The 66526-nt window shown below is 52.1% G+C and overlaps 7 protein-coding genes across 16 annotated transcripts in view; 3 read left to right on the top strand and 4 right to left on the bottom strand.

The window, feature by feature from the left end:
* Nucleotides 1-2876: 2876 nt before the first annotated feature.
* Nucleotides 2877-4776, top strand: LOC120242288 (basic salivary proline-rich protein 2-like). Its single transcript, XM_039247954.1, has 2 exons — nt 2877-3539; nt 4621-4776. Exons 1-2 carry the CDS (start codon nt 2877-2879, stop codon nt 4774-4776), a joined length of 819 nt encoding a protein of 272 aa, XP_039103885.1.
* A 13334-nt stretch (nt 4777-18110) lies between these two features.
* ZNF629 (zinc finger protein 629) lies at nt 18111-26939 on the top strand. The gene is made up of 3 exons (XM_039247871.1): nt 18111-18259; nt 20811-20918; nt 21077-26939. Exons 2-3 carry the CDS (start codon nt 20846-20848, stop codon nt 23608-23610), a joined length of 2607 nt encoding a protein of 868 aa, XP_039103802.1. The 5' UTR covers nt 18111-18259; nt 20811-20845; the 3' UTR covers nt 23611-26939.
* A 3327-nt stretch (nt 26940-30266) lies between these two features.
* On the bottom strand, nt 30267-42447 carry RNF40 (ring finger protein 40). 2 transcript variants are annotated; one of them, XM_039247908.1, is made up of 20 exons: nt 42299-42447; nt 41987-42190; nt 41409-41576; nt 41132-41273; nt 40243-40449; nt 39580-39701; nt 39332-39478; nt 39164-39238; nt 38355-38474; nt 38079-38258; nt 37746-37881; nt 36546-36667; nt 36034-36461; nt 35830-35947; nt 35551-35700; nt 35161-35373; nt 34956-35081; nt 33613-33753; nt 33401-33502; nt 30267-31520 (listed from the first exon to the last, which is right to left on the bottom strand). In XM_039247908.1, exons 2-20 carry the CDS (start codon nt 42116-42118, stop codon nt 31344-31346), a joined length of 3006 nt encoding a protein of 1001 aa, XP_039103839.1. In that variant the 5' UTR covers nt 42119-42190; nt 42299-42447; the 3' UTR covers nt 30267-31343. The 2 variants fall into 2 exon arrangements, with proteins under 2 accessions (XP_039103839.1, XP_039103838.1); XM_039247907.1 differs by lacking the exon at nt 42299-42447 and having other exon boundaries at nt 30267-31141; nt 31340-31520; nt 41987-42173.
* Nucleotides 42448-42745: 298 nt separating this feature from the next.
* CCDC189 (coiled-coil domain containing 189) lies at nt 42746-49057 on the top strand. 2 transcript variants are annotated; one of them, XM_039247913.1, is made up of 10 exons: nt 42746-43081; nt 43409-43440; nt 43965-44030; nt 44196-44365; nt 44927-44997; nt 45172-45288; nt 45371-45440; nt 45526-45612; nt 46194-46346; nt 48993-49057. In XM_039247913.1, the coding sequence occupies exons 1-10, from the start codon at nt 42878-42880 to the stop codon at nt 48998-49000; spliced, it is 978 nt and encodes a 325-aa protein (XP_039103844.1). In that variant the 5' UTR covers nt 42746-42877; the 3' UTR covers nt 49001-49057. The 2 variants fall into 2 exon arrangements, with proteins under 2 accessions (XP_039103844.1, XP_039103842.1); XM_039247911.1 differs by lacking the exon at nt 48993-49057 and having other exon boundaries at nt 46194-46502.
* PHKG2 (phosphorylase kinase catalytic subunit gamma 2) lies at nt 46494-55964 on the bottom strand. 2 transcript variants are annotated; one of them, XM_039247910.1, is made up of 10 exons: nt 55886-55964; nt 55371-55483; nt 51001-51176; nt 50671-50725; nt 49274-49339; nt 49019-49182; nt 47612-47702; nt 47358-47511; nt 47160-47285; nt 46494-47057 (listed from the first exon to the last, which is right to left on the bottom strand). In XM_039247910.1, the coding sequence occupies exons 2-10, from the start codon at nt 55463-55465 to the stop codon at nt 46764-46766; spliced, it is 1221 nt and encodes a 406-aa protein (XP_039103841.1). In that variant the 5' UTR covers nt 55466-55483; nt 55886-55964; the 3' UTR covers nt 46494-46763. The 2 variants fall into 2 exon arrangements, with proteins under 2 accessions (XP_039103841.1, XP_039103840.1); XM_039247909.1 differs by having other exon boundaries at nt 55813-55931.
* A 4367-nt stretch (nt 55965-60331) lies between these two features.
* On the bottom strand, nt 60332-63365 carry TMEM265 (transmembrane protein 265). Of its 2 annotated transcripts, XM_039247914.1 has the most exons (3): nt 63282-63365; nt 62092-62262; nt 60332-60818 (listed from the first exon to the last, which is right to left on the bottom strand). In XM_039247914.1, exons 2-3 carry the CDS (start codon nt 62257-62259, stop codon nt 60657-60659), a joined length of 330 nt encoding a protein of 109 aa, XP_039103845.1. In that variant the 5' UTR covers nt 62260-62262; nt 63282-63365; the 3' UTR covers nt 60332-60656. The 2 variants fall into 2 exon arrangements, 1 of the variants encoding a protein (XP_039103845.1); XR_005531043.1 differs by lacking the exon at nt 63282-63365 and having other exon boundaries at nt 60729-61519; nt 62092-62180.
* Nucleotides 63366-64250: 885 nt separating this feature from the next.
* LOC120242264 (Snf2 related CREBBP activator protein) overlaps nt 64251-66526 on the bottom strand; it is a 35035-nt gene continuing 32759 nt past the window's right edge. For all 6 annotated transcript variants that reach the window (XM_039247901.1, XM_039247905.1, XM_039247906.1 and 3 more), the window contains one exon: nt 64251-66526. This exon is cut by the window's right edge and continues 427 nt beyond it. In XM_039247901.1, the coding sequence (XP_039103832.1) occupies nt 64263-66526 (2264 nt within the window). In that variant the 3' untranslated portion in view covers nt 64251-64262.

Genomic DNA, 66526 nt, shown 5'->3' with positions numbered 1-66526 from the left:
TCACTTCCTTCTTCTGCACAATAGGGTAATACCTTTACAGTTGTAAGGATTCTATGAGATAAAGTATGAAAGCGGCTGCGGTCCCTGGCACGCAGCAGGTATTTGATTAATTATTGCTTTCCTCCTCTGCCCTTTTTTGGGAAACTACTTATCTCACCTGTGATTTTTTTTTTTCCCTCTGCGAACACAGGGGAAATAAACTCCTGCTCCTCAAGAATTTAAAGCTACGTTGCCAGTTTGATTTTTTTTTAATCTGAAGTTTTCACTTTAGGCTTTTAAAGAGTTTTGAAGATATATATTAATTCTAAAAGTATAATGTTTAATTCTCTAGGGAGGCAGTTAAAGAAGGACATGAGAGAAATTAGTGAAGGGCAGCTGTTTTTGGCATCTGCTTCAGGTATACTACTGGCCATATTACCCAGAACCCCAATAAGAGGAATGCGGAGTTCCTGGGTCCTGCCCCAAATCCCTCTTCAGCCTCAGAGTTTTATGTTTTGCTTTTTTAAAAAATTGAATTAAAGCACACATAACATTTACCATCTTCATATATTTTTAAATTGTTGTTATGTTTGTTTATTTTTGAGAGACAGGGCACAGGTGGGGGAGGCACAGGTGGGGGAGGAACAGAGAGAGAGGGAGACACAGAATCTGAAGGAGGCTCTGGGCTCTGAGCTGTTAGCACAGAGCCCAACATGGGGCTCAAACCCACAAACCGTGAGATCATGACCCGAGCTGAAGTTGGACGCCCAAACGACCAAGCCACCCAGGTGCCCCCTACCATCTTAATATTTTTAAGTGTACATTTCAGTGGTGTTCAATATAGCCTCAGATGTTTAGAAGGAGCACAGAGCTAAGCATGAGCCCTAGATTCAGCCCACATGGACTTGAACTCCTGGCTCAGCCTCTTACTATGTAGCCTTAGACAATTTACTAGGGCATTGGAGCCTCAGCCTTGTCATCTGCAAAGAGACACTCAGTATGGACTCCAGAGCGCTGTGAGGCTGGAATGGGGCCCATGGGTATGAAGCACTTGGCATTGTTTGGCTCAGAGAGTGCCTCAGTACATGTTAGCCATTGTTATTCTAGAGCTTGGAATTCAGAATCAGAATCAGGTTGGGTTTCACTCACAAGGTCACACGGATACAGCTGGGTCCTAGACGTAGCTTCGGCTGAATCCTGAGCAGAGCCTCCAGGTTGAGGGGTCTGTGAAATGCTCCTGGCTTTCAGAACTGAGTAAGGGCTCTGCTCTCTGTTCTCTGGGGCTGCCTCTCCGTTCCTCTGCATCTCAGCGTTGGGGGAGTGTGGGTGCTGCTTCCAGACACAGAATTGGATTGAAACTTGGTATCTGTTGCTTCTCTGGGGCACTTCCTTATGGCATATATATCCTCAGATATTACCAAATGCCTGCTACGTGCCATGCCAGTGTGCTAGTTGTTAGGGCACTGCAAAGATGGATAAGATTCGGACCCCTCCCTCAAAGATCTTATAATCTAACTAAGGGATAAAACATGTGTGACTATGCCACTTACCCAGCTGGTAACTATTTCTTGATCACCTACCACATGTACGTTGTATAAGAGGCCCAGAGCGTGGCCTCCATAAATGCTGATGAGATGGATGGATGGAGTTGGTTACTTGGCTGGCTGTCAGGAAATGTTTCACGCAGCAGGAGATCTGGCCAAGGACGTTGCTGAATAGAATTTACTCAATGGAGAGGGTGTGCAAAGATATGGTTCTCAGGTTCATTTGAGAGGTCTTGAGGTTATTAATCTGGCTGTCAGGGTTCTTGCAGGGCCTTGAGTGGAGAGTTCAAATGGCTATGGGGTCCAAGAAAGAACAGGAAATGCATGGAGGCTGGTGTATATTCTCTGTTGTCTTTACACTTGAGTGCCTCTTGGTTTACCATCCATTTGTGCGCTTTTGACAGAGACACAAGAGCCCAAACCTGCTTCTCCTATAGGAAAAACACCAGTGCAAGCATGGAGCTGGTCCTCGGGCTCAGAGACAGGGAGTACTTAAGGGTGGAGGGTGAAGCACAGGGACACAGTTCTATCTTTTAGATAATGGGGAACCCACTTCTCAGTCTGAACCACTTGCTTAGTCTAAGAACATGAGCCAACTGTGTCCAGCTCTGCTGATGCATCAAAAGCTAGAAATCTGATTGCTACTGTTTTTTAGTAAATTTCCCAGTTTTAAGGTAACTATCAACTCGAATTTTAGAAAGAAATCGCCCACCAGTTGAAATACACTTTCGAATTGTAGCTACCAGTCTGAAACTTCTAGTCCGGGAGCCAAGAATGAGAGATCAGGTTAAAAGGATGGGCTGAAGCCAAGTTTTAAGTGGCCTTGAATGCTGTGCTAAAGCGTTTTGATTTGAGCTTATAGACGTCTTTAGTTTTTGGCCAAAAAAAGCTCTTTGAACAGGGGCGTGGCTTGATGCAACACTTTAGGGACTGGTGGGCTGTAGAGTGGCCTATGGAATAAGGAGGAAACAGTCTGGATGAAAGGTGACTGCAGTAAGGCGGGTTAGTGACAATGAAGTTGAAAGATGGTGGCAGTGGGACTGGAAGGACAGAGCGGACAAGAAAAAGATGAAGGCTAAGAGAAGGGGGATGCGGGGAGCCGCGGGAGAAAAGATGGCTCCACCGTGACCCACGTCTGCCTCCTGAAAGCGAAGGGCGGGCCAGGTCGGGTGCGGGCCCGCTGAGATTACAGAAACCAGCCCGATGCCCCGCTTCACCGCGGAACGGGTCAGGGGCGCCACAAGGGCCTAACCGGCACCGCGCAGTCCGGCCCCGTTCCGGACGCGTCGAGCGCCTGGGACAAGCCGGTTTCTAAAACACGCCTCTAAGCGAGTCGCCTTTGAAACGCGGACGATGCCTCCGGCTTCTCCGTGCGGCCGTGGGGATGGAGCGGGAGGGGAACGGGCCGGCAGGCGGGAGGGGCGGGATGTGCGGGTGCTTTCTTACCCCGGGCTCTGCGAGGCTCGAGGTCCCTCGGGGGACCAGGCTGCCGGCCCTTCCGGGAGAACCGCCCGCCCGCTTCGTGCCTCCCCCGACCCGCCACCCGGCGGCCGCGTACAGAGCCGCCTCCTCCCCTCGCGACCCGGTGCGCCCCTGGGCTGCGCGGCCGGCCCTCCCCGGGCCAGCGCTCGCCCTCCTTTCCGGAACTCGGGGGACAGGAGCGCCGCTCGGGCGTCCCCACCGGGGACCCCATCCCGCCCCGCCCCGCCCCGCCGCCCGGGCGGAGCGCCGCGAGCCCGGAGCCGGCCCGTGGGATTCCCGGAGCCCGGCCGCGGCCGGAAGTGCGCTTTCCTCCCGCCCCCACCCCCACCCCGGCGGGGCCGCTCTAGCAGCCCCGGGCGCCGGCGTCTCAGTGGGAATAACCCCTTCGGCCCCAGCCGGCCAGAGCCGCAGCCGGCTTCTCCCTGCGAAGCGCTGAGATGCGTTGTGTTCTCCCCGGACCGCGGCTGGAGGATTCTCGTGGCCATATCAGGAGGACAGCGCCCAGCTCGCTGGGTTCATGCTCCCTCGCCGAAGGTGCTGAGCCACCTCGGACAGGTTATTGAACCTCTCGGAGCCTCGGCTCTCCTATCTGTAAAAAGCCCCGTAACCACCTCAAAGGTTTGCTGTAAGGATTCAGGGAACATGTAAAGGATCTAGGAGAGGGCCCTTCGCATAGTAAGTGCTCAGTAAATGCTAGTTGTCATTGTTACGATTTTTACTGCTACCTTCTGCAAAAGGACAGGTATTGAGAGGGTCGGTTTTGTGGCATGAGAATGAAGAACATGATAGAAATGATACCAAGAGATGCTACTTCTTTGTGCCGGGTTCCTTATATACCTACCTCCATAGCCTTAGGGCAATTCTGTGAAGGCGGTATTATTATTTCCATTTTATGGATGAGGTTAGGAAATGGGTAGATGTCAGCGTCACTTTTGAACTCCAGGCCCTCTGACTCCAGAATGCATGCCTTTCTTCTCCACAATGCAGCTCTGATTTTTGGAAACATTTTTCTGGGAATTCTGAAATTAAAGCATCAAAGCCAATAGTGTTGCCAGACATGGATGTCCCGTTAGTCCAGAGCTGAGGAGGCGGTGCAAAACCACCTAATTCCTACAACAGGCTGCAAATAATGAACACTGCTGCCCCAGTACAGACGCTATCCTTGCTTAAAGAACAGGATCTTGTGACCTTCCACAGAAGCAAGGTGCAGGCATCCAAAGAGAGAAAGGCACTGAATGTCTATATAAATTTTTAAAATTTAATTTATTTTTAAAAATTTTTCAGTCATCTCTACACCCAACCTGGGACTCGAACTCACAATCCCAAGATCAGGAGTTGCATGCTCTTCTGACTGAGCCAGCCAAGCGCCCCTAGTTTTTAAGGATAAAGTAAAACCATGTTTTCGTGAGCAAAAACAATTCCCGAAGAGCCCAACCTGTAGAACACAACCTGCAGAAACCTCCGTGGTCAGTCGGACCGGCCACTTCTTCCTGCTTCCACTCTCCGGGCCCCTCTGGGCAGGTTCTACTGGGCTCCAGCGTTTAATACTAAAGGTCTTTTGAGTTTGTGGAACCCTGGAGAATATGGTCAGACTGTCCTTGCCTTTCATCCCTAGGGACTGAGCAACTCTGATAGTCCTGCAGGAAGGCAGCCTGGAGAGCACAGGCGTGGAAGCTCTGAGGAAAAGGGCTGGTCGGCCATGGGAGATGAGGAACCAGAGAGTTTCTCACCTCCAGACCCCGGGCCCCGCTGCTCCCTCCACCCGGTCTAAGCTTTGAGTGGGCAGGACATTGTCCATCTTGTCTTCTGCACCCTAATGCCGAGAAAGCAGGGGGCTTTCCCAGTCATTCCACAAATTGGTGGCTTAGGCACAACAGGGCACCAGGTGTCTCACATAAGAAACCCAAGGGCAGGATGTAGAGTATGGGGCCACCCTGGTCCAATGACCATACATGCTTCCTCCAGCCTTACAACACAGGGTAGATGATTTCTAATAAGATTTCTTTTGTGTTTTCCTTTTTCACTTTTTATATTAAAAACAATTTTTTTGAGAAAGAGCTTGAGCAAGCATGAGTGGGGGAGGAGCAGAGAGAGACAGAATCCAAGGCAGGCTCCAGGCTCTGAGCTGTCAGCACAGAGCCCAATGTGCAGCTTGAACTCATGAACCATGAGATCATGACCTGAGCTGAAGTCGACGCTTAACCGACTGAGTCACCCAGGTGCCCTAGCTTCTTGTTATATTTTGAAAAATCATTCATATGGTATAAAAAGACAAAAAGGAAAAGGAGACTGCTCTCCTGCCTCTGCTTGTCCCCCGGCCTCTCCCATCATTTCCTGAGCACAGTGACCAGTTTCTTATGTGTCTTTCTAAAGATAGTCTATGCATATGCAAATGTCTCCTTTTAGAAAAACACAAATATGGGCCACCTGGGTGGTTCAGTTGATTAAGCAGCTGACACTTGATCTTGGTCATGATCTTGATCAGGTCATGATCTCATGGTTCATGGACTCGAGCCCAGCATCAGGCTCTGCACTGGCAGCACAGAACCTGCTTGGGATTCTCTCTCTCTCTCTCTCTCTCTCTCTCTCTGCCCCTCCCCCACGCACACTGTCTCTGTCTCTCTCAAAAATAATAAACGTAAAATCACAAGTATGACAACACATTATAGTCACTTGCTCTTCCCCCTGCTTCTTTCATATAACAACCTATTTTGGAGAATATCCCAGTTTGTACATATCTGCTTCATTTTTTCCCCACAGCTGCCGAGTATTTCCTTATATGGATATGCTGTAATTGATTTAATCAGCTTCCCTATTAGCAGACATGTAGGTTATGTTCAGTCTTTTGTGATGGAAACACTTTGCTGAATATCATTGTGCACACATCTGTGTGCAGGTGTGCCACCATGCCGGTAGGATCTAGAAGTAGACTTGTCGGGTCAAAGGGTGTGCACATTCTGAATTTTGATCAGTGTTGCCAACATTTCCTTCCCCCAAAGAGGCAGTGCGAATATATGCTCTTACTAATAATGTTTGAGAGTGCCTCTTTCTTCCACACAGTCTATAAGCAAACTATATTTGCAAGCCTCTTAGGTTAAAAATAGTATTTCATGGTTGGTTTTACTTGCACTGAGATTTCTTTCATAACAAACACTGGTAAGAGGAAATTGAAACCTACTGGTGGTGTAAAAATTTTTTAAAGTTTATTTATTTTGATAGAGCCAGTAGAGGAGGGGCAGAGAAAGAAGGAGAGAGAGACAATCCCAAGCACGCTCCGCACTGTCAGTGTAGAGCCCAATGTGGGGTTCGAACTCACAAACCGTGAGATCATGAGCTGAGCCAAAGTTGGACACTCAATCGACTGAGCCACCCAGGTGCCCCTGGAGGTGTAAAATTTTTAAAAAGCATTGTGCTGCTTTGAATTAACCCTCATCTCCTGATCTGACTTGGAGAGGGAAAATGAGAAAATTTGCCAATGAGCGCTTTAAGCCACCTGACTCATTGGAGAAGAGATACAAAGTCTAGAGACAAATGAAGTCTTAGTTTTCAAAACAAGGGAAACATACTAATAATACAAACCAAAGGCCAGAAAACTTGATGTTTAATGCAATGGGAATCTTAAATCAGACTATTAAGCAGATGATTGGCAAGGCGTGGGAAGAATAACGGTCAGGAGTCCTAAAGGACTGCATTAAATCACAGCTCTTACTAGTAAGGTGGCCATGGGCAAGGTATTTCACGTATCTCTGAACTTCTATTTCATCAGCATAAAATAGAGGCAGCAATAGCCCCTGGTGGAGTTACAGCAAAAGTTAAAATAACTCCCGTCAAGTGCTTGACACAAAAGATATTCATTAAAATGGAAGGAAGAAGGTCAAATCCAAGCCCTCTGGGGTTACGGGTCCTGGACCCCTGAGAAAAAGGAAGATGACCTGGACACAGAACAGCTGGAAGCAGGCACAGCTTGATTGCCCCTGTAAAAAGCAGGCTTGTCCAAACCTAGTGGTCAGACCTCAAGGGTGAAACACCAGACAAACAACAAAACGTCCGTGTATTATCCCCCTTAGAATAATTTGAAACAGAGCCATCTTCTTGCTGGTTGTATATTTCTAGGGGTACCAGGTTTCAACCTTTTTTTTTTTTTAATAGTTTTAAATGTTTATTTATTTTTGAGACAGAGAGCGCAAGCATGGGAGAGGCAGAGAGAGAGAGGGAGATACAGAATCTGAAACAGACTCCAGGCTCTCAGCTGTCAGCACAGAGCCTGACGTGGGGCTGGAACCTACAAACCGCGAGATCATGACCTTAAGCTGCCCAGCCGCCCGGTAACTGCGGCTTTAAAGGCTGGAGGGGCTGAATTTATGAACTTAGTAGAGCCCTGTTCCATCTCCTACGCCCGTGGGGCTTTGTTTGCCCACCTGTCTCTGTGTTGGACTGGATTCAGAATTAGGGGATGGGGTTGAAGACATGGTCCTCCGCATCGTAAGATGTCATTTTGACGAGGACTCACAGAACTTTCTCCAAGCCTCACATGAACTATGTAACCAGCATTCGCTTGGGTCTCTAGAAAGCTCAGCAAACACTTGGAGCAAGTGTATGAACAGAGCTTTATACCATATGTTTTGTTACCCACCCTGGATTCATATTATCATTTTCCCCTTTATATTTCCTTTGGCTATTTTTTGTTTGTTTTTTGTCTTGTTAACGACATTTACTACTGCTACATCAGTGATAATAGCCAATGTTGAGCAGCTGTGAGTCTTTCTTTTTTTTTTAAGTTTTTTAAGGTGTTTTTGTTTTTTTGAGAGAGAGAGAGCGGGCAAGAGGGGCAGAGAGAGAAGAGACAGAATCCTAAGCAGGCTCCTCATTGCCAGTACAGAGCCTGATGGGGAGCTTGAACTCCTAAACTGTGAGATCATGACCTGAACCAAAATCAAGAGTCAGAGGCTTAACTGACTGAGCCACCCAGGTACCTGTCATAGACTCTGTGGCTCTATAAATGCCTGGGGTCCTTTTCGAAACCAAGTAAGGTATAAATAAAGAAACAAATACAACTGCCAGATTCCCTCATCTCCTTTAATGGTAGCCACTTAATGGTGTCTTTTTAAATATTAATTAATTAAACTAGGCTTCACGCCCAGCATGGAGCCCAACACGGGGCTTGAACTCATGACCCTGAGATCAGGACCTGAGCTGCGATCAAATATCGGGCGCTTAGAGGCGCCTGGGTGGCTCAGTTGGTTAAGTGTCTGACTCTTGATACCAGCTTAGGTCATGATCTCCCAGTTGGTGGGATTGATCTCCACGCGGAGACCCACGTTGGGCTCTGTGCTGCAGCGTGGAGTCTCCTTGGGATTCTCTCTCACCCTCTCTCCCTCTCAAAATAAATGAAAATCAACTAAAAAAAGAAAACCAGACACTTACCTGACTGAGCCACCCAGGTGCCCCAAAGGTATCTTTGTTAGTATCCAAGGCCGTATATATTAGAGAAAGGCTGTCCACCTTTGACTTCATGGTTCTCTTTATGGACCTTTATTTGTAAATGAACAAATCTACAAAGCAAAACAAAACCTCTTAGCAATCAGAAGCCATTAGTCAAGTGTTAATAACCTTACAAAACTCACACCTTTTTTTTTTTTAATGTTTTATTTATTTCTAGAGAGAGAGAGAGACAACGTGAGCAGGGGAGGGTCAGAGAGAGAGGGAGTCACAGACTGAAACAGGCTCCAGGCTCTGAGCTGGCAGTCAGCACAGAGCCCGACGCGGGGCTCGAACCCACTAACCGCGAGATCATGACCTAAGCGAAAGTCGGACGCTTAACCGACTAAGCCACCCAGGTGCCCCAACAAAACTTACACCTTTAAGAGCCTCTGAGGAAAGCAGCAATGGCTAGAAGGCCACAGAGAACGGCAACCCCAGAATAGTCTCACCTCCTTTACACAGTGAAAACAAGAATAGGGATTGATGGCGCCCACGGCTCACTCATGCTGGGCCCTGGTCTAAGACCTGTCATGCGTGAATTCGTTTAATCCTCATGCCCACCCTGTTACGTCGGGATCATTTTCTATGATCATAAGGTTACTAGGTTCACAGACCAAAGACATTTTCTAGATTTCATTAATATGGATTTCAGCAAGGCACGTAATCAAATCTCTTCTCACATCCTTGAGATGAGATAGATATAGGCTGAATATCCTGCATTTAGAGTTACAACTAATTACAAGATTAAGCACCACCAAAGCCAGGGAAATGCTCATAGATTTGACCCAATATTTCTATTTCTGGGACCGTCTTTTAAGAAAATTTCAGAGACATATACTCTCAGAGATGCTCACCAAATTTTATTTGTAAGAGCCAAAACTGGAGGCAGTGTAAATATTCAACAACAGGGCAATAACTCACAAAATATGGTGTATGCAACAGGGATCATATAGATAACCATTAAATTTAAAAAAACTTTTAATGTTTATTCATTTTTGAGAGACAGAGCATAAGCAGGGGAAGGGCTGAAAGAGAGGAGGACACAGAATCCAAAGCAGGCTCCAGGCTCTGAGCTGTCAGCACAGAGCCTGATGCGGGGCTCGAACTCAGTCTGCTGAGATCATGACCTGAGCCGAAGTCAGACGTTTAACAGACTGAGCCACCCAGGCGCCCCTAGACAGCCATTAAAATTATGGCTGGGAAGACATTAATGTAGTTCTACACTTAAGGTAGAACTAAGTTTGAAAAAAAAAAGAGCTTAGAAAAAAAACCACAGGAAGGAAATACAATAAGGGGCAAAAATAATTGAACCTAGGAGCAGATGAAAAATGAGTAATTTCCTTTTTTAAATATTTTCATTAGTATGGTTATATAATTTTTTATTTTATTATTTTTTTAACAGTAGGCTCCTTGTCCAATGTGGGGCTCAAACTCATGACACTGAGGTTAAGAGTTGCATGCTCTACTGACTGAGCCAGCCAGGCGCCCTTGGTTAAATTATTTTTCTAGTGCAAAAAAAAAAAAAAAGTATTTAAGACAACGGTGAAAGCTGAAGCTAACTGCTGGGACAAAACCCAGTCAGTGTGTATACACACTTCATTCAATCTTCACAGTCTTTGGAGGGGTCTTTCCCTATTTTACAGAGATTCAGAGAAGGTCTGGCGATTAGAACAAGGGCTCACAGCGGAACGTGGCAGAAACAAGAATCGAAACAAAGTCTGATTGGCTTTCGCGTTCATAGGCTTTCACTACCAGGTTTCTCACAACACGGGACGGCTGCCAGTCTATGGTGCCTGCGGGTGATTCACAGAAGGGTGCCCCCTCGAGACAGACGGACTGCTGAGAGATCCCGCCTCTGGGCCGGCAGCCCCAGCAACATGGCCTTTGGCTTTTGGATGAAGCCCAGGTTGCATTGCGATCACACCTGTCCCCCGTAGCCGGCACCTTTGTGGGCAAACGTAACCTGCTCCAGCGCCCAGGCAGCAGGCAGGGTGGTGCCCACGTGCTGAGACAGCCCCCGGAGAAAGGTGGCCCTTTGATTCCAGGGGAGATCTCTGTGCTAGGCCTTTAACCCCTCTCAGCTCTCGCTGTGCCTCGTCTCTAGCACTCTTTCTCACATACACACAGAAGGAACCCCTTAGGGGCATCAGTCTGACTTTGGCTCAGGTCATGATCTCGCGTTTTGTGAGTTCGAGCCTTGCTCTTGGCTCTGTCCTGACAGCTCAAACCCTGGAGCCTGCTTTGCATTGTGTGTGTGTCTCTGTCTGTCTCTGCCCCTCCCCCTCTCCCTCAAAAATAAATAAGCCTTACAAAATAAAACAAGGAAAAATAAACGAGCCCCTTAGACCCAGAGCCTTCACCTAATTATGCAACAATATATCAACAGCATTTATTAACAATTTAATATTGATTGAATTTTTTTACTGTAAAATCACATACCATTTATCATTTCAACGATTTTGAGGTATACAATTCGGTGACATCTAGTTCCTCTACAATGATGTGTAACCATCACCTCCATCTAGTTCCAGAACATTCTCATCACCGCAAAGGAAATCTTGTACCCATTAAGCTGCCACTCCCCAATTCTCCCTCCCCCCACCCCTGGCAACCATTAATCTGCTTTGTGTCTCCATGGATTCCGGATACTTCATATAAACGGAATCATAAAATATGCAGCCTTGAGTATCTGGTTCCTTTCACTTGGCATAATGTTTCCAAGGTTCATCCGTGTTGTAGTACAGATCAGTAATGTATTCCTTTGTATGGCTTCATATCCCATTGCATGGATAGACACCCCATTTTGTTTATCTGTTGGACATTTGGTTTGTTTCCACTTTTTGGCTATTATGAATAGTGTTTCTATGAGCATTTGTATGTAAGTTTTTATGTGGACATATGTATTCATTTCTCTTGCTTACAGACGTGGAATTACTGGTAGTTTTACGTTTAACTTTTTGAGGAGCCACCAAATTGTTTTCCACAGTGGCTGTGCTATTTTCCATCTGCACCAGCATATATGAGGGTGTAACTGCTCTGCCTCCTCACCAACCCTGGTTACTCTCAGGTTTTTAGAAAATATTATTGTTATAATTGTCCTTGTGGGTGCGAAGTAGGATCTCATTGTGGTTTTGATTTGCATTTCCCTCAGAGCCAGTGATGTTGAGCATCTGTTCGTGTGCTTGTTGGCCATCTGTAGATCTTCTCTGGAGAACGTGCAAGTTCTTTGCCCATTTTTTAATTGGGTTGTTTGTCTTTATTGTTGGATTGTTACAGTTCTTTATATACACTGGATACAAGTCCCTTATCAGATATATGGTTTGCTAATGTTTCCTCTCCCATTCTGTTGTTGCCTTCACTTTCTTAATAGTTTCCTTTGATGTACAACATGTTTAAATTTTGATGAAGTCCAATTTACCTATTTTTTTTCTTTCATTGCTTGTATTTTGGTGTCCTATCTAAGAAACCATTGCCAAATTCTAAGTCATGAAGATTTACCCCTACGTTTTCTCCTAAAAGCTTTCCAGTGTTAGGTCTTTGAACCATTTGGAGTTACTTTTGCATTGCATTGCATTTATTTTTCCACTGATAATTTATAAGCAACAATTTTCTATTTATCACACTGACATTGAATTTCCTTCTCAGATATGCTTCTTTCAGTGAAGGAAAATGCACTGAACAGTGGGAAAATATTGAATAAATAGCAGTACAGAGTGTAACCGGATGTAGCCAAGATGGTGGGTAAAACATAGGAATCCCTACAGTCAGGTTGTGACAAAAGGTGAGTGAGGGAGGTTCTCTAGGAGACACTGTAGTTTGGGAAGAAAGGGGTGGGATGTAGCTGGATTTTGAAGGAGGGAAGACCCAGACCCAGAGTCAGAAAATACAAGACCTGAGATCCCAAGTCCTCACAGTTGCTCTCTGACTGGAACATGTTACCTGACCTGTCTGAAGTCCTGTTCCCTCATGAGTAAAAAAAGGGTGAGAATAACTGCCTTGTGTCAAGAGAGACAAATGCCTTAACGTGACTGAGAGTGTACGTCATAAAACACTCAATCAATGGCGGTGAATATAAGGGCCTAGACTTACGTTGGCTGGCATTTGAACAGGACCCTGATGACAGATGAGACTTGCCTGCATGGAGAGAGAAGGGGAAGCTTTCTAGAGAAGGTTGGGGTGGAGCCTGTGATCCAGTGTGACAATGGAATCACATTGGGCGGCACTGAGCTGGTTTCAGTGCAGAGTCCGATGCAGGGCTCAATCTCAGGAGATCACGACCTGCGCCAAAGTCAAGAGTCAGATGCTCAACTGACTGTGCCACCCAGGCACTCCCCCACCCCAAAGAAAAAGGCTGGTTTCAGATGGGAGCCAACCCTCTGGGGGTTTGGGGCTTCATTTCTCCAGCCATGAGTCTAGGTTCCCTGGGGTGTGACAATGTGGAATTAGGCTTCAAGTGTTTGAAAGCTTACTGATTTAAGTGTCGTAACCTTGTGTGACAATATAATCCTCTCCTCCATCTGTCTTCAATCTCCTTTCCCAAGCTTAGGCTGCAGTAGAGCATCTGTTCCAGGGGTGGTGGGGACCTCTCTCAAAGGTTAGTCCATGTGTCACATAGGGATAGAAAGTCGTTTGAATTTGATTTAACATGACTCGGATCAGGACAAACCTGAAAAGGAAATCAATGTGTTGTTTTAACCCCACAATTTCCATTCCAACCTTCTACTCTAAATATTTACCATTTAAAAAGTGATTTTTGGGGGCGCCTGGGTGGCTCAGTCGGTTAAGCATCCGACTTCGGCTCAGGTTCATGGGTTCGAGCCCCACATCAGGCTCTGTGCTGACAGCTCAGAGCCTGGAGCCTGTTTCAGATTCTGTGTCTCCCTCTTTCTTTTTTTTTTTTTTTAAATTTGTTAATGTTTTATTTATTTCTAGGAGAGAGAGAGACAGCACGAGCATGGGAGGGTCAGAGAGAGAGGGAGTCACAGGCTGAAATAGGCTCCAGGCTCTGAGCTAGCTGTCAGCACAGAGCCCGACGCGGGGCTCAAACCCACAAACCGCAAGATCATGACCTAAGCAAAAGTCGGACGCTTAACCGACTAAGCCACCCAGGCGCCCCCTGTGTCTCCCTCTTTCTTTGCCCCTTTCCCACTCACGCTCTGCCTCTCTCTCTCTCTCAAAAATAAACATTGAAAAAAAAGTAAAAATATAAAAGTTCTTAATTTTCAAAAATTAGAAAAAAACAAAAGAAAAACAAAACCATGCCTCAGAGGCATTCTGAGGGTGAACACAGTGGTGCTTTCTGGAAGAACCACAGGGGAACGGGTGAGAATCCAGGGGGACAGGAGGCTGGAGAACCTGTCAGAAGTCACTGTGGTAATTCAGGGATGAGAACCAAGGGTTGACAGTGGCCTGGAGCGGGGGACAGAAGACGTGGACAGAGTCAGCAGGGGTGCCATATGCCTGAGGACCTACTGAGGAACAGGGTCCACAGGACAGTCCCTCAGGCCTTGGGGAGCAGGCTGACTAGGTCGCACAGATAAATGGAGCTGGTGAATCTGGATGACTGCGGCGTGGACAGGTCTGTTAGGCAAATGGAGAGAAAGAACAAGGCCCCAGTGACAGGAACAGGGCTAGCAGCTGACATGGAATGATTTCTGGAACTGACCACGTAGAGCGGGAGATGTCTGAGGAAGAGAACAGAAAGGAAGGTTGTGGCTCTGAGCCTTTGGGACATGGTGGTTAGGAGGCACCAGGAGGGTAGAACTTACTGTGAGAAGCCTTAGGGAGCCACTGGAGGTTCTTGAGCAGAGGAGTGACTGATGCTGGCATCTCAGAGGTGGAAGGGATCTCCTGGTCCTGGGACCCCACTCTTGTTCCACATTTATTTTTTTTTATTTTTATTTATTTCTAGGATAGAGAGAGACAGCGTGAGCAGGGGAGGGTCAGAGAGAGAGGGAGACGAGGACTCTGAAACAGGCTCCAGGCTCTGAGCTGGCAGTCAGCACAGAGCCCGACACGGGGCTCGAACCCACAACCGCGAGATCATGACCTAAGCGAAAGTCGGACGCTTAACTGACTAAGCCACCCAGGGGCCCCTCTTGTTCCACATTTAAAGACCACACTCCTAAAAGAGCAGCCCCCAATACACCCTGTGGGCATGCACACCTCCAGGGAAGGAGTATTTCCTGCAGGCACCTGCTGGAAGCTTCCCTGCCTGTGGTTAGAGAGCTGTCCTAGTGAACAGCCTTCTCAGCTCCACACACTCAGCCTGAGAGTGGCCCCCTCCGTACAGCAGATGGTTGGAGCCTCTGCTCAAGGCCCCAGGTCCTCCCGAGTTACGTATTCCCGGCGTCTCTCAGGACAGTTTCCAGGCTCCCGGTTCTCCTTCCCACTGGGATGCGGGCTGTGCGCTCTGATGAGAAAGAAGGAGGCAGCCCTGGCTAGTGTTGGTCACCTCTGAATTCCTGTATCATCTCATTTAACCCTCTCGTCCCTTTGGGAACCAAGGCTCATCTCCTTTCTAAAGAAGCCAAATCGCCAAGAGGCCAAGTGAGTTGCCCAAGACCAGACTGAGCAGTGAGGACAGGGTAGGGTGTGGACCAGGGTCCATCTCTAGGACCTCACTTGCTCTCGCAGCAACTTGGGTCTTGGGGTACAAGGGCATGCAGTTTGGGGCCCTGCGGAAGGCTGCTGAGCCGTGACCGAGAACAGCATGGCGGTGGGCTGTCCGTGAAAGGCAAAGGGGGTATCCTCCTCATCTTTCCCGGGAGTTCCCCTGCCAGGAGGGTCTCCTTTCTGGCCACTGTGCCAGCTGCCTGTAGGTAAAAGGACAGCACACTGTCACCTACAGTCAGAGCCCCCTTTGCTTCTGTAGAAGCAGGACAGGCAAGGAAGATGGAGGAAGGAAGATGGCTTGGACTGAACAGGAGTGCTCCACCCTGCACATTCTTCTGTCCAGCTCCTGGAGCGAGATGAGGGAGAGGACAGAGCGGGGGCTGATTGGTCGCAGACACACCTGAGCCATTCACGGAGTTCTGGTTAGGGGTCACGTGACTCTACAGTCAGCATGCTTAGGCGTGACATAGCTCTGACACTAGTAAGCTGTGTGCAAGGGACTTATTCTATCCTTGGGATGATAATATTGGTTTCATGAGTCATTGTGAGGTTTCATGGGGCCCTTGGAATAGTGTCTGGCACACAGTAAATACTCAATGAATGTACCTACTCAGAGGACATCATCCTTGTATTTATGACTCTGAACCTGGGGAACACAGACCAAGGGATACAGAATCAGTACCTACGGTCAAATGGGTGTTGGAGCATCCACAGTGGATGATCTCTGATAAACTGAGACCACCTCTCAGCTTCATGGGGTCACAGTAGGAGCAACAGGGACTGACACACTGGAAAGCCAATGGCCTTATAAGGAAGGAAGCTACTGCCCAGCCAGTTGCTGTCCTGTGAAAATTTGGATCTTGCTGCCACATCTTTGGATTTTCCAAAGAAGTGGGAAATTTGGATTTGTATGTGAAATGTATTGATTTTTAAAGTTTTTTTTAAAGTTTATTTATTTTGAGAGAGAGTGAGAGCAAGCAGGGAGGAGCAGAAAGGGGGAGGGAGAGGGAGAGAGGGAGAGAGGGAGAGAGGGAGAGAGGGAGAGAGGGAGAGAGGGAGAGAGAGAGAGAGAGAGAGAGAGAGAGAGAGAGAGAGAGAGAGACCGGAGCCGACTCCACACCATCAGTGCAGACAGAGACCGAAGCAAGGCTCGAACCCATGAATCGCAAGATCATGACCTGAGCCGAAGTCAAGAGTCGGCTGCTCAACCGACTGAGCCACCTAGGTGCCCCTATACGTACTGAATTTTTAAAAGTGGCAATTAATTTAGTCAAAATAACGCACACACAACAAAAAGGGTGTAGGCCAACTTACACTCTTCTGTGAGCCTCCAGGGCGCAGCTTTCCCAGAAACATACTGCCCCCCAGGCCAGGTCAGGCTTCTGCAGCCCTTGGAGGGGAGGAGACTGTAGTGATGCCTGGACCTGCCCCGCAAGCCACCCAGATCCCAAGCCTGCCTCTTCTGCACCTGTGTCAGAGCAAAGGCTGGAGAGCAAGGGTGTCTGAACTGTGAATGTGATTGTGCACCAGAGCCCAGCTCCGCCCGACCTTGCCACATCTGGCCCAGAAACAGCTAGAAGAGGCAGGGGGATGACTTCATCCCACGCGTTATGTGAACTGAGCACCTACTACTGTCACTGTTTCACTCTTCCAGGAGCCAGAGAGACAGCAGTGAGTCCCAGAGGCCAGCCCCTCCCCTGGCGGCACGGACATTAAGGTGCGCGCGCACAGGAGGGAGGCACAAGTATGGACAGAAGGCAGACACGCAAATGTCCTGTCAGGGGCCATGCGTGCTGTGCTGTGAGAAACAGCAGGGAAAAGGAGACCAGGAGGGGCAAAGGCCCTGAGGTGAGAGCGAGGTGTCTGTCAAATGTGATGGGAGCCAGAGATAAGATGCTGAACGGGAGGTGTGTGAAGGAGACGGCGCTGAGAAGTGAGCAGGGGCAGGGCCCAGTGGGGCCCTTCTGGTAACCAGACTCTCTGACCCCCAGATGGAGGCCCAGAAGAGCTGCTGGCCTCTTTAGCTGATTTTTGACATACAGTTTGTTCTGTTCCTGTGCTCGCTCCCTAACATCCCTGGGCGGATAACATCTTCTTGTGAATCTTTTGTGTCTACAACGTACGCACGATCAAACTTGTTGAGTTCTTGAGGGTGGAAAGCCCGATTCTTGTTCAGGTCTGAGGTCTCGCCACCTCTATGTTCCCCGCAGTAAAAATGTGTGAAAGTGAAATAATGACCTGGCCTTAAGCATGTTACTGCACTTTTCACATCTTAGTTGCCTTTCCTGTAAAATGGGGATGATCACGGGTGGAGAGGAGGGAGGAGATGAAAGCAATAAAAACTGGGAGCCCAGGTAACCTGGGCCTTGGGAGGCCACTGGTGTTCTCCGGTTTTGAAAGGTCTCTCCTGCTATGAGTTATGAAGGGCCCTCCTGGGTCAGGGAACCCCCACTGACTTCCCTCGGGCCGCCAGGGCAGCTCTGACGGGAGCTAATGGGGAAAGAAGCATGCTAGACACCCCTCCTGGAAGCGTTTGTCCCCTCAGCCTAAACTCTTGTTGCCCTGAATTATGATTTCATTTAAGCCATTTTTAGTCTGTAGGCTGTTCCCTCCCACACCTGCCCAGCCAGTCCCTACTCCCACCCCACAGCCCAGGCATCTGAGCCCCAGCCCTGGGTCCGAGTCCCAACAAAGGCAGGCCCCAGGGGACCAGCAGCCACCAATTCCAAGACCCGGCTTTTTGGGAGTGGCCGGCAGAGTCCCTTTGAGATGGAGAGTGGCCAGCAATCCAGAGACCCCCCCCCCACTGGTATCTGGGTTCCCTCGAGGTTCTCCCGCTAGAGACAGAGAGAGGGGCGTCGCCTCAGCCACCTCCCGGCTCCCCGTCCTCTTTTTTTCCCAGGCTGCGGGAGGCGAAGGGTTAAATCCCATAGAGCTGATGCTCTGACTCCAGGCTAGAGGGGCCCGGGAAGCTGGGGTCACTTCCTGCTCCGTCCCAGTCACCCTGAACTGGTCCCCGGGTCCTCAGCCTGGGATCACCCCTTGAGAAGGACCCCAGAGTCCTCGGCGCCCAGCCCGCCCCCCGAGGCAGGGCATTCAAGGGGTTAAGTCCCCTGGGGCTGGATTCTGCCTTCCGGCCTTCCCCAGACCCCAGAGCCGTGAGTTGGGGACGCCTGGGTTCTTGGGGGGTGGCCCGGAGGGCCCGGGACGGCCGCCGGGAACAATGGGGCGCGGGAGGCGGGGGCGCGCGGGCCAGCGCCCCCTCCCCACCCCGGGCGCCTGTGGGGTGGGGGCCGGGCCGGGGCCGCGAGGGCCCGAGGATTCTGGGAAGAGCGCGAGGGTCTGGCTGTGGGGGAGGGGAGGGAGGGCGTGAGCATTCTGGGAAGAGGGAATTGGGCCGCCGGCGGGGCCGGGGCTCCGCGGAGCGCCGGAATCCTGGGGGCCCCGCGGGCAGGGGAGGCCGGGATGCCGGGCTCCGGCCCGGGAGCCGGAACAGGGTCTTGGGGACCGGCCCGAGCAGAAGCCCAGGGTCTGGGCTGGTGCGGGCGTGGGGGGGTGGCGGGGGGTGGGGGGCGCCGAGGCCACGGCGGCTGCGTTCCCGCAGCTGCCTCCATGTCAGGGTCACCCTGGGCCTCAGTCCGCACCTCTCCGCGAGGCAGCCTCCTGCTGCTTTCCTTCCCTCCGCAGCTGGGCAGCTGGGCTGGAGCGAGGTCCAAGGCCTGGGTCCCGGGGCCAGAGCCTGGGCCCCGGTGGACTCTCAGCACTTCTTGCCTCCCTCGGTGTTCCCACTTTCCTACTCCATGCGGCCTTGGCATTAACCCTTTCCCTTCTGCTCTGGACAGCCGAGCTTGAATTTCTCGGGACATTCAAGGTACAAGAGCTCTTACCTGTCCTGGGCGAGCACAGGAGGCCTCTTCAGAATAGGCAGCCCCCGCGCAGCCCCCAGCTCGGCGGAGGCCCCCTGCTTCCACCACTCCAAAGACACTTCCAGATGGGGGGAGGGCGCATTCTCACAGCCCAGCTTGCTGCAGAGATGAAGAAATTAATTTACTTCCCAAAATCTAACTCCCATCTCTCCTACTGCTATTTGGCAGTGTCCGGCTAGCTCCTGCTTCACTTTGGTTGTCTCCCAGCTGCCTCTTCTTGCACCACTGTCCCCATACACACAGTGCCCATCCCACAGGGCCGCTCAGAGCCCCCACCCTCCCCAGGGACTCTGTTCAGGCTCTAAACATCGTGGGAACCCAGAATTTAGCTCCCATGGCCTTATTCCCTCATCCTGGATCCTATCACCCTTATTGGAGCGGTGGCTATGTTTTACCTGGAGGCCACGCTGGACTCCCCTTCCTTTGCTGCCATCCCCTTGCAGAGTGACCTTTAAAGACATTAGGCCATACAGGTTTTCCAGGAACAAGGGGCATCGCATTCATTCACCTTCATTCATTCAACAAAATTTAGCAAGCGCCTCTTTATGTGTTAGGCACCATCCTACGCGTGGTATACGGCAACAAAACAGGGGAAAAAAATACAAAATAGAAGAAGGGGTGCCAGGATGGGCGTGATAATGGCAGGCTTTGGGGGGGACTACTGTTTTGAGGTCACAGGTGCAGACTGTCAGGCCTAGTCACTGGATCCAGCAAGCCGTGGAAACCTCTCGGTCCTGGGATTTTCTCCATCTCCTGGCCAGCAGGTTCCGTCTGAGCAGGAGTCTTCATCACCGGCTCCTGCCGGCAGCCCCACATTTATGAGTTTCACGTGACTCCCAAGGTCATCTCCCTCTCGGAGGCCCCGGGCAAGCCAGACACAGAAGCTTGCATTTCTGATCTTAGCGCTGCCACTTCCCAGCCTGTGACCTTGGAGAAATCTCCCTGCGTGTTGATTTCCTGATCTGTAAAATGGACAACCTGATTCCGCCCGCAGGCCTGTGGGGAGGATTGGGAGAGAGAACAAGGACACCACAGGCACCGGGTCAGCTGCGGGGCACCCTCCGCACACCTGTCCCTTTTTCCTTTCCACTCCGCTCTCAAGGTCGTCCCTGTAGAAGCCCCCCGATGGCTTTAAACTTCTCCCCCAACCCCTCACCCCCAGCTGCTTGGCCTCCTCTCTGTGCTCTTAACGGAAAAATGCCGCAGTCCTTTTAGAGAGTCCCTGTCCCCTCAGGGAAATCTGATTGTTGTTTTTGTTGTTGTTGTTGTTGTTGTTTTACCTCCTCAAGTGTTCCAGGCACTGCCAGTTCTCTGGGCTCGTAAGGAAAGTTTATTGGTCCCAATTAGCAGCCCCATTAAGGAGGAAAATTAGAGTCTTAATGAGCTTCCTCTGATTAGCAAAATAACAGGTTTCCCAGCCTCTGGGCATCCAAGTGGTGGAGTGAGAGCCTCCTTCCCCTGTGGGTGTCAGATCCTTCTCTAGCCCCCAGTCTGGGTTCAAAGGGTTATGACTGATGAGCTTTTAATTACACTCTTAAGTTCACCTACTGGCTTAGTTGTGAGGTGAAGATCCGGAGCAGGAGTCCGGCCTGCAGGGGTAGGGGGCCCGCGGTGAGAACAGGTGCTCAGAAAAATGGGGAGGTGGGAAGCTGAAGGTCACAGGAGACCTAATAAGGCCTGGGGCCCGCAGGTGAAGGAGTGGGGGCTTGGGGAGTAAAGCAAAGCAGATCAGCTCCATTGTGTGTTCCTCTCTCCACCCCCACCCCCACCCCGCCCCCACCAGGGTCCCTGGAACACTGGGCAGTCCTGAGCTCTGGAATGGAGCCTGAGGCGGTGCTGTGGGGCCCAGATCTGCAGGGTCCTGAACAGAGCCCCAACGATGCTCACAGAGGTGAGGGGCACACGAAGGGACTGCAGTCCTGACAAGACAGCGGCCCCAGTTCAGGGAGGGGCCCAGACTCTGGGGGAAACCCAGGGGAGGGAAGAGAGACCCGACCCCCCCACGTTCTGAAAGGAGATGGGGGCTGGAGACTCCCTTTCTCTCTGTAGGTGCCGAGAGTGGGAATGAAGAGGAGAGCCCTCAGCAGGAAAGTTCTGGGGAGGAGATCATCCTGGGAGATCCAGCTCAGAGTCCAGAATTCAAGGACCCATCAGAGATGCCCCTGGAGAGACCCTCCCAGGATCCCGCAGTCCCCGGGGACCCCCCAACCCCACCGGGTCACCCCAACCCCTTGGACCACCAGGCTCCCCTGGACCCCCCCGCCCCCGAGGTAGTCCCTACCCCATCTGACTGGACCAAGGCCTGCGAGGCCAGCTGGCAGTGGGGGACTCTGACCACGTGGAACAGCCCCCCGGTGGTCCCGGCCAACGAGCCCAGCCTGCGTGAGCTGGTACAGGGCCGCCCTTCCGGGGCCGAGAAGCCCTACATCTGCAACGAGTGCGGCAAGAGCTTCAGCCAGTGGTCCAAGCTGCTGCGCCACCAGCGCATCCACACGGGCGAGCGGCCCAACACCTGCTCGGAGTGCGGCAAGAGCTTCACGCAGAGCTCGCACCTGGTGCAGCACCAGCGCACGCACACGGGCGAGAAGCCCTACAAGTGCCCCGACTGCGGCAAGTGCTTCAGCTGGAGCTCCAACCTGGTGCAGCACCAGCGCACGCACACGGGCGAGAAGCCCTACAAGTGCACGGAGTGCGAGAAGGCCTTCACCCAGAGCACCAACCTCATCAAGCACCAGCGCTCGCACACGGGCGAGAAGCCGTACAAGTGCGGCGAGTGCCGGCGGGCCTTCTACCGCAGCTCGGACCTCATTCAGCACCAGGCCACGCACACGGGCGAGAAGCCCTACAAGTGCCCCGAGTGCGGCAAGCGCTTCGGCCAGAACCACAACCTCCTCAAGCACCAGAAGATCCACGCCGGCGAGAAGCCCTACCGCTGCACCGAGTGCGGCAAGAGCTTCATCCAGAGCTCGGAGCTGACCCAGCACCAGCGCACGCACACCGGCGAGAAGCCCTACGAGTGCCTGGAGTGCGGCAAGAGCTTCGGCCACAGCTCCACCCTCATCAAGCACCAGCGGACTCACCTGCGCGAGGACCCCTTCAAGTGCCCGGTGTGCGGCAAGACCTTCACGCTGAGCGCCACGCTGCTGCGGCACCAGCGCACGCACACGGGCGAGCGGCCCTACAAGTGCCCCGAGTGCGGCAAGAGCTTCAGCGTCAGCTCCAACCTCATCAACCACCAGCGCATCCACCGCGGCGAGCGGCCCTACATCTGCGCCGACTGCGGCAAGAGCTTCATCATGAGCTCCACCCTCATCCGCCACCAGCGCATCCACACGGGCGAGAAGCCCTACAAGTGCTCCGACTGCGGCAAGAGCTTCATCCGCAGCTCCCACCTCATCCAGCACCGACGCACGCACACGGGCGAGAAGCCGTACAAGTGCCCCGAGTGCGGCAAGAGCTTCAGCCAGAGCTCCAACCTCATCACGCACGTGCGCACCCACATGGATGAGAACCTGTTCGTGTGCTCCGACTGCGGGAAGGCGTTCCTGGAGGCGCACGAGCTGGAGCAGCATCGGGTGGTGCACGAAAGGGGCAAGACCCCAGCCCGGAGAGCTCAGGGCGACACCCTGCTGGGGCTGGGCGACCCTGCCTTGCTGACGCCACCCCCCGGAGCCAAACCACACAAGTGTCTTGTCTGCGGAAAGGGGTTCAACGATGAGGGCATTTTCATGCAGCATCAGCGCATCCATATTGGAGAAAACCCCTACAAAAATGCAGATGGCCTCATGGCGCACCCAGCCCCCAAGGCGCCTCAGTTCCGACCCCCTAGGCTCCCTTTCGGAGGGAATTCCTATCCGGGTGCTGCCGAGGGCAGAGCCGAACCCCCAGGACAGCCCTTTAAAACGCCGGAAGGGCAGGAGAGCTTTGGCCAAAGGCTGGGCCTGCTCTCCTCCAAGTCCTACATTTGTTCCCACTGTGGAGAAAGTTTTCTGGATCGGGCTGTGCTCCTCCAACATCAGCTCACCCATGGCAACGAAAAGCCCTTTCTCTTTCCCGATTATAGGATTGGTCTAGGGGAAGGGGCAGGGCCCAGTCCCTTCCTAAGCGGAAAGCCCTTTAAGTGCCCTGAATGCAAAAAAAGCTTTGGCCTCAGCTCTGAGCTGCTGCTGCACCAGAAAGTCCATGCAGGTGGGAAACCCCAGAAGAGTCCGGAGCTGGGGAAGAGCTCTTCCGTCCTCCTGGAGCACCTCAGGAGCCCCCTGGGGGCCAGGCCCTACAGCTGCTCAGATTGTGGGGCCTCCTTTCTCGATCGCTTGGCGCTCGTCCGGCACCAGGAGACCCACACCCAAGACAAGTCCCCCCCACCCGAGGACCCCCTTCCAGAGCCAGCCACCCTTTCCACAAGCCAGGAAGATGAGGGAGAGGCCCCCATTCCCGCAGGGAGCAGCAGCCACGGGGACAGGGAAAACCCCAAAACACTCCCGGAAGAAAAGCCCTATTTGTGCCCTGAGTGTGGAGACGGCTTCACAGAAGTCGCTGCCCTCCTCCTCCATAGGAGCTGCCACCCAGGGGTCACCTTGTGAAATGAGTCTGGAGACCAGGGGCCTCTCTCTCCTGAGAGGAACGCTGGATCCCCCCCCCCCAGAAGTTATGTGGGGAAAGGAGGAAAACCCTATCAGGTTGTAGAGAAGCGGAGGATAAAGAACCCTGGGTAAAAATAGTGCTTTTACATCAGTGATGAGAAACCTTATAATATTGTTGGTGGGAACCACTTATAAGAGGCAGTAGAGAAAAACTGTTGGGTTAGAAACCCTATAAATACGTAGGAAAAAAAAGTCCTTTAAGTCTGTAGCAGAAAAACCCTATAAACCATAGTGGATAAAAGCCCTATTAATTGTAGGAAGAGGTCCCAATATGTCTCTAGACAGCCCTATAAAACTGTATCAAAATCCTTGTGAAACTATAGGGTCGGGGAAGTGCAGGGAATCCAATGGCATTGACTCGAGAGGCGTGACCCTCAGAAGGTGTAGGAGAGCCTCCCATGAACTTGTTCCACAGTGTTCTCTCCCCCTGGAGTACGGGAGGGAGCCTCTCTCCCAGAAGCCTTGGACAATGACATGGAGGAAAATGCTCAGCTGGGGACTAGTGTGGGGAGAGGCGGAAAAAAGTGATGAGGAGCCCCCAGGCCCACAGAGAAGAAACGACCCCAAGAAGCTAGGAAGAGAGAGTCCAGCTCGCCCCACTGGGGGTTCCTTGGGATATGAGGCCAGTCTTAGGCGATTTTGTGTTAAGAGGAAGAGGCCCATGGAATTCCTTATTGGGAAGGATCCAAAAATGGGGATGGAAGAAAAGTGATATCAGGCCTTTTTAAAGGCTGAAATTCGGGGTGCATAGAAACTTTAAGAACACTGGGAAACCACCACAGAAGTTAGGGGGCAGGAGGGGGACGGCTGTTAGTGCTTTGAGGAAAGCAAACCAAGGTGAAGCTGTGGATGGAACCCAGCCAGCTCGGGGCTGCCCAGTCCTCTCTGTTTCTGGGAGCTTGTTAAGCTACAAGTGCAAGCAGATCCCAGCTCAGGCCGCCGGGGCTCCCCCACCCCCACCCCCCAGCCAGGCAGGACGGGGGACTTCTCGTCAGAGAGGCCTCCGGGGATGGAGGGGCCCTCCTGCCCACTCTCAGGTCTCACTGTCAGGAGGTTTCTCCTGAAATCTAACTGCCAGCGGTCTTGCTGCCGTGGCAGCTCACTTCCTCGAATTCTGTCCTTAGTGGAGAGGGGGAATCGCTGCTAGTCGACCTCCAAAGAATAAAGCCCTTCAGAGACTCAAGGCCTATGTGTGGTTAAATCCTCCCTAGACGTCTCTCCAAGTCAACGACAGTCATGTGTGGTTCTCTGTGGCAACGAGGGACAGCAAGTGGACAGAATAGAGCGCTGATTACCCAGCAACCTGCTTTTAAACCTCACTCTTTTCGTCTGAGCTGCTAGCGAGGCTGCTGGTGGGATGAGCCAGCCTCCGTGTAGTGGTGGGGGTCCAAACGCCCCCCAGGCTGGGCCATGGGTCCCTGAAGAGCATACGGAGGCCTGACCACCTTCCTCCCCCTGGTACTTGGAGCTCTGGATCGTGGTCTTGGGCGGGGACAGATTCCCACCCACTTGGCTCCTCTCCTCCTTAGCCAGCAATCTTCAGAGGGAAATGGAAGGATGAGAAACACACTCCCCAGCCAGGCCCATCTCCTGTCCTCACACACCACACGGTTCCACTCTTTGGTTAACGCAGCCAGACCCGCCGATGTGACTGGGTGTGTGTGGCAGGGGAGAGAGACTGCTGCCCTATAAAATGGTTGAGTGAAAACTCTTCAAACATCTGTAACAAGAACCCCACACCCTAACCCTGGAATCCCTTAAAGAGAGGACTCCGTCCAGTGCTGGGTCCAAAGGAAGTGCCCACTGACCCCACGCTGGCACCAGTAATGCACTGTGGTCCTAGAGTCAGAACTGAGATGCCGGGTGAGGGGGCCCTTCAGGAGTCGTATCCCTGGAGAGGGCGACTGGATTCCTCAAAGCTGTGGAAGAGACCTCCGATTCCATTACCCAAAAGCTCAAATGGTGAAAGCTCTTTCTTCACCCTTCATCTCTCCTGCCCCCAAAGGGATGACCTTAAATTCAAAGGATCAAAATCGAGAACACTGCAAGAGGAAAAACCCGGGCCTGCTGGGGAGAATGAAAAGGCAGTTCTTGGATGATTGTGGGGAGACCCTTATTGCCATCTGTGCAAAGCCCCACCCCACCAAGTGCCAGGTCAGAAAGCACTACTGAGAGGGGAGAAGGAGCCTGCCTGCCGAATCTCTACTGACGCAAGCGTCAACCAAGGGGGTGTTCTTATGAGACTGAGAAAGGAGACCATCCTCCAAGTCAAAGATTTTTTGTTAAGAGGGGAGTAGGAAGAAACTTCAGTTGTAGAGACAAACCCCCTGTAAAGCTAGAAGCAGCGCCCCTCAGAAACAGGTCTGAGGAATCTGGCTCCAGGAGAGTCCTGGAGAGCAGCCTTTGGGGCTCGGGCCAGTCTCGGGGGGGAGGGGAGGTGGTCGGTGTGGTCCAAGGCCAGCTGTAGGCCTACTGAGGACTAGGGTGTAGCATACGTAGTAGGATGCCCGCATGTTGTAGGGATGGGTGAGGGCCAGCGGTCTTGGCTGCGGTACTGAATGGATGATGTGGACACAATTAGGTGGGGTCTGGGGTTTCATAGCAGGAAAGGGGCAGAATCGGAAACCTCTGGGGGTGTGACCTGTTCTCTTGCCCACCTCCCCAAACGCCTTTACCCGGGTGCTTCCCTCCCAGAGCGAGCTACATCTCGGGAGGAACTAAGCAGGGGGGCTGGCTTGCGGAGGTGGCAACGTCCAGAATCTCTCTGACCAGAGATTAGGCAAAGGCCCAGGCGTCGGTCGTGGCACTTGCCCACCAGAACTTAGCCCGGAAGGCATGGTGTCCCCAAAACCGTTTTGTCCAGCTCCACGCAGGCCTGACTTCAGAAGTGCCCTGGTGGAGGAGCCCGACAGATAGGGTCACAGAGTCATTGGTGAAAGCAGAGGGGAGAGGGGACATTGATCTGAGCTTAGGGTGCACCCTGAAACTGCTATGGCTGTGGAGGTCACATGGGAACTCAACAGAACTGGGCACGAATCCCGAATGGTGGGGAAACTTGAAACCATCACGACCAAGAGTTGAGATTCCAGGACACCTGCTCCTCAGGTGAGCAGCCCCAGACTCTTGCCCCCATTAGGGAAGCCCCACTCACCTGACTTGTCCCCGTGGAGTGAAGAGAGGCCCCACTTTTGAGTGTTGTGTGTCAATAACAGTGTTGTGTCACCGGTGGTCATGTTGATTAGTTGAAGAGAATAAAGGGAATAAGATTTCCCAGGTGTTTTCTGTCTTCTCTTCCAGGCCCAGAGCGAGCTGAAGGAGCCTGTCCTCTCCCAGAGCCAGGGTTCATGTGTAACCTCAAAAGCTCAGCCCAGCGCAGGCCACCCTTGCACCCTTCACTCAGATGCCCTCAGATCCCTATCCAGTGCTTGTGGGTGGGAGCCTGAGGGTTTGTGGATTTCTAGAACCCATATCCTTAGGAGAAAGGGGGAGAAACGTGCTGAGATGGTGGCAGAGCCGAGCAGGTCTTGGTGCCTGGTTTTGGTACGAGCGTGCCATGCTGCCTCCTGGGTGGCTGCCTGGTGAGGCTGGCGCTGGCGGGCTCCCATCCAGCCGTGCAGGCCCAGGGAGGCCTTTCTGACCACGACAACTGCGCTCCTCCCAAGACTGCTACAAGGGAAAGCTCCTAAGCTCTAGTTCCAAAAACTGGCAGCCACCAACCCTGGTTCACCTGGGGCCTGGTCAGCCTTCCTCGGGGCCAGAGCCTCCTAGACCCTGAGGAGACATGGGTGGAGACCTGGCTTGTCATCTCATCCTCAAGAGGTAGCCCAAGAGCCCTCATTGTTTGAAGAGGCTCAGAAAAGGGCAGCCACTTGCCCAAGACCCACAGGAAGGCAGTGAGGGAAACCAGAACGGCCAGGAGCAGGCTCTGCACCCAACCAAGCCTCTCCTCCCCCAGCACTGGGCCTGCCCGGGCCTGGCCTGGGCTCCACACTGTCTGGCCAGGCGGGGCTGCTCTGATGAATCTTCAGTGCCAGGCTTGCCTCAGTGCTATCTCCTGGCCTAGGCCTGGCCACGGCCCCCTGAGCAGTCACCTGAGGTCAGCACTTGCTCTAACCTGTAGCCTGCCTCTGGCCCAGCCTGCAGAGAGCCTCCTGCTCCAGCCAAGGAACTTTCTCTCCACTTTCTCCATACGTCTCTGACCCTGACTCCCAGGGCAAGCTTACTGTCTTGCCTTCCCCTTCCCCATCTAGAAAGCAAGGAGTGGAGTAGTAGGTAAGGGAGGAGGGACTTGCCTTTCACAGTAAGGTGAGCAGTGGAGGCTCTCCTGCATTGTGTCCCCTGCCCTGGTTCCAGCACAGGAACCAGTGAGGGGGTTTCAGGGAAAGAACAGGCACCGGAACACAGTGATTGGCTCAGAGACTTAGCAGAAGGGGTTGTGGACCCAGATATGGTGACCACCACAACAGAGGGTCAGGAAACCAGCTGGGGGAAGTGACCTGAGGCATGAGGGTAGGGGATAGGCGTGGGGAGGGGTGAGGGATAGAGAGTATATGACAGTTGTGTGGCAGGGAGCGGGTGGTTAGATCATAGAGGGCTAGAGATTAAAGTAAGGTAGAAAACACAGCCCAGAGAAGAGCATCTTGTTTGAGGTAATCGGGGGTAGAGCACCATTGGGAGTTTTTAAAGAAGAGTTTAAGGAGAGTGACATGACTTACTCGCCCCCCTCCCGCCCCAACCAATGGTGGTGATTTTCTAGGTCTGGAGCTCAGGAAAGAGAACTGGGCTGGAGAATTGGGTCTTAGCAGCTTAGCTGAAGCCAAAGTCACGGACCAACACACAGGAAGAGTGGCAGAGAGGAGAGGATGTAGCTTAGGGGTGAAGGAACAGGACCAACAGAAGACAGTATACAATCAGGACAGTGTAGCGCCACAGGTCCAAGGTTAGTTTAAAAGAGTGGTTAATGTCAAATGCTCCATTGGACCCTGTAGCCAGTCACACAGCAGCCCCAGTTCTGGTTAAAACAGGCACCTTCCCCACTGAGGCCAACACCTGCACAGCCGCAAGAGGCCAGCCAAGGCCAGTGTTGGTTCAGGAGGAACTTTGGCCTGCCCATCCCAGGGGCCCAGGGTTTCACAGCCACTGAAGCCCCCTGGGGATACTGGGAGTTGTAAGGGGTCAAACCTCGAGAGTGGAGAGACCTGACCAGCCCCTGAAACAGCTTCCTAGCACTGGGCAGACATCGCACACCAACATTTACGGGGAATGCTCCGTTCCTCCCGCATCAGTGCTTGCTCCTGCCACTGAAGGTGGCATCTTTATCCCACCACACGTTGGGCTTGAGCAAGCGGTTTGACACCTACTTTATTAGATATGAAGACTCACAAAGAGTGTTTACTTCTCGGGGTATGGAGACGGGTCAAGGAGAGACTTTTGAGAAGACGATGTATGGTTACTCGTATTTACCTAAAAAACCCGTGTGGAGGTAGGTGACTCTTGGGAAAGAGGGTAGTGCGCACAGAGGATTGGCTGACCGCGACCGCTTCCGGGCGCAGCCCTTCTCCCAGAGCCGGCCCGCGTCTCTATGATGCAATATGCTGCGTTTTTCCCATCCTGGCGTCCGTTGCCCCTGGGCGGCGAACACTTCCCGGGCGGCCTCATGCCATCCCCCGCCACAGCCCGGGTCTCGGCCAGTGTGCCCACCGCGGCCAGCCCACCGCCGGAAGTCACTGTGGCCCGCGTCTCCGTCTCCAGTCCGACCTGGTCCAGCTGCTGCAGCCCCGCCGAAACCCTGGACGCCAGGTGGGGCCCAAAGGCTGACAAGGCCGCGAACCCCCGCGAAGGCGCCACTGCTGCCAAGCCTGCGGCCGCCACCGTCACCCCGCGCCCAACTCCGGCACCCAGCCCAGTCAGCACCCGCCCCGGCGCGAGCCCCGCCACAGCCGCAGCGATGGCTCCAGCCGCGGACCCCACAGCAAGCTGAACCCACAGACAACAATCGACACACGGTTCCAGAGAACACGGCCCAGCAGCCAGGGAAAGTTGCAATGAAGGAAGTCATCCGCTACGCTGTTCTGATCTGTCCGCCCGAGGGGAGAGGCGGGTGAGGCCGTTAGGGAAGGACAGCCCGCAGACCGGGCCCAGGCTTGCCTTTGGCCGGTACAGCCTAGAACGGGCTCTCTCCACCGAGGCCCTAGTTGCCAGGGGGCTGATTAAGGGACTACATTTCCCAGGAGGCAACACGAGGCTCCCAACATCCCTGCGGCCAATTATTGCGAGGGGCGTGGCGAGCGCGTGCCGACAGGACGGACAGGGACGCTGGGATCATGGGCGTGTCAGCCCTCCCCCGTGGGAGCAGGAGAGGCAGGCTGGTGACGGTGGAGAACGATGCTTTCTCACTGCAGACATGCTCCTCCCGCAAGCAAGCCGTTTAGGATCCGAGACGGCGGTTAGATCCAAATGTAACTAGATGCTGGGGGTGGGAAAGGCGAGGTCTCTGTGCAGGCCCTTGGGGTTCACACGCCAGCCAGGACAGCGCCATAAGTGTAGCAGCTAAAATCTGGGACCACGTTTAGGGCAGGAAGCCTGGCTACTTGGACTGTAGGCTGAGGGCTGGATGTTTATTCATAACAATTAACAGCCTATACAAGACATCTCTAGAGCAGGGCCTGTGGGTCTGAAAGGACCCTTGCACCTGTCAGCAGCTCCACCTTCCAGGCTCCTGCCTGCTGCCTTCACAACCATGGGAGTTTGCTTGGGCAGGCAGCACAGGAAGCATCATGGGGACAGGCTCAGTCACAGGGTGTTAGATGAAGCTCCTCTACCTGGAATGATTGGAAGTTGGCCCAGCTGCTAGTCTGTCCCTTCCCCTCCTGGGGAATAATGCCTCCACGAAGTTAAGGCCACCAGGATGAAAGCAGGGTCAGAGCTGGGGCCCAGGGGAGTCTTGGGAAGCATGAGGTGGGGGTAAGTGGGCTTGGGAGAGAGACAGATGGGCAGGGGGGAGGCTGACTAGCATAAAGACTGATGATCTTGGTTCAGCACTCCTGAGATGAAGGCAAGGCGACTGCAACAGCCAGAGTTTCCCAGAAGAGGACAGTGCCCCCTGCCCCTCCAGGGGGGTACCTCCTTCAGCCCTTAGCATAAGAGTTAGACCAAAGACCCCAGGGAATCCACAGGAGGGAAGCCCCACCCAAGCATGGAAAAGTCTCCCTGGGCCAGAGAGAGTTAAAGGAGGTGGGGAAACTGGCCCACCCTTGGTCCTCATTTGTGGGTGTATAAGCAGGTAGTGAACCTCCTCTTGGGTGGGAGGTCACAGCCCGGGGGATTTCACCCTTAGGACAGGGGTGGGCCCACAGAGACAGCTGGAGAAGAATTAGGGTCAGATTCCAGGAAGCTCAGCTGAACGCTCTGGGCCCTCAGGCCTCTCACAGCAGACCCTTCCAGCAAGGCAGGTGCCCCGCAGGCTGTAGCTCTGTGTGGAAAAGGTGGAACTGAGCTCGGCAGATCTCACTCCCACTAGCATGCACTGAGACCCCCAAACCAACTAGGTGGAGAGGGGCTGGGCCCCCAGGGTCCGGAATGGAGGGTAAGGGCCACTGAACGTGGGGTGGGGAGGGACTGGAGGCACAGCCCCCAGGGTCCATGGGTGTTCCAAAGTCCCCTGAGTTACGGGTTCAGCTGATGTAGACACGGTGGAAGTCGTGGGCACCAAAGGCTGCGTTGCACTTGGGGCACTTCCTCTGGCGGGCCTCATAGCGGCCCCGCACGCACTCGAAGCAGAAAACGTGGAAGCACTTGGTAAGGACTGCATCCTTCTTGCGGGTGTTACAGCAGGGGCAGGTCAACCGCGCCTGGGCCGGGCAAAGGCATCAGCTCGGGACAGTCCTGATGGCCCCCAGACCCCAAGCTGACAGCAGCAGGAGGTGGTCCAGGCTAAGCCCACCACACAGCAGACTGCATCTAACTCTCACCATAACCCTGAGAGATAGGGATGGGCACTCTCCGGGTGAGGAAACTGAGGCTCAGAGGACAAGGTCTCAAAACCAGAAAGTAGCAGAATCTGGATTCTAACCCAGGCAGTGGTGGCCAGTGGGCAACATGTCCCTCCCCCCACCGCCCCAAAGGCCAAAACCCCACAGACTTAGCTGGGACTACCCTCCCTTGGAGCTTTATCTCTTGCCCCTCTGGCCTTCTCTGGCAAAAGCCCAATCCTGGCTGAAGCTGACGGTCTACCTTCTCGTCCTCTGCACCTGCTGAGCGTAGCAGTGCCACTAGAAATATGCCATCTCCACCCTCAGCTAGGCCCAGCCCTGCTGCTGCCCAAAGATCCTGCTGGGTTCCTGGACTCACTCTTCTCTACGAAGAGTGAAACCCCCACAGGCCACCAGGTCTCACCTCCAACTCCAGGAATTCCCTTAACTCAGCATTCCCCGACATTCTTCCTCCGCCCTGCTTGAAAGCCCAGCCCAGCCTACACCCCAGCGTTACCTCTTCCCTAGCTCTCAAACCATCCTCATCCAAGTCCACCTGTTTCGGAGAAACCTTCCTCTGCTTCCCCATAGCCTCCCCCAGCTGCCCTGCCCCTTCAAGGCCAAACTGCAGGCTTCTCTTCCTTTATCATTTAAGCTTTAAGATTCCTAAGGGAAAAGAATGACCACAGACCCTCCCTGGGTGACCGCAGTTCTATTTGGCTTCCACCACTGCCTCTGCTGACAATCCTCCAACCCCATCCTCCAGACAGTCCTCCTGCTTCGAATGCCTTCCCAGCCAGCCTCCCACAGGCACATGTTCAACATCCTGGAGACACAACACTGACCGCCAACACCTGCTCCTCTGCAGGCTTCCTAGTCCTACCACGTGCCACTAGCTTCTCCAGTCAGGAACCCAGGAGCTCCCGGGATCTCCCTCTCCCTCACTCCATGAATCAATCCAACCCTGAGTTCAAGCACTTCTGCCTCCTCAGTATCTCCTGACCTCTTCTACTTCTAGTCTCTAACACCCTAGGCTAGCTCCCTACTGGTTTTTGCCTCAATGACTGCAATTGCTTCACAGATTTCTCTGCCTCTAGTCTTTACCTCCTCTGGCCCAAATCCAACCACGTCACTCTCTGATTTAAAACCCCTTGATGTCCTCACACTGTCTACAAGATAAGCCAAGCATCTCAACTTGACCCACCACACTCTTCAGGATCTGACACTATTTAAGACCTCCAGCCTTCCCACTCATCACAAAACCCACATGCTGTCTTCCAACCATGGGGTCCAATAATCTGTGCTCCAGGAGACTGCTCTCAGTGAAGGACCTCTACTTCTGCCTCTCCCTTTGCTGGAACCCTCTCATCCCCATTACTCACGGTCAACCCTCATTCTTCAGGTTTCTCTTGGAGGACATTCCTCCCAGGAAACCTGCTGACCCCCATAGCTGTCGTGGCCCCCTCTGGCCTCTGCCATCACTCAGAATACTTGGCTATCTCCTTCAACATATAATCAGTTTCAAGAAATTGGAGACTAGGGCTAGCTCCTAGCGCTCCCACATCTGGCCAGGCACGGTGCCTGACATAAGCACATGTACAGCATTCGTCAGCTCTTCGATTCTCCACAACTAGGGACCCTGCTTACCTTTTTTATCCAACCTTATTTCTGGGGTCCCCAGACTATCAACTATAGCCCTCACCAACTCCCCATCTAAGATTCCTGGGTTGATAGGGCACAACTCAGCCCCACAGCCCCACCTTGTACTCCTTGATCTCCTCCTGGAGAATTTCATCGGCATCTGCGTAAACCTCCACCTTCCTCTGCTTCTCCAACTTGCGCCGCAGTCGTGAGATGTCCTCCTGGGGCAGGAGAAGGGCCAGGCTAAGTGCAAAGGTCCTCATCTTGAACCACCCGCCCCCAGGCCACATCAGTGACCCTGAACCACCCTGTCCTTACCCCATGCACACACCTGAGCCCTCTTGAGGTTGAAGCTCTCTTTCTCGCGAGCAGCCCGGCTCTCTGCCAGGCAAGGCTGGATCTCTCGCAGCCGCGTCTGTACGTGCTCCAGCTGCACCTTGAGGTCCTCGGCCAGCTGGGCCGCTTCCACAGCCTGAGGTAGGTGGAGCAGGTAAGGGTGGGCTCGCTTGAGCCGGGGGAGTCAGGCCTGTGGAGCCACGGTCCACAGATGCCTGTGTCAAACATTCCAGTGACTCTTGCTCTGGGGACCAAGTCTGGCATCTTCACTGGAGCTAGTCCTGCCTCCTGACCCCCCCACTTCACCTCCATCTCTCTCTGCAGCTCCTGACACACTCGCTTCCTCACCTACGTAACATTCTCTCCTATCTCTGAACCTCCATAGGGCTCTTCTCTCCTCTCCCCTCAACACCCCCAACACAAAAGATTTCTTTCCAGTGGCTCCCTCAGCCCTCAGGTTACATGGCAGTTCCCGAGACAGGCCCCCTTGTTTCACAGCACCTTAAGTTTCCTTCATAAGATTTACTGGAATCTGCACTAACACATTTTACCTGTGGGATTACTTGGCTAGCTCTGCCCCTCAAGACCGAAGTTCCCCCTTCCAGTAGGACCCTCTTACTCCAGGTTCTCTCCAGCCCTCAGTGCCAGGGGTACATAGCAACAGCATGAATAATATGGCTTTAATGAACGAATTAAATGGAGAGAAAAAAAAAGCACAGTAGGGAAAACAAAACTAACATTAATCTTAAGCCTTTCCTACCACCTAGACATTCCTGAGATTCAATCCAACTGTGTGACAGGAACCGGCATCCCTACTTTACATATAACCAGCTTAGTGCTCAAGATTCGAGTTCTGGGGGTGGCCGGATGGCTCAGTCAGTCGAGAGTCGGATTCTTGATTTTGGCTCAGGTCACGATCCCAGGGTCATGGGATCAAGCCCCACATAAGGCTCTGTGCTGAGCATGAAGCCTGCTTAAAGATTCTCTCTCTGTCCCTTTCCCCTGCTCATGTGCTCTCTCTCTCTCTCTAAAAAAAAAAAGAAAAGTGTGTTCTGGAGCAAAGGAGATCCAAGCCCCAATTTCAGGTCTCCTCTTTCTTGAACAAGTCAACTGCCTTCCCTGAGCCTCAGTTTCCTTAGTTACAAAAAGTAGAAAAAAAACAAACACCGTGTTACGATTGTTCTAAGACCAAAATGCAACCTAAGACAGACAGGTTTCAGCACAGGGACTAGAACACAAGAATTCGAGACGTGAGCTCGGCTGGGAGAGGAGGCAGAGCAGGGTTTTAGCTGTGAGCCACCATCCTAGGTTGCTTTCTGCCCTTGGAACTGGCCTCACCTTCCTCTTGTTGAGCTCCAGGGCCTGGCTGCGCAGCGTCAGCTCCTTCTCTACACCCCCGAGGCTGCCCTGCAAGGCCCGCTCTTTTTCCTCCAGCTTCTGCACAGTCAGCAGCTGGGCATCCACCTGAGGTCAAGGGTGGGGACTCAGTGCTGGAGAGCTGGCGCCTCTCCAGCTCCACCCTACAAACCCAGGGCTGCCATACCTGGGACTTGAGGCCAAGAACTTGCTCGCCCAGCTCATCCTTCTCCTCCCGCAGTAGCTTGTGAATCTGGTTGGCCTTGATCCGTTCTGACATCAACTTAAAGTTGGCATCGTCCTTTTCCCGTAACTGCTGTAGCAGCCTCCCATTTTGCTCCTGCATGTCCTCAAAAGCCTGACCGGTCACATCCATCTCCGACAGCAGGGCCTCTTCTTCCTACGGCAGGTGGACAGGGACAAGATGGAATACGGACGGCGGGCATGATGATCATGGGGAAACCACAGGAAAACAGTACTGGCCACAGAGTGACCCCAGACCATCTGCTAGAAGTATCCACCAAGGAGTTAAGGGAACCCCAATATTCAGAAGCAGGGGACCACAAGGGGGTCGCACCTGCTTGGTAGCACCCAACTTGCGCTGCAGGTGTTCAATCTGTTCCTCGGCTTGCCGAATGCGCCGCAGGGCGTCCTCATCAGCAATTTTCTTGCTCTCCCTTCGGTCCCTCTCCTCTAATTCCCGAATGCGGCCTCGTAGTTCATCGACCTACAGCCAGTCAGAGAGAGCGAGCTAGCTCTCCTCACGGTTTCTGCTGACCTAGCACCCTGCTCTAGGCAGAACCCCCCCAGGGCATGCAGCCTCTGTGCATGTCCCACAGGCCCTACCTGCCCTCACCTCAGCCTTGGCCTTGCGTTCAGCTGCCATGAGCTGCACCTTATCCCGCTGCTCCTTGGGTGCAGACTTGTACATGTCCAGCAGCAGCTTCATCTCCTTCTGGCTTTCCTGAGCCTTCCTGGAGAAGCACAGGAGAAAGGCTTGGTGACTGGGGCTGGAGGCCACTTTGGCAGGGGTGGGAAGATGACAAAAATAGAGTCTCACTTGAGCTCTGCTCGGAGACCCTTAAGGAGTTCTGACTCCTTCCTCTTGGCCTCCTCCACCTTGGCCTTCTCCCGATCAGCTCTTGAGAGAGCTGAGGCTACAGATGGGGGTCCCAGGCCAGGCCCTTCCCGCTCCCGAAGCTCCCGCTTGGGCCTGGCCTCAGGTTCTCGGCTCCGGGAGGAAGGGCCCTGGGACCCAGGAGTTAGGGCCTGTGAATCTTCCTCAGAGGGGGCCAGCTCCTCCTTCTTCGCTGAGCAGGCAGTGGTGGTGGTGCCAGGCACTGGAGCCACCTCCTTTCTGCTGTCAGGGACACTGACAGGGCCTGGCCCACCCTCTTCTTTCCCTGGAGTTGGGGCACTGAGGCCAGAGTCCTCTGGGTGGCCCAGGTTCGGGATGGAGTGAGTTGAGCCACTGGCCTGGGCCCGGAGCTGCCAAGATAGAGAACAGGGTTGAGGTGAGACAGTGCTTACTGGGGTCTAGCCAAGGCTTTTCGCAGGCAGCCCCCTCCTTACCTTGCTAATCTCAGCCTGTACTTCCCGCAGCTTCCGCTTGTATCGCTGGGCATCCCCCTTTAGCTGGTGGTTGTGATTTTGGAGGCTGCTAATCAGGTGGCGCATCTCACGGTTGATGGGCCCTGTGGGAGGGTTGGGAAGTTAAGGAGTTAAACTGGCCTCTGGGTTAAGAGCCCAGCACCTCAGTGGTGGGAGAAGGGGAGCCAAAGTGGTCACTCCCATTGCAAAGAAGAAGGCAACAGGCTTTGTATGGAGTGTGATCTCATCAAAGTAATAACCTAGGCTTGAAAGGAAACTCGTAAACCACCTATTTATATTACTTCTGTTAATGTAGACTTTTTTCTAGTATTTCTAAATTTCATTCAAAGGAAGACACAACTGTTAGTATTCACTGAAGTAAACTAGTCCGCTTCTTTCATATTTTTAAGAGCAGACGTTAACTTCTGAGTTTCATTCCTCTGACCTGCCCATCCAAAACTGCAATCTTCTCCTAACACTTCCTATCTTTTCCCCCCTGCTTTATTTCTCTTGATATATTTGCCACTATCTTATACATTCTCTTTTTCACTGTGTTGTCTTTCTCCACTACAATACTACTCCACAAGAGCAGAGACTGTCTGCATTTTGTTTACTGACATAATCCACAAAACCTGGCTCCTAGGTGGTTTTTTTTTTTTTTTTTTTTAAGGTTTTTATTTATTTCTAGGAGAGAGAGAGACAGCGTGAGCAGGGGAAGGTCAGAGAGAGAGGGAGTCACAGACTGAAACAGGCTCCAGGCTCTGAGCTGGCAGTCAGCACAGAGCCCGACGCGGGGCCCAAACTCACGAACCGTGAGATCATGACCTAAGCGAAAGTCGGACGCTTAACCGACTAAGCCACCCAGGCGCCCCTCCCAGGTGGTATTTAATACGTCTTTGTAAAATGAACGAATACCTCCAAGAGACACCGTAAGGCCAGAGAACCACCACCGATGGGGCCAACAGCTCATGTTCTGGCTGTGCCTGCTCCATCAGCCACTCAGCTGGTTGTGACCCTCACTGTGCCCTTGAACCAGGTGCTATGGTCCCCATTTTGGCCAGGGAGAGGAGGTTCTGCAAAAGGAAGGGGCTTAACCCCTTGTATCTGGATACGCAGCAGCCCCACACCAGGAACCAGCAATCCCAGATAAGGCCCCACCTCCACCCTGTCCTCACCACATACCCGCCTGCTCGTTGGCCGCCAGGTTCTGTTCAAACTCGATGCGCAGCATCTCGTACTCCTTGCGTACCTGGGCCAGTGTGTCCTCCAGCTGGATAACCTCTGTGCGCAGCTTCTTCTGCAGCCCCAGCTCATCGCTCTGTAGGGTGAGGCGTTAAGGACCCACACAACCCTTTAGCCCCTGGGAAACCACTGGTTTCCACCTCCCCCCTGCCCGCCCACCCCTCCCGGCCTCAGTGGCTCAGAAAAGAATTTATTCCCAAGGGATCCCTGGCACCACACAGGAACTCCAAAGGCCAAAATGCCTTGACCCTAAGGTCTGTTCCAGGCCTATACCTCCATATGCTCAATGTGTCTCAGGTGGGAATTCTTGGTAGCCAGCAGCAGCCCCCGAGCCTCATCGAGCTGGGTCTTCACTTGCAGAGACTCATTGTAGAGCAGTGAGAACTGGGCCTGCAGCATCCGGTACTCCCCTGTTTCCCGCACCACCTCCTCAGGAAGGCTCCGCAGGGCCACCTGGGCACAAGATGCCCAGAAGTGATCAGCAGGAGGATTCAGGGCCCAGCCACTACCTGGCAGGCTGAGGCCCTCCCAGGCCTAAATGCAACCCACCTTGAGGCGCTCATTGGTCCGCACAGCCCCCTGAAGCTCGGCCTGTAGCTTCTCCAGCTCTGCCATCCGGCTGTTGGCCAATTCCTGGTTTTCCTCCAACTCTGCGTTCAGCATCTCAAACTGTGGAGTGGGAGGGGCTGTGGCAGGCAGGGCCAGGCCAGGCAGCATGCTGCCCTCCCATTCCCACCACATGGGGGCAAGAATGGATTCTGAAGCCCCAGGGACAGGCCAAACCCAACCACTTTCCTAGGGGCTCCCAGGTAAGTGGGAGAAAATACTGCACGGTCAGTGCTGGCAACCAAAGCTGACAGGGAGTCAGGGAAGCCTTACTGAAACACCTGAAGAAGCTGAAATAAAGTTTCACAGGAAACAGTGACCCTCACAGCACTACAAAGTGTGCATCGACCAAGAAGTCTGAGAGCCCTCTCAGTGAGGCCTTTCTTCAGCCACCTGGCTAAGAATGCCAATCAACTCCAACATACTCCTATCCGTCTCTTTTCTACACTTTTTCTTTGAGACACTTATCGCCACCTTACTATCTGCTTCCTCAAACAGAACCTAACCTCCGTAAAAACTTTGATTTCTGTCTATTTTGTACTCTGACGTGCCTCCTCCTGAGCACAGTCTCTACCACTTAGCGTTCATAGTATTTAATGAATACATACACGAATGAACGAGACAGAGCAGCACGAGTGCAGGGAAGGGGCTCAGAGGCCATGTGGGTAGTCTGTCCTTAATTCTGAGGGGATATTCAGGGGTAAGGTAGATAAAAGGTTATGGGAGGGCTGGCAAGAATGGCGGCTGCTCACCTTCTGCATGCTGAGTGTGATCTGGCCCCCCTGGAAGCCCGAGGAGCTCCCGGACACATAGTAGCCAGAATTGAGCTGTGGAGAGACACACAGATGGGAGTGGAGGGGAGAAGCGAGGACTCCAAGTCCCTAGCCCTGACTCCATCTGACCCAGCACCCTAGCCCCACCTGCTCCAAGGCCTCTGCCAGGTGCTTATTGAGCTTCTGCTCACGCTTGCGCAGCTTCTCAATGTCCCACTGCAGGTCCTCCACCGTCGTCTCCATCTCTAGCACCTTGGTCTCTGCTGAGGTCACTTTATCCTGGAGCTCAGAGTACTGGGGGACAACGAGAGGATAGGTGCTTAGCGCAGGGGACTGGGCTCCCTGAGAAACGGGGTGCCCGTCTAACCCAAACCCTGCCCCGGTTTTAATCCCACCTCCAACGAGATGCGGTGGTGCTTCTCCTGTAGCTGGGTGGCCAAGTCCTGCAGCCGCCGGTTCTCACGCCCCAGCTCCCGGGTACGCGCCCGAGCCACCTCACTGGGGGGCTCGCTGTCCCCTGGGAAGGCAGGGCTCGGGTAAGAGCGAAGTCCAAGGCAATGGGGCAAAGTACTAACTCATTCTGTGACTGCCCGGTGTGATCCACCAGCTGTCTTGCCAATTTCTCATGACAAAGCCAGGAGTCTTTATCCCCACTGTACAAAGGAGGAAACCAGCTCAGAGAAGAGAACCATATACTGGGCATGCCCAGGCTAGAATGACAGGACGAGGACTGGGAGAGGCCTACAAAGCCAGGGCACTTGCTACTATGCCTTGTGGATCAGCAACTGCCACAAAATTTGTGCCAAGTGCCCCAAAGAGGTCTCCAGCTGGAAAGCAGTGGCCCCATAAGCATCAACGACTCCTCTCACCCATCTCTCTAGAATTCAACCCTAGGAATCGAAGCCAGAGCCCCATCTACAACCTACTCCTTTCCCTGAGAATGTGGCTGATTTATTTCTTGGAGAATTATGGCTGCCTCTGGGCTTGGGGCATTGCGGGGATACAATCAAGATGCAAATGGGGACAGATGCCTATGCGATGGGGAAGAAAGAACTAACCTCGGCTGTATACTCGCTGACAGAGTTCCTCCACCCTGCGCTGTAGGCGGTCTGAGGCCTCTACGACACGGGACACGGCCGCCTTGGAGAACTCCATCCGGCCCTGCAGCTGCAGCTCCACCTCCTCGCTACTGCTGGCACCCAGTGCTACCACAAAAGCCAAGGCTGGCTCACTGAGAGGGGGCCGCAGCTGCACTGGCAGGGGCTCTGCGAGGGATGGACAGACCTTCATGAGGATAACAGCAGCAATTACCACCACTTCATACCATGTTCCAGACTGAGCCCCACTCTATGGCTCACTGCATCAACACATGCAATGCCTGCGATACGCTGGTATCCTCATCATCAAAGTGAAACAACTTTATTTTGGGAGATGAAGTAATTTCCTCAAGGCCACAAAACTCCCAAATCACTCTTCAGAGAAGCCTTCTCCAACTAAATTAGAACCACATACATGTGCACATACACTAATTCCCTCTCAAGGGCCCCGTATCTTTTACTAATGGTTTAAAATCACTTCCTCCCTGATGCCAGGGGAAATGTTTCCTCCTGGCTATCTCTGTCTCTTTCAAGATGGTGTCAGTACTCAGTGTGAACATGGCTCTGAAATAAATAAGTGTCAAACATGACATGTACTACAAACCAAATCACTCAGATACTAAAGCCCAGGGCCGGGTTCTTATCCTCTGCACTTCTGCCACCCAAACATGAAATCAGATGTGTGTTGTGTGTGTGTGTATGTACGTATGTACGTGTGTGTGTGCGCACACGTGCACACAATCGCATGAAGGCTGGCAGGAAATTCAAGACTGATATAAAAGTTGCCTCCTCTCCAGGACCTTTCCCAGAACTTAATTAAGCTCCCCAGATCCTCGGGTTCTGGTCCTACCCCTCAGCTCCGATGTCCCCGGCTCTGTGACAGGGGTCTCGTCACGTGTCAGTCCCTCCTGGGTCCCAGGCGCCTCAGTCCCTGAAGACAGCTCCCCCTGGCTCTCATGGTGCCGGAGAAGGGCTTCCACAGTTTCATCCAGCTGAAGAGAGAAAGCACCAAAAATGTTATGAATCCCTCAGGTGCTTCCCAGCACGATACTCCTTTTCCCAGCAGAGGAGTCTGAGGGTTGGCAGGTGGATCTAGGCCAGGTCTTGGAAAGCAGAGGGGCATCCACCTGGGCCCAGTAGCGATTGACAATGAGGAGTGTGGCATCATCTGTGGCCTGCCGCTTCTCCAGCTTCTCAATTCGTTCTCGGAGTTCATCTTCACAAGCCTGCCGCTGTTCCAACCGCTCTGCTAGTTTCTTGTTCTTGAACTGCAGAACTTTCAGGTCCATCTCCTCCTACCAAGGAAAACAGAGGGGCCAAGGACTGGGTCAAGCAGGACCCAAGAAACCAATCATTGAGAAAGAAAAAGGAGAGCAACTAGAATGGAGAAGTGAAGATCCCCAGACTAACCGCTCACAGGAATTAAAGAGGTTCAGACACCCACAGAGAAAGCATGTGGTTGTGAGTTCTGCTTCAACCTCTTTCTAACTCTCAAGTCTTTGACAAGTCACACGCCCTCTGGGAACCTGTTTCCCTATCTGTAAAGAGAAGGCAGACGTCATGTCCTCCTTTTCCTTCAACAGTGTGTTCTGTAAAGTGAACCCTGCCAAGCTTGGGGAGCGGGGAGTAAAGTTCTGGACGATTTGGACTAAGAACAGAGATGGGAGTCTGGCAAGTTGTGAGCACTGGGGCAGGAGTCACGAACCGTGGAAGAGATGCCCCCAAGACGAATGGGCTCTATAAGCGTGGTTGTGGTCTTCTCTTCACGGCTCAGCTTCTTCTCTGGGGGCCCTGAGCCCCCGTCGCCGGCGGCGCGTTTGTTGCCGGGTCCAGACATGGCCGCGGAGGCGAGGAGAGGCGCAGGGTCTCCCGAGGGACGTCAGGCAGGCGTAGGCGGCACTTCCGTCACCTGCAGAAGACAGAGGGCATAAATGTGAAGGCTGCCAGTGCTCCGCAGCCCCAAGCAGCCCCGCACACACCTGCTGGGTTCCGCCCCCGCCAGCCCTGGGCCCCTCACCTGCAGCAGGATCAACCTAGCGCCATCTTGGACTTCACCGGACGTCACCGGCCTCCTTAACCCAGAGCGCAAGCGCCGCAGGCAATGCCGGATGTGGCGAAACTTCATTTCCTGTTTCTATTGGTCGCGTTTTGTCCCGCCTCTTCTGTCCCGTTTGGTTTCTTTCTGAACACCTCCTCTCTCTCTCGGTGATTGGCCAGTAAACAGTTCCCGTGGCAACTGACACCGCACTTACATTCGCTAGCCTTAAGGGCATCGCCTACCTCAGGCCAGGCACTTTGGAGGGAGGGCACGGGGGCGGGGCTTGAAACTTATTGCGCATGCGTATTATCTTCTTACTGATTGGCGAGAGCCCTCCACTTGCTCCCTCCCTCCACGAGCTCCCTTAGCAACGGTCGCCGTTGAAACGGAGGGAGACGCCCCCTGCGGATTGGCTGCACCCGACACCTCTTCAGTGTAGATTGGCTGCGGCGTCGCTAGAGCGCCAGGCCTTGGCCGTCGCTGCCCCAGAACCCGCTTTCACAGGACCTGGGGCGCGACAGAGCCAGTGGAGACCCCGCGGCAAGGAGGAACAACGAGATGATTCGTCAAAAGTCCAGCCAATTCTTGGGACCGAAGATGCAGTCGGAGCTTAAACAGCCCTCCGCACTGCAGCAGGAACCAGAGAGGGACCTCACTTCAGTGAATGCGTCCGTCGTGCGGATGGTAACAGGTGTGCGGACGGAGTCCGGGACCGCGGCCTCGGTAGAAGCGGATGCAGATCCTGCAGCCAACTTGTTCCCGGTGAGAGCGGGACAGAGTGGTCCGCTCGTGAATGTTTGTAAAAAGGGCTCCCCGGCAGGGTGCCACCTGTTGTTATGTTTACTAACTTTCAAGACGTTCCCTGGGTGCTTTGGTGAAGAGGCAGGGGTGTGTAACTCCACTGTTAAATGCTCATGAGTAGTACTTAGGGCCTATCGAAGCCTGACCTGCCGGCGTTGCTCGTACATAATCTTTAAGATGAGAAGGCAAGTTAGCGGGTTCTGAGGTCCGCTGGAGATTGGGGACGGGTCACGGCCTGGGGCCAGGGATGACACAGCTCTGCCGGTCCAATCCGCTTTCTCTCCGCAGCCGCCGCTGCCCCAGCCTCGGATCTGCATGTGGTGAGTGTGAAGAGTCTTGGGGAAGAGTTATACTTTACATTTGCATTATTCCTCCCCAAAAGTTCTGTCAAACAGCTAGAGCATTCCCCATTGTAGAGATGAGGAAACTGCAATTGTCCAAGATGACTAGATCTCCAGCATTCCTGCCTCCCCAGTCCAAAGAAGGAGGGTGGGAAGAAGGGAGCCAGACTAAGGATCTAAATGGGATATCAACTGCTCTGGAGCACTGTATAAATGGGGACACTGAAGCCACATGAGGAGTGGCAGAGACAAGAGCTCAAGCTTCCTAATTCTCGGCTTTATAAATGAAGAGGACCATAAGAATTCATTTAAGCCATATCCTTTATTTGAAGATGGAGAAAGCTGGACCCAGAGAGGGGAGTGACTTACCCAGAGAGGGTAGTAGAAGGGCTAATCCTCAGACTCAGGTCTCCTGGTCCCAGTTCAATGCTCTAGCCATCATAGCCCTGCCAGGAGACTAATGCATGATGGCCACCGCCTTTTCACCTTTTTTCTTATGACAGGAAGTACCTGGACCTCCATTCCATGCACAGGCTGGAGAAGACCACCAACACTGAGGAGATGAGGGAGTATGGGGGGTATGAGGGAAGGGCGGAGAAGCTGTCTCCTGGGGAAGATTGAGGGGGCTGGGCTGGGAGGCCAGGAAGAATGCCCAGCTCCAGAGCATGTGGTGTACCAGTGTGGGGTGACGAAAGGAGGCTCGCTCACTCCTTCCTTCCTCTCTCTCCCCTAAGGGTGCTAGCTGAGCTGTTGGGGCTAGGCTGTCCTGAGCAGAGCCTGCGGGATGCCATCACCCTGGACCTCTTCTCCCATGCACTCATCTTCTGCCGCCAGCAGGGCTTCTCACTGGAACAGACGTCGACAGCTTGTGCCCTGCTCCAAGATCTTCACAAGGCCTGTGTTGGTGAGAGGAGCAGGCTACCGAAGGCTTTGAGCCCAGGGGACGGAGGAGGCTGGGATGGCACCAGTGACCAAGGGAAGCAATAGTGGCTGACCACTTGGAATGTTTGTTTGGTCATTACACGCAGTCTTATCACACACATGTTGTTTCAGCTTTGAACCCCTCCATTTCCGCAAAATACAGCACCAACTTCATGAGACTGTACTGAGAAATATTGTTTGTAATATACGTAAATACACACACAGCACGCAATAAAATAGCTCCTCCTCCATCCCCTTTATTCCTAGAACTGATTGTCTGCAGAATGTTTAATGAGAGCTGAAATGACCTATTTCTTCTTTTATTGTATGTCCCTTGTGGGCAGGACCTTGTTTGTCTTGTTCAGTGCCCTAGAACAGTGAATGGGGTACTCGGTATTTGTTGAGTGAATTAATGAAATAAGCCAGGACTTAAACCTAGATCTGCCCATTTCTAAGGCTGATGCTCAATAAGTAGCTGGCAAGTGAGTGAAATGAATGATGATCAGGGAGGGGACTCACGGTCACATCTTACTTTCCCTCCCAGCAACTCCCTTGGGCAACGTGGAGGAATGTTACCGCTACTTCACCAGTGTTCTTTTTTGCCATGGAGTCAGGGTCAGTTCCTCGGGAATGGGATATTCAGTTTCCTGCCCTCTCTCACACTCATCACCCTCATCTCCCTCTGAAGGCTGCAAGGGGCTCTCCCTGCTTCTGGACTGCCGGAGACTTGGATAAAAGGTCAGGGTTCCTGGGGGTGGTCAGTTCTCTAACTCCCAATCACCCCCACAGAGGCCCCCCTTCAGTATCAGCCTCTTTAGGGAGGAACAGCTGCTGGCGCTGGCAGATTATGTGGTCAACACCTACTTCCGCCACTTCAAGCTCTACAAATATGTCTTCACACCCCAGGTACAGAGGCCACCCCTCATCTCTCCCTTTCGCTCAGTGCAGATGCCCTCCTCTCAGCCTCCCGCCTCCTCCCTCTTCCCAGGTGCGGCTGGATCTATCTTTGACTTACATGGGGCTACAGCCACCCAAGCTCTGGCCAGAGGATGAGACAGGTAAGGGAGAAGGCTGGGGCTGGGGCTGGGGTTGGGGTCAGGGCTGGGGCTGGGGCTGAAGCCTCTTCCTGCTCCTGGCTTCCAGAGAAAGAAGGCGAGGAGGTGGAAGAGCAGGCAGTCACCCCACAGGAGGAAGAACCGAAAACAGTGGTCCAGCCAGAGCAAGAGCCAAGTAAGGAGCTGGAAGGGTTAGGGTCCCCTGTGACTTGGAGCAAGTATAAAATGAAGGGTTTAGACCACATCAGGACTTCAGGTCTGTTTTATGCACAGTGTCCTTTCTCCAAGTGATTCCTTATGCACAAACCGGGTAATAAAAGTGCAGCTGCTGGGGGTGGGGGCAAGAGCTCCAGAAAAGGACAGTTATAGAACCAATGACAGTAACAGCCAGCACACATTTAGCTATACTAGGGAGCCAGGCAGCCCCTGTGTTAAGCATCTCACGCTTAATCCTCCCCCAGTCCTAGGCACTAACACTATCTACACTGTACACAGGAGGAAACGGAGACACGCAAAGATTAGATCACCTGCGTAAGGTCACTTTATCTGCTCATCAGCAATCCAGAGTCCAGCATGACTGGTCCACCGGCCTCTCTCCACACAAGGGCTAGCTGACCTTTCCTGAACTAAAACCTTTCCTGACTGCCACCTGTGTAGCCCCAGGTGCACCTTGGAGGTTGTGTTTGCCCAGCCAGGGGCAATCCTTCAGCCCCATGGCCTCTCTGCTGACCTGCCCCTTCTTCCCTGCCCCTGCAGGCCAGGTCTCCATCCTGCGAGCCTACATCAAGACCCAGATGAGCAAGGAGCTGGGGCAGCTCCAACAGCTGATGGAGGAGCAGCTCAAGGCCAGTGAGGAAAGGCTCAGCAGCAAGTTGAACATCCTAGAGCGGCCCTTCCAGCTACCTCCTGGTAAAGGCAAGAACAAGACCAAGTGACCCCCCAGCATTTTCCCCAATAAAGGCCTGGGGCAGAGCAGCCCCATCCCTGCCCCCCACCCCTCCTGAGCACCTTCTGGGCTCCCCTGCTAAGGCCAGACAGCAGACACAGGGCACTGGCTCTGTTGGGCGTGCAGCAGATTTTATTGAAGGTGCAGCACAGGCAGCATTGACAAGGCCAGGTATGGTGTTGCGAGCAGCAGCGCCCTTCCACCTCAGCTCTGATCCCAAAGCCCTGGCTGGTGGGGACAGGTGTACAGGGCTGGTCTTTATGGTCGTATGGTCAGTGGTGGTCACGGCCAGGCAGGGGGGCCTGAGGCCAGAGCCCATAAGGGCTGGAATGATAAAAAGTATCCTCTTCCGGGAGAGTCCTGCTTTCTGGGCCGAGGTGCTAGCCCAGTGCCAACATGGCGTCATCCTCGGTGATGGCAGCTGAGTCCCCCTCTTCTTCAGGGCCCATGATGGGAAAAGGCCCAGGGGGCTGGTGCTGGAAGAGGGCTGCTCGGTTCTGTTGCTCACCCTTCTTCACCCAGTGCCCATAGAGCCGGAAGGCACAGTTGTCGATGAGGCGCCGCACCGGCCGCAGCGCATAAGGGTCCCTCAATAGTGCACTCTTGGTCAGTGGCCGGACACGCTGGGTGCTTAAGGCCACTCGTCCGGCAGCCAGCACTGTCCACACTGCCACCTGGGAAGGAGGGGGTAGTGTGAGCTCCAGTGGAGCATCCACCACAGGAGAAAGAGCATGGGACAGAGGGACAAGCCCAAACACTGACACTCTCAGGCTTACCCGGAACCGCTGGCGGGGGGTGAGGTTCCAGGGTTGGCTGCCTTCACAGCGCTCAAAGAAGGGGTGCTGGAGGGCTTGCTCAGCTGTCAGGCGCTCCTCAGGATCTACCTGTAGCAGCTTTGAGATCTAGGGGAAACCCCAGAGCATGAGGGGCAGCTCTTGGGCCTCCCTCCTCTCCCTCTCAAGGCCCCAGCTCACCAGGTCTTTGACGGTGTTGGAACGGTCATCCCACTCGGGGGAACTAAACTGGTACTGGCCCTCCATGATCATGCGTAACATCAGGATCTGGCGCCGGTGCCAGAATGGTGGCGAGCCAGCCAGGAGTGTAAACAAAATCACGCCACAGGCCCAGCTGGGAAAGAGACCAGAGTCAGGCAGGACTAGGTGACAGGCAAATGTGTTGAAGGACAAGACACAAAAGGAGGAAAGAAGTGGGGAGACCAGAAACTCACAGGTCGACCTCCTTGCCATAGCCAGGGTGGGTTTCATCCATGGAGCATTTAAGGATCTCTGGTGCTAGGTACCCTGGGGTCCCACACAACTCTGGGGAGAGAGGGCTGAGATTGATGGATGCCACCAGCCCCTTTAAGGGCTCCTAACTCCAGACCTTCACTGGAGCCTCAACGCTGCCAGGACCATAAGTGTTCCCGTTCTGCTCCCGCCTGCCCTCCATTGAGGACAGTACCAGCCCCTATCCTTGCTGCAAACCCAAATACCCACCAAGGTTCCAGGCGGCCTTCCTGGGGAAAACCTGATTTTTGGATTGACTTCAAGGTCCTACCCAACCATATAATTTACTATCTGCTCCTTATACAACTTTGTGCCACATTTTTACATGCATAATATACATGGAAAACAAAACTTCAATCTTTTTTTATGTTCCTTTCTGCCCAAATTGACTTCTCCTCCGTAATCTCTATTCTGTGTAACGGAATCACCACTCAAACCAAGGAGAATGAGTGGGAATATAGGATTTCTTAGGGCATACCCTGAGTAAGTCCCTTGCTTAATACTCTTCCCTGGCTCCCCATTGTGGCCTTGGGCTCATGTTTAGACTCCTACAGCACAGCCCTCCATGACTTGATCCGATCCTATTATTTTTAGCTGGTTCTACCACTTCAGGCACCAATTCTTCCATCCCAGCAATTGCCAAACTATGTTCTATGGCATACTTTCAGGAAATCTTAGGTCCAATTTGAAAATGACTCTTCTGGGAAATTCATTCCTATGAAAAGGATTTAAGAATGCTTACTGGGTAACAAGCAACATATTAGACACTGGTGAATTAGATGTGCCCTTACCAAGCTGTCTACCAGAAAACAAATAATAGAGTAAGATGGGTGTCACAAAGGGAGAAGATACAAGAACAGAAAGCAAAGGAGGAAACCTGACCTGGAGCTTTAAAGTGAAAAGGGCGAGGGTGGTGTGGGGCAGAGGCAAAGATGATTCCAGAATGGGGAAAAGTGTATATGGAAGTCCAAAGGGAAACAAAGCATAGCATCTATGACACAAAACGTGTAAGTCCATAGGTTAAGAAATGAGCTCTGTCAGACTGGAGTCCCTCTTCTGTGGGTCTTTCCAGCTGAATCAGATGCTCCTCCCTCCTGGCTTCCCCTGCAAGGTCCCTTGCCTGCTGTGTGCCACTATCTGTCCACCAGTCTCCATCCATCCCCCCCCTAGATCAGGAAGCCCACTCTGAGATACACACAAGGCTTTGCACCCAGAGGGTACTTGGCAAATGCTCACTGACTTGTCCCCTTTGCTTAGTACCCAGACACTCAATTATCAGACCCAGCTAACCAGCCTCAGGCCTGGGTCTCCTTCCCTCCCAAGCCTCTTAGAGCACCAGGACCCCTCACCTCGAAGCTTCTCGCCAGGTTCCAAGTGGCAGGAGAACCCAAAATCTGAAAGTCGGATCTGCATATTGTCATCTAGAAGGATATTCTCGGGCTTCAGGTCTCGGTGCACAATGTTGTTGGCATGGAGAAAGCTCACTGCTTCCAGCAGAGACCTCATGATGGACCTGAGGGAGGTGCAGTCTCCTCCTCTGCTTCTTCCTGCCCCACCCTGCCCCATCCCCTGCTCACCCCACGGGCTGCAGGCTCAGCCATTACCTGGTTTCCTTTTCTGAGAGGGCCACCTTCTCTGTGAGATAGTCAAACAGCTCTCCCTTCCGCATCCTAGGGATAGGAGGGGTTGGGAGGTAGGTGTACCTTACAAGGGAGCTGAGAAAAACAAGCCAGTGGCTCACAGAAAATACCATGGAAGAGGCCAGTAAAGAGCAATTCCTCTTAGACAAACGAAGGGTCCTGAGACAGAGTGCTCCAAGAGTGAAGTGGGTGCCAGGGGCGGCTTGGCCCAGGGTGGGTGGTAGTTGAAATATATGCACTGTGCCATGAGAGGGCTATTTTAGCAAGAATAAGTACCTTCTTGCAACAATAATTTACAGGAAGTCCTTGCTCTCTGAGAGTACACTCAAAGAAGACCTTTTAAAGTGAATCTGTTTATACCACGGACCAAAATTTCAGTTAACAGTAGCAAAAAGTTGAATAGGACTTTATTTTGAATTTTGCTTATTTTATTTTGTCTTTAAAAGTTGAGGTTATTAACTGCAACTCTGCATCAGTCTTTGAAATCAGGTGTTGTTTTGTTGTTTTGGGATATGAAATCATATTGTTGTTTTGCAAATTTGTGTGATGAAATAAACAGACACTTCCTACCTACCCCACCCCCAACTTTTACAGAGGGTCGTTTCTGTATGAAGACCTTGTGAATTTTTTCCAAGGGACTCTCTTAAATATATTTGCTATTTAGGGGCGCCTGGGTGGCTCAGTCGGTTAAGCGTCCAACTTTTGCTTAGGTCATGATCTCGCGGTTCGTGGGTTCGGGCCCAGCGTCGGGCTCTGTGCTGACTGCCAGCTCAGAGCCTGGAGCCTATTTCAGAGTCTGTATCTCCCTCTCTCTGACCCTCCCCTGCTCACGCTGTCTCTCTCTCTCTCTCTCCTAGAAATAAAAATATTAAAAAAAAAATATTTGCTATTTAAACCATTCTCTTTTGAGGTACCTTTGCACTGGTTTACATTATATCGTCTAACATCTCACACTCGGAGTCAGACTGCCCAGAAAACGAACTGATGGGCAGAGACAAATACCACGTAAGGTGGAAAGGTGTTAAACGGCGAGAGACAGGTGAGCAAGAGTTCTTAAAATAGAGTTTTCTTCCCTGCTAACCTTACGACCATGACCATGGGGGACTGGGACAGTGGCCCCTTGGGTCATGAAGACCCTTTTTAATTGGCTGGTCATTAACCCTCTGGAAGAACTTGCCCAATCAGGGCGCCCAATCAGGGCACCCAGGGAGAGAGGCCAAAGCCATGGGTGAGCAGGCAGGCCCGGGCTGGAGCACAGGAAGGTGCGAGCAGGGTAGTCTTAGCCCACTCTGCTGGCAGGCTGGGGCCATGCGTGGAGGGGAGGAGGAGGCTTCTGAGATCAGGGCAGGGGAGATACTCACAGATCAAACACCAGGAACATGAAGCTAGAAGACTCGTAGGAATCGATGAGAGTGACTGGGAAAGAGGCAGAAAGGCAGAAATACGGAGATGGAAAGGAGCGGATGCATGTTAAAGGGGCTTTCCACCCCGAGGTGGCAGTGGGCTGTTACTGGGAAGGAAGGAGAACCAAAAGGAGGCAGTAGGGACCCAAAGGCTGGCCACACTTTGAGGTGGAGCAGAGCCGTGACGAAGGGAGCAGAGGCATGGAGGCAGTGTTAGGGGAACTGGGCTATGGGCAGGGCCAGCAGGAGGTGGCTGGCAGCTAACAGGAGCGGGGAAGGCAGCCTCACTGATGTGGGGGTGGCCGGCGACCTGGCGAAGGATGTGCGTCTCTCGCCGCGTGGCTTCTCGCACCTCCTCTAGCTGTTCGGGGCTCAGTCGCTCAGCTGTCACCTCCATGATCTTCACCGCAAACTCCTGGCCAGTAGCCCGATGAACGCAACGGCGCACCACGGAGCTCACTCCTCTGCCAGAGTCAGACAGCACGAGAGTCAGGCCTCCTGCGCTCTCATTTCCACGCAGAGTGGCGCCCCGGCATCCTCTTACCCACTGCACTGGAATCTGAAGACCCCTCCGGACGACAAGGCTGCTCCTGAGGAGCTCACCCTGATCTACGGCAGCTTCATAGCAGCCTCAGCAAGCAACCTGCGTACCCAGCAAGGTGCAACACAAATCTCACAGAGAAGGCAGGTGGAGGTCCCGGGTTTAAACCCAGTTTCTGCCACTCCCTCCGTGGATAAGCCAAGGCAAGTCTTTTCCACACTGAGCTCCAGAGCCTGCCCCTTGCCCTGGAACCCCACAAGGAGAAAGTGGGAAGAAATGATCTAACCCTCCCTCCAAATTTTACTCACACTTCCCTGATTACCCACCCAAATCCCAAAGTTCTCCTAAAATACCTCAAGTGCAAGGGGCTCCAAATCAATATTAGGCCATTAACTGGAAGACCAAAGTTGTGAACCAGAAGACCTTGGTTTAGGCCCCAAACCTGCCACTAATTAACCCCCACGTGACCTAATGTCCTAAGGTCTCTCTGGGCTTCCACTTTGCCGGCTCTGAAATGTGGCCAAAAACATCCTGAAGAGATGCTGAAGAACATTAATGGGGCAGAAGCAGAAAAGCCCATTTGGCATGGTGAAGAGCAAGCCCCAGACAGGTTATTTCCTTGCTGGGAATCTGTCACCAATTGCACATGACCCTACAAGTACCTCAGGCTAAGTGCAAATCTCTCCAAGATCGGCCCTCATATCACATTTCCTGTGCTGGTTCGTTGGCTGACCTCCACATAACTTTACTGCTGTGCTCTCAAGGCTTCCTTGCCCTTACGTAACTCCCTTTGCTTACAATGCCTGTCAACCACATCTGATGTGAACGACTGACCCTCTGGCCAAATACAGCCCACAGATGTGTTATGTCTGGTCAGCGTGTTATCGTTCTTTTCAAACGTGAATTCCCATCTTAAGTGGGACGAGACCCTTCCAGCTGCTGCAGTGCTCACTACTTCCTACTGTCTTACTCTTGGCCACTTGACAGTTTTACTTTCCTGATCCCACTAAATGGCAGTGCCATTCAATCAGACCCCCAAACTAGAAATCCTGGTACGATTCTTGGCTTCTCCCTCTCCTTCCCAATCTACCACATCCAACCACTCCACTCCATTCTGTGTGTTTTTCGAGTCTGTTTCTTACCTCTCCATCGCCACGGCCACACAGCCTCCCAACTCATCTCCCTGCTGCCAATCTCAGCCACTGCAACCCAACCACCACACCGCTTCCAGATGAGCTTCTTCTGACAGCCCCAATCATGTCACTCACTGCTGAAAATTTTTTCAGTTTAAATTCTCTACTAAGTTCTAAGAGTTCCCTCATTCCTCAGTGGGACCCCCTAGAGCAAATGTGCTCTTTGTAAATGAGATCTAAGCTTCAGGCCTTTACACGCGAATAGACTGGTATTCTGGGAACAGTCATTTAGCAAAAGTGTGTAGGTAATTTACTGTGCAGGAGAAACACAGGGAAAAGAGTGGAGACTAGGAACGATGCTGCTACAGTAATGGCAGAATGAGAGGATAGGGACCCTACCCCCTGACCTTCTCCCAAACGGGTCTTTCTGTGCCCTGTGGCAGTGGAACCACTGTCCTTCCCTAAGGGCTCTTCCTAGCCTCGGTGAATCTTCCCTTACTTGGTCCTGAAACTCTATGTCAGCTTAGGACTTCGATCTCAGCTCATTTCTTTTCCAGACACTCTCTCCCCGCTGATGACCTTCAACAAGTCCCAGGGGACTTAAATACCAACTGTGTGCAACTGGCTCCCGCTACACTGTCTCAAACCTTGATTCTTCTCCAGAATTCCTGATCCCCAAGGCCTTTTTGACATCTCCATGTGATGTCTCTATCTTAGAAGAGTCTGAACAAATCTAATAGCCTAGCCACACGCCTCTCTGCTTTTCTGGCCTCGGCAGCATGGGGCACAGCAGACCATGCCACCCTTCCAGAGCCACATTCTTTTTGTGCTTTCATTTCTAACTCACAGTCTTAGTCTATCTTAGTCTCCCTTGCTGACTTCTTCTCTAACTCCTTAATGGTGACATGTCCCAGGGCCTGAGCCTAGGTCCCTTTCACTTCTGTTTTCTCACCAACTACTATCTATACACTAATGCCTCCCAAATTTATTGCTCTAGCCCAGCTCCAATTCCAGACACATGTACCCACTTGACAGCCCCAGGTAGATATCTCAAACTTAATATTTCCAAAATGGAATTCCTGACTTGCTTGCCCCTGACTCAAATCTGATCCTTCTCAGTCTTCTTCATTTCAGTAAATGGTACTCAAGCGCTCAAATCCAAACCTTAGACGTTATTCTTGTTTCCTTCCCTTTCTCTCATGGCCCGTAACCAATCTTTCAGGAAACCGTATCAAGTCTCTCTTCAAATCATCACCTAAATCTATCCACTTCTCCCCATCTCTACCACCACGCCTCTGTTCTAGAACATCGCCATCTCGAGCCTGAATCAATCAGTAGCTTCCTAACTGATCTCTACACATTTGCTCTTGTCCTTTTCCTATCCATTCTCTACACAAGAGCCAGAATAACCCTTTTTATTTTATTTTTTATTTTTTTAAATTTTTTAATGTTTTATTTATTTCTGAAAGAGACAGCATGAGCAGGGGAGGGTCAGAGAGAGAGGGAGACACAGGATCTGAAACACGCTCCAGGCTCTGAGCTGGCTGTCAGCACAGAGCCTGATGAGGGGCTCAAGCCCACGAACTGTGAGATCATGACCTGAGCTGAAGTCGGACGCTTAACTGACTGAGCCACCCAGGCGTCCCAGAATAACCCTTTTTAAATAACACACCTGTGTTGAGCACTTACCATGTGCCAGTAAGTGTTATAATAGTATCATATTAAGGGGCGCTTGAGTGGCTCAGTCGGTTGAGTGTCCGACTTTGGCTCAGGTCATCATCTCATGGTCTGTGAGTTCGAGTCCTGCATCAGGCTTGCTGCTGTCAGTGCAGAGCCCGCTTCCGATTCTCTGTCCCTCTCTCTCTCTTCCCCTCCCGTTTGCACGCTCTCTCTCAAAAATAAATAAAACATTTAAAAAAAAAAGGTATCATGCTAATTCTTTCTGTACTCACAGTAACCTACAAGGTAGGGTCTGTTTTTATTCCCAATCTAAATGGAGAAACTGAGGCATGGAAAGTTTAAATTCCTACCCCCCAAATCAAAGAAATGTAAATCAGATCATGTCACTGCCCTGTTTGAAATGCCCAGTTTCACTAGAATAAAATCTAAATTTCTTATCATAGCATAGGGCCCTACATAATCTAATGTCTACTTACCTCTCCAACTTAATTTCCTCCACCTCATGCCACTCTTACTACATTCTAGCCACTATGATCTTCTATTGCTTGAATAGGCCCTTTCTAGCCTAAGTTTTTGCATGTGCTGTTCCCTCTGCCCCAAATGTATCCTGTCTCAGCTCACAAGCTGTTCATTCCCATCCTTTAAGGCTTAGCCTCATTAATTACTCTCACTCCATCATCCCAGCATACGATGACCTTTACTTTATTTTTGTGTTTATCATCAGTCTCTACTAGAATATAAACTTCAGGCGAACAGAAAGCATGTGGCTCTTGTATTCCTAGTGCCTTGCACAGTGCACCCAGAACACTATACATGTTTAGGAAACTTTTGATGAATAAGTGTAACAGCCACTGTCTCTACAAATGAGGCCTGCCTTCTATTCTCTGCATGCTGAACTCCTATTCATCCTTCAAGACCCAAATACCCCCCTTTTGGGGAAAGCTGTCGTTTTGTGATCCCCTTCACACTATTTACACAGCCTGATTACTTAAACAATCATGTGTCTCTTTCAGTCACTTCATTTGGAGTACCTCCAGGACATAAACATCTCTCCTACCCTCCCTGTGTTTAGCTTCATGTCTGGTTGACAGTAAGTTGCTTTAACTACGCTTGCTGAACACCTAAATGGGTGAATATGGAAGAAATGGAGGTTGACTCAGAAAAAGAGTTTAGTATCCAAATGTTCCTCCACTAACCACTGTACCTTCCCATTTAGAACTATCCAGCCCTCGGATGGAACCGTGTATTCTGGCTAGGACTCCATCTCTTTAGACCTCTGTCTCTCCGGATGAATGAAGCCTCACCTGCCAATGACGTCCTTAGGATCGTACTTCTGGTAAAACTCCTTGGCCGCGGCCCAGTCGGGCAGCTCATCCTCCGGCCCCACGTCCAGCGTCATTCTGAAGGTGGTGGGGGCCTGTGTGGAGGAAACGGAGGGCAGGGAGGGCAGTGAGGCCCACAGGCTCTGGGAGGACACACATCGCGACTCGCGGTGGCGCAGTCTTTGCGGCTGAGGCGCCAGGATCCTGGGGGATGGGGACGGGGTGAGGGAAGGATCAGGACTGGGGAGACCCCGCGAAAGGGCCTAGGGGGCGGGAAGGGTGACAGGACAGGGAGGGGGACGGGGGTGAGGAAGGGAAAAGGTGCTAAGGAAGGAGGGAAGGGGCACACGGGCAGGCGGCTGTTGCTGCGCAGGCGCACTTGGGCGGGCGCTGGGAGGGGGCGAGGGGTCTCGCGCAGGCTCACCGGCGGGCGAGGAGAGAGAAGCCAGGGTCGACGCGAAGACGATCGGTCTCAGGGTTCGCCTCCAGTCACTCACCTTACCCCCGGGGCGGCGCCGGCAACGACCTCAGGCCCCGCCCCCATCCCGTCGGCGAGTGGTCAGCGCCGCCTACAGACTGAGGTTCAAAAACCCTTCCGATTGGAAGTTCGTAGTCCAATAGGAAGCGGAGAGTCCCGAGACTGGCGCGGGCGTTAGAGCTCGGAGCTACCTAAGGCTGCGGCGCTGGGGTGGGTCTTCAGATGCAGCCAATCAGCGCACAGCATCTGCTGGGGACAGCAATGGGCGGGGCTCGCCGACTAGAGGGTTTAGAGGCGCTCAACGGTACCCGGAAGTTTAGGTTTACCCGGAAGCGTGACTTCTGGGTATCTGGGTCTCAGGACTAGCTGCCTCTCAGGTTCACCTCCTGTTCTTAAAAGGCTTGGAGTGGACGTCTAGGTGACTCATTTGGTTGAGCATCTGACTTTGGCTCTGATTATGATCTTAGGGGTTTGTGAGTTCAAGCTCTGCATTGGGCTCTTTGCTGTCAGTGCAGAGGGTGCTTAGGGTCCTTGTCTCCCCCCTCTCTGTCCCACCCCCCCACCCTTGTGTACTTGCTTTCTCAAAAATACACAAAAAATGCTCAGAGCACGCAGCTTGGACCCCCTACTTGCCACTAGGTGAGGACTTGGATGAGCCAGAGCCTGTCAACCACAAGAGGCTTCCGAGTCCTCTGGTTGATGCGACTCTTGAGTATCTCCAAAGCCCTGTGCCCACCATCTGGGGTCATACATTTTCCCAGATTTCCAACACCGTCTCCCAAAAGCCTCGGGGGAGTATCACACTGTTCTAAGCCTGCCGAGTTGTGTGAGATACTGCCCGGAGCAACTTACTTCATAAGCCTTTTCAGTGCATAGCTCAACCCTGGCATTCACTTACTCATTCAACAAATATTTGCCGAGCGTCTAAACGCTACGCTAGACTATCAGCAGTGGCGGGGGCGGGTGGGGGGGGGGGGATCCTCACCCCCGTGGAGGCTATGTTCTAGCATAAAAGAGGCACAGGATGAATTCATTTAATCTTCTAGCAACTATCTCAGAAATGTCACTTTGAGATCACAACCATAGGAGAAAAGCGAATCCAAGTAACTTTTTAACAGAATACACTGACTTTATACCATCAATCTAAACAAAATAATTGCAAAGAAACCTTGAACTTTAGTAGGCTTATTGTTTGGTAGCATGATGGGATAATTATTCCGAAATTGGGCAAGTGAATAAACATGTTGATGTAGCTGCTAGCCAAGGTTCTTTCTGTGGGAATATCAAATTTGGGATGGGGAAAGGAGAAAGAACTTTATGACTGATTAAAATCGTATGATTTAAAAAACAGATTTAAAACAGATAAAATTAGGTATGTTCTAGCTCTAACCTCTGAAAGGGCCTAGAAGCAATAACATCCCAGAAGAATGAGTACAACTAAAGTCGTTTTATTTTTTTAAAGTTTTTCAAAAGTGTTTATTTTTGAGAGAGACAGAGTGTGAGTGAAGAGCAGAGAGAGGGAGACACAGAATTTGAAGCAGGCTCCAGGCTCTGAGTCGTCAGCACAGAACCTGACACAAGGCTCAAACTCACAAACCGTGAGATCATGACCTGAGCTGAAGTCAGACATTTAACCGATTGAGCCACCCACCCTACTCTAGTCATTTTTTTAATTTTTTTATTTTTTTTTAGGTCTTTACTTTGAGAGACAGAGACAGAGAGCTAGCGGGGGAGAGGCAGAGAGAGGGAGACACAGAATCCGAGGCAGGCTCCAGGCTCTGAGCTGTCAGCACACAGCCCAACACGGGGCTCGAACCCACAGACTGTGAGATCATGACCTGATCCGAAGTGTCGAAAGCTCAACTAACTGAGCCACGCAGGCGCCCTTCTAGTCATTTTAAAGGAACAGTCCTCAGTTCAAGAAACCACAGGACTCCTCAGGAGAAATGGCCAATTTTCAAGCTTGTGCCAGAAACTAAGTGAAGAAATGTGGAGAAGTAGCAGGACACAAGAACCAGGTTGAAGGAATATCCACTGGTCAAAACCAGGAACACAAAGATTAATGAGGCTGAGGGGAACATGAGGGAGCCTTCTGATGTGCTAGAAATGTTCTACTCATCTAGGTGGTGATTATATAGATGTTTTCATATGAAACATTCACCAAACGGCACACTTAGGATCTGTGTACTTTACTTCATATAAATTATACCTCACCCAAACATTTTAAGAAGAATGACAGTAATGGATCTAACAAATTGAATTTAAAAACAATCTGGGACCATACTCACACTAAAGCTGACACTGGTGCCTGGGTGGCTCAGTCAATTAAGCAACAGACTCCTGATTTCAGCTCAGGTCATGATCCCACAGTTCAAGATATCGAGACTGAGTCCCTCGTTGGGCTCTAAACTGACAGCAAGGACCCTGCTTGGGAGTCTCTCTCTCGGTCTTTCTGCCCCTCCCCGGGTCTTGCTTTCTCTCTTTCAAAATAAATAAGCATTTTTTAAACTGTTATGTATTTAGGAAAGAAGGGCCTTCAACTTACTCTCAAATGGTTCCACAAAAACAGCATGTGCACTTAGAAAGATAGAAAACAATTCTGGTGAAATGTTAAAAAATTATTACTCTAGGTGAAAAGCACACAAGTTTATTGTACTATTCTTTTATTCAGTAGGCTTGAAATTTTTCAAAATTGAGTTTAAAAATAACAAGACCTCATTTAATCAGTTTGGGGGAATGGGATAGTCTCCTCTAGTAAACTGTAGCTGATTAATGAAATACTAGCTTTAAAAAAGTTTATGTATGAAATCTAAAACGTGTTATTTTGATGTGCAGACAGCACCTTATACCAATTCAGAATCTCTAGGGGTAAAGCCCAGGCACTAAGTACTTTTTAAGGCTCCTGAGGTGGTTCTATTGTGAAGACAAGATTGAGTGCCAGTGCATGAATGAATTCTATCCATACCTCTGTAACTCTAACCTCTGGGGCCAACAATAGACTCTCTTCATTTTTCTTTCCTGAAGCACTTCTGAACACTGAAGACAGCCATCATGTGCCTCTTTTTCCCCTTTAATCTTCTCTCCAGTGTGCAACAAATATCTCTAATTTCTTTAGGTGCTCTGCTAATCTCTGAATTATGGTAAAATAACCCCAAAATTCAATCCGCGGGGCACATGTACTTCGAGAGACACGTACAAGGATTCCACAGCAGGATTCAGAATATCCCCAAATTGTAATCATCCCAAAAGTCCACCAACAGAAAGTGGATAAATTGTAATATATTCATACAATGGAATACTATACAGTAATGAAAACTACAGCTGAATCAAATATTAATGCATCTCAGCAATAATGTTAAAGAAGCCAGACAGGAAAAGAATAATATGATTCGATTTATATACCAATCAAATGCAGGCAAAACTGAACTCCATTGTTAGAAGTCAGAATGGGAGATGCCTGGGGTGCTCAGTCGATAAGCATCCATCATTATCTCACAGTTTCATGAGTTTGACCCCCACGTTGGGCTCTGCACCGACAGTACAGAGCCTGCTTGGGATCCTCTCTCCCTTTCTCTGCTGTTCCCCCCACTCATATCCTCTCTCAAAATAAACAAACTTAAAAAGTTATCAGAATGGTAGTTATCTGTGGGAAGAAAGGGAGTAGTGATTCGGAGAGGTATAAAAGGAGGTTCTGGAGTACAGGCAATGTTCAATTTCTTGACTAAATGGTGATTTTCAGATGTTTGCTTTGTGTTAATTTATATGCTCTGTATTTATTTGGGTTATTTTCCTGCATGTATGATATACTTTACAATTTAAAATATGTTGAAGATTATCATGAGGCCCAAGATATGAAAATTCATTATAATCCTACAAAGTTTCATACACAGGGCAGAGACTTACCTGTGACTGCTATCCAGCCCTTCCATTCCTCTTTTGAATCTGGAAGCAAACTATCTGGGTTCAAGCCCAGCTCTGCCTCTCACTAGCTGGGTGACACTAGGTGCCTGTTTTCTCAGCTATAAAATGAAAACAGTGGTAACTGCTCTCGAGTAACTGTGAGGACTGAAGGAATCAAGAAATGTAAAGTGCTTAGAACACAGCCGGGAACATAGTAAGCACTCAGTAAATAGTAGCTGCTGCTACTACTCTTCCTATCTGGCCACAGGGTCTCTGTTGATGTGCAAGGGAGAAGCTGGGTCTTTCCAAGAAGGGAAACCTCCAGGAGAAGAAAAAAACAAGAAAAGAAAGGAAATAAAGGAAGGAAAGGAAGGAAGGAAGGGAGGAAGGAACGAAGAAAGGAAAGAAAGAAAGAAAGAGAGAGAGAGAAAGAATCCTTTCCTTCTCTTGGAGCCTCTAGGTAAAGGAAAATGCAGATTTTGCCCATCCGTCACATATCCAGTCTGGCTCTTGCCAAGAGCCCGGGGAAAGTAGGGGAACAACAATTAGACAGGAGCATTTCACCACTAAAAAAGGTTTTTATTACAAAACAAATTCTAATAAAACCAGGCCTGGTTTTCAACCCCACCTCTGGGTTGAGGCCCCTAGGATGCGGTGAGCTGGGGGAAATAGGGGCTGGTGGGCACTGACAGAACAGAGCAGGCTGGCCTCCCCTCATCAGTCTCAGCTGCTGCCTCCTTTTAGAAAGGTCTAGAAGATCTCTTCCAAAGCCCTTTGAGAGAGGCACCATCCTTCCAGCCAGGAAGGACCACTTCTCGCCCCAGACCCTAGCAATGCTGCACTGCAGGATCCAGGAGGTCTCGCTGACTCTCAGCAGAGGCCACCCAGGGTCACTCAGCTTGGGCGATGGCGTAGGAGAGCACCCACAGAAGTAGGGGGCCCAGAATGAGGACAGCAAGCCAGACGGCAAAGCTGGCCAGGATGAAGTTCCGGGCCCGGGCCCCCCAGTGCACTGCCTCCTCGAACCGGCCTGCCTTATGCCGCTCTTCCGCCTGTGGGGGCAGGTTTTTGGTTAGGTTCTCCTCCTGCTTCTGCCCAAAGTGCCCACTGCCCCACACCAATCCTCCGTCCTTGTCACGGCTCAAAACCTGACGTCCAAACCCCCCACCTCCCTTTCCAATGTCTGTCTCTCATGCCTCATCTGCAAAGTAAGGTGCCCACTCTGCTCTGTGTAGCTTTCTGCTCTGTGTAGCCATTGTTAGCTCACAAGATCACATATGGGAAAGTACTTTTCACTCCTTTTGTTCCTAATCTTATTCCATTCATTCCAGGTTCATTCAGAATTTGGAACCCTTGGCAAGACACAGTGAACTACCTTGGAGTATTCAGCCTCCCGTCCAGTCAAACAGCACTCCATTCTCATTAGCCCAATGGGCCTCATCTCTCTCGTTATTAAGGATTCTGATTTTGACCTAATGAAGCCCAGAAATTCTCATGATGATAAGAATAGTTTCTGATTGTTAAAATACAACTAGGATTGAGAAAAATTCCAGCATGATGTTTAAGTTGGCCCGTGTGGTCTTTCAAAAGGTACACGTGCAGTTTTGGTTAGGTGTTTGGAAATGGTGAAGGCCTCTCAAAGACTCCACAGCTTCTTCCCGACTGCTACAGATCACTCTAATCGCTGCTCAACTGCCTCGAGTCCTGCCCCTTCCAATCCATCTTCCATGTAGGCCTTGAGAGCAGATCTCCACTGAAACACAAACCTGACCGTGTCATTCTCTCCAAACACTCTTGAAAGTACTCCCCAGTACTCTGAAGATAGTTTCAACTCTAAGCACAAGCACAGCATTGGAAGCCCTTGGGGATCTGGGCCCTCTGGCTTCATCTGTCACTATTCCTCACTGGTCCAGTCATGCGGAACTAATAGCCCAGGTACACACTGCTCCCTTTACCTGGAATGCCCTTTCACCTTTAGTCACTCATCCTCTAAGGTTATTTTCCTGTCACCTACTCTACTATACACATGTATGTAATCACACATACATTTCCTCCCTAGCTCCCAAAATACCTTGTGTTCATCACAGTACTGATGACCCGCATTCCAGTAATAATTATCCATTTTCACAGTTCTCTCTTTTTCATTAGACTGTGGGCCCTTTGACAGCAGGAACCATGTCTTATTCTTATTTCTGACAGCAGGCCCAGAGCCAAGCTCTGACAAGTACTTAGTAACTGTGTGATCACTGTAGATAGATAAGATACACCAAACCATTGCCTAACTACACCCACCTCCCTGGCTCCCATAGGAATTGCATTCCTCACCTTGATGGCAAACACAAGGGCCACGACTCCCAGGCAAGAGCAGCCACAGATAATGCTAGTAGCTGCCAGGTAGCGGAGGCGGAGCCAGCAGCAGCGGATGGGGGATGGAGAATGAGCAGCTTCCATGTTGCTCACCAAGGTGTCCACTGCCTTCTCCTCGTCCTCCATCACCTGTGGGCGATACAGTCAAGGTACTTGTAAGCCCAACAACTGAGCCATTGGCCTGGCTTGCTCAGACTCCACCCCTCTCTCTGATCTGTCCTCGTGACCTAGCCCAACTCTCAGGTATGCTGCCTTATGGGGAATTCCTCTGGTGACTCATAGACCAAGAGAGGAAATGTGTGGCCGGAATCCTTTCTTCTCAGTCTAAGATTCGGAGCCTTTAAAGGCAAGCTGGTGTGAATATCACATTATCTGTTTTACTGTTTTGATACGAAGGGAAAAGGAAAATGACAGGAACACACTGACAAGCAGGAGAAAACAATCTCAAAAGCTGCTGGGAATCAGACTATTCAAGTCAGTGATTTTACACTATTTCGATGGGCCTTAACATTCCCTAAAGTTCCTCAGAGGCTGCCCCTGAATATTAAGGAGGGGTCACAAAATAGCACCCTAAGCCCTACACCCCACTTCAAGCAAAGCAGTCATTTCATGTGAAAACAGTGGATGAAAACACAGGGATGGAGGAAAGGAAAAGTATCCATCTAAGCTTTTTTTTATAGCTGAGGACACCAAACATCAGAAAATCCTTACCTTCCTAAATCAGGGCCTCTTTTGCTATGCTGACTCCTGCCACCTCTACTTTCCATTTTAGCCCAGGCCCACTCTGACCTCATAACCCACACAGAAACCTACATGACAACACCCTGCTTAATCATTTCTCATTCCCCTAACTTCTCAAGTCCTCTGAGCTCTGGCATCAAACCACCTTTCCAACCTCAGCTCCAACCATCCTCCTACATTCTACACAAAACGGAACCATCTACAGTTCTCTGAACATAATAAAGGATAGATGGAAAGAGAGAAGGCAAGATAAGAGCCCAAAGAATCTCTGCCACAAGGCTCAAGAGTGGGTATGGGGAAAGAACTGATGAGGTAAACAGATATAGTCATTAGGAGGAGAATGCAAAGAGAGGGTCCAGAGTGATTAAAAACAAAACAAAAAAGTAAAAATGAACAGGGGCTCTTACCTGGCTATAGGCCTTGAGGGACTGTGAGTTTCGGCTCCTGCCTCAGGTTTGATTTGGCTTGGGTGGAGATGGAGCTGACTCAGGTCTCCAAGCCAAGCCCAGGGGTGGGGTTGGGTGGCCAGCCACCACCTGAAAAGCCCCAGGAGCTCAGAAGGGGGTGTGGCTGACTCAAACTAGTTTGGCTAGACAGAGGGAAGCAAAAGGGGGATGGAACAACTGGAGGTAGGATGCCTGCCTTCTGGAAAAGGAGTGAAAGCACCTGAGCAAGAGGAGTAAAAGCAGGGAAAAGCCTGAGGAATCAAAGAACTCTTGAGGGAAAGTCCAGAACTAAAGGAACAGGAGGAGAGAAAAAGGAGGAGTTGGAGTGACTTAAAACTGAAACTTTAGGGAAAGGCACCCTACCAGATCAGATGTGCCAATCTCCTTTCTTCTTGGGTGATTTCTACCTCAAAGACACATAATTCTGGGTTAGAGATCAGGTATTAGGGTTTTGACACAAACAAGAGAGAGGAGGAAAACGATGCCCAAGTTCCCACCCAACCCTCCACCAGACCAGAAAATCAGAAGCCTCCTTACGCGGATGCTCATACAGAAACTAAGTTTATTATTTTTTCTTCTTAAAAAAAAAAAAAAAAGAAAAAAAAAACTCATGGTAGAGAGAAGCCCCTCCCCCTTCCCCTAAGGGTGGGGGCTGTGAAAGATAGCTGGGGAATCAAGTACAAGGGGGTGGGGACAGAGACTATCTTGCCACCCTTAACACTGCCCAGCCATGTGGGGTGGAAGGGAAGGGGGTATGTGAAGAGCCCCATTTCCATGACAACCAGTTGCCTACCCCCTACTTTGGTGGAAAGAAGGGAGAAGGCCCCTATGTCTCCCTGGAGGCTTTCCCCCTCAAGACTTCAAGTAGTGGTTAACAGAGTCAGGCCTGGTTGTGGAGAGAGAGGGGCCACGGCGGAAAGCCCAGGTGGAGGGGCAGCCCATTCACGTCTTGGCCTTTCGGCCTCTGTGACTAACAGTAGGGCCAGCCAGGTGTGGGGGGGCACTGCTGCGCAGGATACGCTGGTCCCCTTGGTTGGTGGCCCCACCAAGTCGACGGGGGCCAGGTCGGCGACGTGGGGTCCCATCCCCTTCCTCCTCCTCACCTGAGGCTTCAGCCTCAGACTCCTCTACAGAACCCTCAGGCCCCAAGGGACTTGGGGGCTGTAGGCGGCCCCGCTTTGCCAGCCCAGGACCCCCGCCAACTGGGGCCCCTGCCCGTTTGCGAGGCACCTTCTCAGTCTCTAGTGGGGGAACTAGAGACCCTGGACGCAGCCGGGTCGAGCGCAGTTTTGGAGCTAAGGAGACCACGGGAGGTGTTAATTCTAACCCGCCTGGCCCACTATCCACTAAATCCAGGTCATCCTGAATTACAGCCACCACCATGGACCCTTCACTCTTTCGTCCCCGCATTCCCTCTGCTTCAAGCCGCAAGCGGGCCAGGCGGGTGAGGGGGCGGCTTCCATCCTCATCAGAGGAACTACCCTCACTCTCCCCCTGGCCCTGGGGCTGCCGCCGCCTCCCCAATCCACAGCTCTCGAGGACAGAAGAGCTGTCACGGTCCAAGACAGGGAGCTGGCTGGGCCGAGGTGATGGTGGATTCTTGGGAGGTCGACCCCGTTTCCGCTTGGGTGGGGATGTTGAAATGGTGAGATTGGTGACAGTGTTGGCGACAGTAGCAGTGGGACAGGCTAGGAGTGGTGGGAGTGGTGGCAGGGGAGGTGGTAGTGGGAGTGGCTGTGTCCGGCTTTCTAGGTTGCCATCCCCTGGAGAGGAAATGGTCCCAGGAATGGGCAAATCTCGTGCCTTAGGGGGCCGCCCACGCCTTCTTTTCTCCACAGGTGATAAGATGATGGGCTCGGGTCTGTGAATTGGCTGGGGTCCAAGAGGCTGGGGCCCAGGACTAAGCTGGGGTCCCAGGACAGGCTCCGCAACAATAAGGGTCTCAGCCCCAGGAACTGGATCAGCCCCATTGGTTTTTCCCTTAGACGTGGATGAAGGTACCTCATCCACCCCTCGCCCAGCATCTGCTGGAGACCTGTTCTTCTTGGGGGGCCTCCCCCTCCGACGTTTCACAGCAGGAGGGGTGATGGCAAGAAGTGCCCCTTCTCCGTTCTCTGGGCTGCCCCCACTGGTCACCCCCAGCTCAATGCGACGGCGAGCTATGAAGGGTTGCTGGGTTGGGGTGGGCAGTGTGGATGGGGGAGCAGCTTCACAGGGCCCACTGGTGGGAGGTGAGGATTCTGGCCCCAACATGCTGCGGGCAGATGGGCTTCCTGGGCTGGCACCAGTCTCAGAGACCCCAGGCACTAGGGTGCTGGCAGTTCCCCGCTGCTGTCGCCGTCGCCTCACCAGTTCCTTTTCCTCTACCACAGTCACTAGCCGTCCCGGCAGCTTGCGAAGCACTTTGGGGCCCGGAGGCTGCCCTGGCCGACCAGCCCCCTGACCCCTAATTTCTACATCAGCACTGGTGCGACGCCGAGGGGGCCGGGCAGGTGAAGGACTCTCAGGTGAAGAGGTGGTGGAGGATGAGGTTGATGGGGCTGTGACCTCTGCTGAAACAAGTTCCTGCGGCTTCTCTGGGCTGGAGGTTGGGGTCTGGGCCTCCACCAGCTCTTCTGAGCTCTTGTCAGCCTCCAATGGCTCATGAAGTAGCTCATCAGATGCTGCTGAAGGTGGGAGCTCCAGCCCATTGCTCTCACTCAGACACGAGGGCACCTCCTCACCATCAGGCAGCACTGTGAGGATGGTCCCCTCAGCAGGCTCTGGCACTTCCTGCTCTTGACCGTTGGGGACGCTGTCAGCCTCCAGGGTTGGGCTAGGTGCAGAAGAGGCGAGAGAAAGGTTCTTCTCTGATATAGGCAGGATCTCAACAGCAACTGGCAACAGATCCTTAGGGGGCACAAGAGTAAGTGGGGAAGTCTCGGAACTGGCCATATCAGCCAGCTCCGGGGACTCGGTGGACGCCAATGCTTGTGCACACAGTTCTGTCTCAGGCCCTAAGCCCAAGGGGAGGTTGGTGACTGGGGGGGAGATGGGCACAGAAGGTAGACCAAGCAAGAGAGGGGAGGAAGGAGTTGAGAGAGAGGTCTGGGCTGGAGGTGGGGTATGAGCTGGCGGAGGGGTACAGGCAGGAGGAGGGGTACAGGCAGAAGAACAAGAGGGAGGAATCTGTGAAGGGGGAAGTGGAGGAGAAGGCAAGATATGAA

This window comes from Hyaena hyaena, unplaced genomic scaffold, assembly GCF_003009895.1.
Source record: "Hyaena hyaena isolate Hyena2069 unplaced genomic scaffold, ASM300989v1 scaffold_306, whole genome shotgun sequence".
Classification (NCBI taxonomy): domain Eukaryota; kingdom Metazoa; phylum Chordata; class Mammalia; order Carnivora; family Hyaenidae; genus Hyaena; species Hyaena hyaena.
The sequence above is the reverse complement of the archived record's forward strand: the minus strand, read 5'-3'. Positions and strand labels throughout refer to the sequence as shown.

What these genes read in the sequence shown, in the direction of transcription:
- PHKG2 (XM_039247910.1), bottom strand. Translation starts at nt 55,465, where the DNA reads ATGACGCTGGACGTGGGGCCGGAGGATGAGCTGCCCGACTGGGCCGCG. An exon ending in ATGTTCCTGGTGTTTGATCT is followed by an intron (nt 49,340 to 50,670) that starts GTGAGTATCTCC and finishes TCCTATCCCTAG; the next exon opens with GATGCGGAAGGGAGAGCTGT. An exon ending in TATGGCAAGGAGGTCGACCT is followed by an intron (nt 47,512 to 47,611) that starts GTGAGTTTCTGG and finishes TCTCTTTCCCAG; the next exon opens with CTGGGCCTGTGGCGTGATTT.
- LOC120242288 (XM_039247954.1), top strand. Translation starts at nt 2,877, where the DNA reads ATGCCTCCGGCTTCTCCGTGCGGCCGTGGGGATGGAGCGGGAGGGGAA. An exon ending in TTCATGCTCCCTCGCCGAAG is followed by an intron (nt 3,540 to 4,620) that starts GTGCTGAGCCAC and finishes TTTCATCCCTAG; the next exon opens with GGACTGAGCAACTCTGATAG.
- CCDC189 (XM_039247911.1), top strand. Translation starts at nt 42,878, where the DNA reads ATGATTCGTCAAAAGTCCAGCCAATTCTTGGGACCGAAGATGCAGTCG. An exon ending in CTGCAGCCAACTTGTTCCCG is followed by an intron (nt 43,082 to 43,408) that starts GTGAGAGCGGGA and finishes TTCTCTCCGCAG; the next exon opens with CCGCCGCTGCCCCAGCCTCG. An exon ending in AACACTGAGGAGATGAGGGA is followed by an intron (nt 44,031 to 44,195) that starts GTATGGGGGGTA and finishes CTCTCCCCTAAG; the next exon opens with GGTGCTAGCTGAGCTGTTGG.
- ZNF629 (XM_039247871.1), top strand. Translation starts at nt 20,846, where the DNA reads ATGGAGCCTGAGGCGGTGCTGTGGGGCCCAGATCTGCAGGGTCCTGAA. An exon ending in CCCCAACGATGCTCACAGAG is followed by an intron (nt 20,919 to 21,076) that starts GTGAGGGGCACA and finishes TTCTCTCTGTAG; the next exon opens with GTGCCGAGAGTGGGAATGAA.
- TMEM265 (XM_039247914.1), bottom strand. Translation starts at nt 62,259, where the DNA reads ATGGAGGACGAGGAGAAGGCAGTGGACACCTTGGTGAGCAACATGGAA. An exon ending in CCCTTGTGTTTGCCATCAAG is followed by an intron (nt 60,819 to 62,091) that starts GTGAGGAATGCA and finishes CTGCCCCCACAG; the next exon opens with GCGGAAGAGCGGCATAAGGC.
- RNF40 (XM_039247908.1), bottom strand. Translation starts at nt 42,118, where the DNA reads ATGTCTGGACCCGGCAACAAACGCGCCGCCGGCGACGGGGGCTCAGGG. An exon ending in ACCACCGCATCTCGTTGGAG is followed by an intron (nt 39,479 to 39,579) that starts GTGGGATTAAAA and finishes GTTGTCCCCCAG; the next exon opens with TACTCTGAGCTCCAGGATAA. An exon ending in GGACCAATGAGCGCCTCAAG is followed by an intron (nt 38,259 to 38,354) that starts GTGGGTTGCATT and finishes TCTTGTGCCCAG; the next exon opens with GTGGCCCTGCGGAGCCTTCC.